A 72,089-nucleotide genomic window follows, 5' to 3' on the forward strand; every position below is an offset into this window, starting at 1 on the left:
AGTTCCATTATATTGACAACGTTGAGTGAACAAAACAAACAAACATAATTAGGAGTACAGCAGACAACATTGTGTTATAATGTTAAAAACTATGAAAACAAACAAATATATATCAAAGACGTACACACAGACCAACAGACAAATCACATTAGCAAAATTTAAAAGACAAGAATACAAAATTGTAACATAACACAATAACACACTGACAGAATGTATGAATGAAAGGCCACGCCATCTGCATTAAAGAAACACAAAAAGGCACACAGACAAAGCACATTAGCAAAAATGACAAACAACAATACAAAACTTTGTACAATAGCACAATAACAAAACGACGGGATGTATATGTACAAAGTCACGTCAAATGTATAGAAGAAACACAAAAAAGCATATAAACAAAGCACATTAGCAAAAATGAAGGTCAGGAATACAAAAATTATCATAGAACAATAACACAATGACGGGATGTATAAGTACAGAGTCATTGCAAATAGATAGCACTAAAAACGGACTAAACAGTAAAACTATATATTCTTCAAGACAAATAAAAGAAACAAAAACACGTTATTAAGATAATAAACAATGTTAGTATCAAGAACGTGTGTAATTGATGAAGTTGATACGGAATATTTATCTTTAAGGTATTAGTACCTTTCGATGAAACTTTTTTGAAAAGGACGAGATTATGATATAAATTTTCAAACCTTAGCTTTCCTTTAAAGTAACGAGTCTCCTCCTGTAAAAGAATCAATATTAGCACTATTATTGTTGGGGATATAAACACATATATCAAATTGTTTGGTATTATATTGCTCAATGAAGAATGATGGTTCCCTTAAATAAAATAATGAATTATAGTATTAATTTGCGTTTGGGATCCCAAAAGCAAACATAATTCATTATGGCAATACTTTACTTTCGGGGACATATGAATCATACATTTTTTTAAAGGTTTACCTACATGTATATATTTAGTTGGTCTCATAAACAAAACTACATATACACCTGAGTTAAAAGAGCAGCAAAATATACCAGAAGGACGTTTAAACTCATAGGTAAAAATAAACTGACAACACCATGGGATGGCCTGGTTTTAAAAAAAATACATTGGTGAAGAAGTATAATTGCATTCATTAATTATTAGGAAAAGACGTCTGAGAAAAATGCGTGAAACAAGAAATTAGAGTCTACTGCAGATTTTCATGATAGATGCCGGTCTAGGTTTCGATCCCTGGTCAAACCAAGGCTTGAAAAGGGGTGTTTGCTGCTTCTCACCCCATCACTCGGTATTTTGCAGTAAAAAATACTGGTTTATCCATAGTCAGTCTTATATGTCCGAGTAGAATACATATCAACATTTAAAATAAATTTGTACTCGCAAGGTAAAAATCCAGTCCTATTTGTCGGTTTAGTACAATGCAAATATTTAAGAAATAATTCATGGCAGCGGTAGATTTGTTTTCATTTAACCATGGGTTGGGCATTTATATTCGATTAAATTATCTTGATCGTTAGCTGCCATGAATTATTTCGATTCTAATAGGACAGATTCTGTAATTTTGTTAGCCGTGAAAGCCCTATACATCCGATACTGTTTTGGCTGTTCCGTTTTACCAAATTTGATGTTAGTAATATATAATTCAATGATTAGTTTTATATCGCATTTTTCACTTTTTCATATTTTCTCTTCAAATGTATTTTTTTCGTTCTGAGGCATACAAGAAGCTTTAAAACGCCCGGTATTTACATTTGATTTTTTGTTTACCGAAACACACCTGTGACGTCACCTTGTTTTGTTGCCATGCCAAGACAAAAGTATCATTTTGCGGAATTTTCGTTTTATAAAAGTTTATCATGAAAAATAAATTAAAATGGACTGATTTGTTAATTTTGCTGTATAATAGAGATAAATATATTGAATCTGAATCTTGGCCTACGTTAACTGGGGGGTTTGATTTCAAAAATTGAAAATATCTAGTAGTATGAATAAGTTTGTCGTAACAAGGACCAGCCGTTTTCGTGTATTACAGCCCTTGGATCGTGTAAACTTCCCAAAAAAACGGGTATGGTGTAATGGTGTATGGCATATGGTGCAATGGTGTAAGGTGTATGGTGCTATGGTGTATGGTGTAAGGGGAATGGTGTACTGGTGTACGAGGAATGGTGTGATTGTGTAACGTGCGATCGGGAATGGTGTGAATGAACGGTGTACAACATTTGATTGGTTGAAAACGAAGTTCTTTTTATTTTAATTTTTCGGATTGTAAACATAAATAATAAAAAATATAAATCAATTGCTTTAAAAAAGCAATTGTAGGGGGTCTTTCCCCCTGTAAAATTAATTGAATTGGGGGGTGTTTGTTTGTTTGTTTGTTTGTTTGTTTGTTTCTGTATGGGGTCTATATTATTGTTACCGGAGAAGTTTCATGTTTAGTTTGGAAAGTTTTTCTTTTATTTTAGGTAATTTTGAGGTCGATTGTACTTGTAGTTTCAGAGAACATGTGGATTTTTTTTCAGAAGTGACGTAAGAACAATATTAAATTTCAATTTTTCTTGAATAATTGAGAGTTTGTTCCTTCAATAAACTGTCATGATTAAACAGTCATACAGATTGATTGATTGATTGATTGATTGATTGATAAGTTGGTTAGTTGGTTGGTTGGTTAAACACGTTGGATAGGGTCAATTGAAACACGGAAAAAGAAACAAAGAAGATCTTGGACCCTATATTAAACACATGAGACGGAAACATGATTGATTGATCATGATCATGATTGATTGATTGGTTGATTGATTGATTGATTAGTTGGTTGGTTGGTTGGTTGGTTAAACACGTTGGATAGGGTCAATTGAAACACGGAAAAAGAAACAGAAGATCTTGGACCCTATATTAAACACATGAGACGGAAACATGATTGATTGATCATGATCATGATTGATTGATTGATTGATTGATTGATTGATTGATTGATTGATTGATTGATTGATTGATAAGTTGGTTGGTTGGTTGGTTGGTTGGTTGGTTAAACACATTGGATAGGGTCAATTGAAACACGGAAAAAGACACAAAGGAGATCTTGGACCCTATATTAAACACATGAGACGGAAACATGATTGGTTGATCATGATCATGATTGATTGATTGATTGATTGATTGGTTGGTTGGTTGGTTGAACCCTATAAGAAACACATGAGACGGAAACATGATTGATTGATTGATTGATTGATTGATTGATTGATTGGTTGGTTGGTTGGTTGGTTGGTATGTTGGTTGGTTGGTTGAAATTCAAACACACATAAAACTGTTTAAATAGTGCCAAAACCACATAATTTGATGACCTTGACCTTTGACCTTGTAACCTTCGTCAAGGTCATTGCTCCACAAGGTCATTGCAAAAGACCCTATGGGTCAAGGACCTTTTGTTTAAGAGTTTTGCCTAAAAATGGCCTTTTAAAAACCATCGATGGGAGTTATGTCCCTTACATGATGGTAAAATCAATATAGTCATAATGTAAAAAAAGTTGCCCCTTGAAGTACCAAGCATTTTTCACTGCTTAATTTTTTTGTATCTATAACCGTTCAAGAGTTATAGGGAAATCAAAGACATATGAAAATCTAAAATATGAACTTGACCTTTGACCTTGACCTAATTTTCTAAGTTAGGAATCAGGGGACTCAAATAAAAACATTCCAGGGTTATACGGTTAACGGTTTATGAGTTAAAAAAACATACCGACAAATTTATTCCGAAAAGATAGATAACTCCTATAAAATTTCTTCGAATCGCTTCGATCCAAATACGCCAAAAATTACTGAGGATGTAACGAACAATTTTGTAAAATAAATTTGTCATAATCTTTAACGGTTGCGAAGGAGATGCCATAACAAGGAAAACAGTGTTTGGGGAGATAACTCCTACAAAGAAAAGTATTCGTTTACGCAGGGTAAATTTCAAAAGCGCATAAACTGTTCGATATCATATACAAAATATCTAAGCGACATATTGCGAAACAAATGTTTATCGCAAGCACAAAATTAGGCGGAAGAAAAAAAAAAAATAATCAGAAGAAAAACAATAGGTCTTTCCACAGAAAAGTGGAAAGACCTAATAATCTTAATATTTGAAATTTAATTGCATTATGGGTAATTTCGGATGATGTAGATAGAATGGGGAATGGTGTATGGTGTAATATGTAAGGTGTATGGTGCAAAGGTGTAACGTGTATGGTGTAATGGTACAAGGTGTATGGTGTAATGGTGTATGGTGTATGGTGTAATGGTGTATGGTGTTAGTGGGAAGTTTACACCATCCATAAACTGTACTATGCTTGTTCTAAAGGTAAATATATTGCGATAATACAGGTTAACGATAATAGTACAGCATATTAGAATGATATTTATATCACATTCACAGCCATTCTTCATAAATTCACAAGAACTGTAACAGTTGTTCGCATGAATCACTCCTTAGCAACTATCCTACAGAGTTTAAATGTGTTATATTTATCCTATACACATTCATACATATATTTTACAGATTTGGACATGTATTTCCACACTGGAGGACTATACGGATTTACTTCAATTCTCGGATTTATTCCAAGCAAAAATATTAGTGTGTTTCTAAACTCGAATGGCTTAGGAAAATCAGGTTTCCGCAATATTATGCTTCCAACCATGTATTATATCTTTGATACATTACTGGAACTTGAACCATGGTTGAACGAAACAACAGCATGTAGCTACCCGTCACCATGGAATCTTGTTCCAGAGAAGAACACGACAGCGAGAAATAAGACTCAAGACAGTGGCGGATCCAGAAATTTTCATAAGTGGGGGCCCACTGACTGACCTAAGAGGGGCCCCGCTCCAGTCACGCTTCAGTGATTCCCTATATAAGCAACCAATTTTTTTCCCAAAAAGGGGGGGCACGGGCCCCCTGGGCCCCCCTCTAAAACCGCCTCTGCAACATATTGAATTCTGATAACTTAGTTTTAAATTCTTGCATTCTACAGGCAAAGTATTACATTAATTATGTGAAGAGCACACAATTAGACAGACTGTTCATATCTGTGCAAGCTTTTTTTAAGTTTTTGAAAAGACGTCTGGAGACATTAGAATATTTATATATTTATAAAGACAAACACGAGTCATTTGTCAACAGATGGGGAGGGGGATTTATTGAAGCTATTCAATTTAATTTATTTTTTAATATGGTTATATTATAATGTATTCCAAAGTATTATTAAGACGTATCATACACTGAGTATTTACACCACTAACTTGTAAATGTTTACTTTGTCTTATTTGCATAATATTAATAGTATAACAATGTCATACATGTCATGCCATTCGCTTATGTCTTGTAAAAATGTATGTATGAACTGTAGTTTGAACACCAAAAAGATGAAAAAAAAGAGAAATAAGACTCAAATTAAACTAACAGATTCATTGGAAACTATAGTAACATTCTTTATGGCGATGCATCTGTTTCAGTTATCAATGCAACGAAACGCTTACACTTCAATATGGTAGAATACTCCACGGAACTCTATCTCAACTTTCTCTAAATATTTTTAACTTAACAATACTGGAGCCCTTGCACAAAGTTTTATAAACTTATATGATTGTTACCTTTGAGAGTTTTCACGATGAACAGTTTCAACGACTTCGTTTCGATATACATCCTTTTTTTGACTTAACGTTAACAGAGCCAATGATGTAGGATTTTCCTTTCTGTTATATATGATAATTGTTCTGTTCAATGTAGTTCTAGTTTGAAGTTATTCCTATTTTAATCAAAGATTGAAAATGTATTTGATAATTAAAAGATGTTTGAAATATCTGTTAGTTATTATTTGATACTCATAGTTTATATATTATGTTGGCATCCATGTTTTTTTCTGAGAGCTCTTGTAATTTGCAATTTAATTTTTTTACACATATCTAATTTGAAGCTTTCAAATTGAAATAATAGACAAACAACTTAAAGGACAAAAAAGAATAGAAAAATGGAAGGGAAGTAAACAGTAAGGAAAAAGGTAACAAGTAAATAGATAAATAGGTATTGCAGGAAAAGGAAAAAAAACCTACTTATTTTCGGACGATAAAAATAAGATAAACCTTGAACCCTAAAATTAAAACCAACTTAACACACTTCTGATATAAGGGGGTACATGGTAACTTAGAGACTAACCGTTTTAAATTTTCCGCGGAGTTTGGTATTTTTGTCATTTTACCTTTCAAAAAATAAATTCTGATTAAGTCAACCGTGAAATGATGGATCATAAGACTTTCATCAAATTGTAGCATACCCATTTCAAAGATAACATACGTATAAAACATGTAAAATATACATTGCTGTAGGCTAAGTTCATCTTGAATCAGACATGAACACAAAAGGCACTTCAAAATTTTTTGCAGACATCATTCGGGAAACACGAGTTTTAAAGCTGATATGTTAATAAAATAAGTTCTCATACTTTTAATCAATGTAATGTTTCATTGCACAACTATTGTGTTTTTAATCTGAGCACAAAGATGCGATCAATTTGGTTTTAAAAATCAGTGATACATATACTCTGATGTCGTCATGCTTTTTATTTCCCCTTTGTCGGAATTATATTCCCTCTTTCAATATTCCTGATATGCGGTTCACATTTTATTGTTCTTCCTCGATATTAAATGATTGTTATTACTTTAGTATTCAAATTCCACACAATCTAATACTTTTGATTTAGGGAAATTTATATTACAGTATTGGAAATAAAATCATGTAAAATGGGTTGGACAATAACAGACTAAAGAAGTGACAGATATCTGTTATGCTACTTTATTCATCATTTGTACTTAGTGTATCCCACCATTCCATCGAGTTATCTAAACAGACATTGAACAAGATTGTAGATAGATAGTGAATAATTTTACAAGTGTTGACTGGTGATAAATTTGTCTGATCATCAAAAAATGTCTTTCATTATAAAAGTTATACGTTAACTACTCAATTCTAAGAAATGGTAATATGTGTGATGTCACTTGGATTTAATAGTTAGCTGTAAGCCTGCATTGGTTATTGTGAGAATAAAATTCTTAAATCACTTTGAAATTTGTCTGTGACCAAAGCCAGCTGTACAAGTTAACAGATGAATTAAGGAAATTCACAAGCCAAAATCAGACTAAACACGTTTAAATGGAATACATTTGAATCTGAAATAAGTTGTCGAAATTTACATCTGACATAAGTTGATACTACTTTGATTGCGGCTTGATACTTGATCCTTTGAATATCTTTGTATGTCTGTCTGGGGAGTATGAAAACGTAACTGTGAATATCTTTGTATGTCTGTCTGGGGAGTATGAAAACGTAACTGTGAATACTCTTATACTCGCCATTTCCCTGGTTTCAGGCCGAGTTAATGAAAGGAGGATCTGGGTTGCACATGAGATTTGCATCATCACTATGTCAAAAAGTACACTTTTGGAAACAAAATCTAAATCTGATGATTATGGAAGCTGTTTATGCAGTCGTGAAATGTGAAGTTTTTTTATAAAGTCATTTTCTTACTAAAGTTTTAAGCGACTTTTCGGGGCACACTTAACTACGAAAAAATTTAACCTCATACTTGAAATGGCCTCATTTTTGAAACGAGAAATCACACATCTCGAAGTTTACGATATGGACAGAGAAGTTGACGAACATTTTTACCATTACCGACACCAATACACAGCAAAGCAATGTACAATTATATTTCTCGTGTAGTAATTAAAAGTTTAAGAGAATTCATTTTTTATAGAAAACATTTCGTACTATGCCAACATATTTTAAAATTATTCGTCAATAAAACATCTATGAACTATGAAAATACTATAAACTGACCGGCTTCTTTATCGACAATGACACACATTATGGCTATCACAATATGCATCTGAATGTCCCAAATACAGACAATGAGCCTTGCAAACAGACGACCCAAGTTGGAAACCAAAGAGACTAAAACTTCCAACCTCACATGTCAATCTCTTCTTTGGTGCTTCGAAAAGAAAAACAGTTCACATGTTTAAAAGAAACATTTGTTATAGAAAGTAACAATGCTTTACAAGTCTCTATTTTCGAAGTTTTATAAAGACACCTTTCACAATTAAAAGTTCATTTTTTCTTGAATACTTTTTAGTTTAATATCTAGTAAAGAGAAATAAATAGACTTTATTATTTAAAGTAAACAAACCTTGATTTTGATATACAATCTTAGAAATTGTTTTGTGTTTTGTGCTTTTTGGTGATTCAACTGACTTTTCTATGGAAAATTATTTTATCTTGATGTCGTAGTCACGTCTTTGTCATTCCTCATGTTTATTAATTGCAAACTTGTTTGAAATCACATGTTCAAAGTGAGCCTGTATTGTAGAGGTTGTCGTTTGTTGCTTCTTATTCTCATTTGTTTTTCGTTCATTGTGTTGTACATAATTGAGGCGTTTAGTTTTCCTGTTTGAACTACTTTTGCCAGTTTGGGGCCCTTTGTAGTTTGCTTTGTAGCATGATATTTGTAAGCTGTTGATGGCCGCACGGTGACTTATAATTGCTTATTTTCTACGTCATACCACATCTTTTTATTTACATATTTTCTATTCTTTTTTTTAACACTTGAATATAAATTTATTGCACTTAAGCTGTTAACAATGACCTTACCGCTACAGCTTTAACTGTAAGGTACCCTGAAATGGTTAGTATCTATAAGTACAGGGTATCATATAGATAAGTATTATTTTCTTACATTTTATATTAGAATATTACAATATTACAATTAAATACAATGTTCAATAATAATATAATACAATTGAATACTCTGATCTGAAATTAATGACATACTTTTCTTCAATACATGTAATCAAATTAAATGACGCCCATATAATACCCTTATCCGAAATTGATTGTCCGGTGTCAATTATCTCGTTTAAAAATTACATGATTTAAGAGTGTGTGATATCGATGTTCTTGGTCGGATAGTTTACATATTTACTATTCTATTCAAATAAAGGAACTATTATACCAATGTTCTTGGAGATATTTGTTTGAATACTTATCAAACTCACCTACCTGGCTTGATAATTTGGATGTGCAGACGCATGTTTCGTTTAAACAAGACTCGTCCTTTTCATTTAAATCGAAGCAATATTAAAGCTTAATCAATAAGGAAGTTATACAGTATTGTCACGGTGATAAAAACAAGTTAGAAAGATGCCCTACAATTATCCAGATTAAGATCCAGAATACAGGCAAATGAGACCAATCGCTTCTCTAAATAAAAAATATGATAAATTTGTTTAGCAGTGGGTCTTAAACTTAAATGCACGAAGCAATAGACCACTTTCGAGTTTGTCCGTCACCGGAAAATACTCATCAATTATGTGCGCCTTTATGACGTCATTTACCAGGTAGAGTGGATCGCCTGTATCCCTGCACTATTATCCTCCGTCAAGCGTCTTAGAGATCGTCATTATACAGGGTAAACTAGAAATAATGTTTGTTCTGTAGGTGCTTAATCACAATGACTGATTGAAAATTATGAAAATTCAATGGCGAATAATTTGTGCAATATATCATCATAGTTTCCCAACAACTCGCTCAACATTCGAACGGAAGTGACGATGCCCATAAACACGAATGATGTTCAGTAAATCCAACGTTTTTGACGGTATTGCATCGAACCTCAAAAGTTGTCTATTTGTTATCCTCATTTTCCATTATTTATTGGATTATTTAGCCAAATAGTTGGAAAAATACAGAATTCAGCAAATGTTTTCGTTTTCTATATTTTTCCACATTCAGTTAACTTATGACACAAAAACCAATCACTTATTCAATCAGATTTATATATCCGAGCTTCCTCAAGTGTTTAGATCTTCAATTGAATCATAAAAATGATGATGATAATGATAATGATAATAATGAATAACCTACCTCCTTCCGTTCCTAAAGAAATAAAGATAGAAGTATTATCATATTTTTCCAAGTGTACTTCAATATATTATAGATATTTCTGTCTTAAAATATTAGCCTTAATCAAATTTTTAAATGAATTATATCTTAAGCTTACAAGCCTGTGTGTGGTAGTGTGGATTTTTATCATATTAATCATTTATAATACTTACTAGAACACACCCGTGATATCGCGGGTCCGTGACTGAATTAAAGTATATAACTATGCGCAAGCCTTATTTTAATATTAGTATTGCCATCTGATAAAGTCATGCCGATTATAAGATATGCAGTTTTCTCTGCTTTCAAATCTTTCTGTTTGAATCCGTCGAACTGGAACTTATCAGTTATTGGTAGTATTAATTAGTTGGAAAACAAAAGGTCCTGGAATGGAATATTTTTTAATCAACAGCATTGTCCTATATTAGTTATAAAGTTGAATTCTTTGATTCGCTGTTTTACGTCATGCCCGCTAACAAATTGAAAACTGTACCTATACGCCTTATTTTAGTCCAGATTTTTAGTATTCGTATTGTTATCTTAGAAAGTTTTACTGATTAAAATGCTACAATAGGTAACAATTTGACAATCTAGTAGTGTCAACCCTGTGAATATGACCCGTGTATATAGCATATTAATCCCGAATACACCGTTTGGTGGTGCGCCTGTCAGATGCGGAACGTACAAATAAGGTAATAGGTAACAGGTGAATATACTATTAGTATCGGTATCGGACTCAACCCGGAACTTCTCAATTATTGGCAATATTAATTACGTGGAAAACGAAAGGGCCTGGAGTGGTGTAATTTTTAATCTACACCTTTGTACTATATTAGTTATATATAAAGTTGAATTCTTTTATTCGTCGTTTTTACGTGATGACGGCTGACAAATTGAACCTCGTAATTTTAGTATTATAGATATGATTACATCATTGTTGAATAAAGAAGCCTAGACTAAGATGAAATGGACTTGTTATTATTTGACCGTTCAGAAATCACCTTTTACATTGGCGCCCAACGTTTTAAAGAACCTGGCATGTACAGCAGATATGAATGAAGTTATTGAAAAGATGATGAGCCGTATTAGATATTGACTATTTGTAATTGGTTCGATGTGTTGAAAAATATTTAAAGATTTCACCTGTATTGATTTATCACATACGATTAATATAATTTCAATCGTTTGAATTTATGAATTAGTATGAAATTATTTTCTTCTGAATTGTCTGCCCATAGGTGGCGTTTTTAGGGTATGTGTTTCATCTGATTTGGCGGTTAAATCATTCGGCACGACAGGGTCCACTCGATCGGTCACGTTTATTTTTTATACTACGGTTTTCATAGATTTTGTATCATGCATTAAGAGATTATTTTGCTTTACATGTGTGGGTTCACTGAATGAACTATTTACATATTTATACGAGGACATTATAAAGATGTTTATATTATGTACATGAGATATTTTATTATTAAATGGTAATTAAACCAGCCATCGGCTCTGTCGTGTGGTATTGCACTTTACTATTTCTTGTTATTATTATTACTAGAATAATATGTGGTTTTGATATATGGGTATTAACGAAAGAAGAATAAAGACAAACTGTATATAAGTGATTATTATTAATACATTAATAAACTAGATTGACATTGAATAGATATATAACCTACACTGTTTAAATTATTGTCAGTGTATAGTAGTGTATTTGAAATACTTAGTGTATTTATTTGGAAAGCAGTTGTATAATTAGTTGTGAAAGACTTACTATGAAGCAGAATTCATTCAGAACCTTCTAAAAGACAAAAAGAAAAAGCACCTTGCGAAATTCTTTAATTTTACTTTCCGATATATTGATGATGTTCTATCATTGAATAACCCATATTTCAGCCAATACTTACATCTCATATATCCAAGTGAACTTGAAATTAAGGATACCACTGATACTAGAAGGACTGCTTCATACCTTGATCTTTTCCTCAATATTGACGTAGATGGACGACTTCACACGAAAATCTATGATAAACGGGACGATTTCAACTTCCCAATTATCAATTTCCCATTTCTCAGCAGTAACATACCCTCTGCCCCTTCGTATGGTGTTTACATATCACAATTGATACGTTATTCTCGTGCTTGTTCACACTATACGGACTTCATATACAGGAGTGTTCTCCTTACGCAGAAACTGCTCCAACAAAGTTATGAGGAGGACAGATTAAAATTGACACTCCGTAAATTTTATGGACACCATCACGATTTGGTGGATCCATATGATGTTTCGTTGACCAAACTAGCTAAGGACATTTTTACCACATGGTAGATTGTGTTTTGTCATAATGTCGTCTAATCTTTTAATTACCAAACGTGACTTATTCCCGATTGTGACTGTTTTGCCGATTGTGAACTCGCATTACTATAAGACGTGGTACGGTACTTATCCTTCCCAAATTCAGGTATTTAGTTTAAATGTTTAATGTTATATTTGTAATTCTCATCGGAGTTTGTCAAATGTGTTGACGTCTTTTCTATTATATTTATGTGTTATGGTAAAGAAAATTAATCACCGCCTTCATTTATCAGATTTGATCTCGTTCAAAGTAATCAGTACGATATTTTACGTTTGAAGTTAGATTCATAATAAACCGAACATAGTTTTATAATATAGTTAATTGCTACCTCAGTTTTATATTGATAAGAATTAAAATGTGCTTTGTTATTAAATGCAATATCAGTATTTAGTTCAAATATATAATCTTAAATTAATCCTAATTCTATCTTATTCATTCTTATGTGACGTCATTTTTCATTTTTTGATGCTCTGTTTTACTAATTCAAATGACGTCATTTTTTCGTCATTTTTCAGTTTCAAATAGGAGGTCACTTGGCATAGAGGTTTAAACGTATTCGGATGTGTCTACTTTTGTGTTTCAAATGTCTGGTTATGTAAATGTATTTCAGTTGTTTCCTGTAATTAGTTAATACTTCAGCTTTATCATGTACATCTTTTGAATATTCATTTTATTAAATTTACTGTTTGCAAAAGTATAAATTACTCTAAATTATAGGGATTTTCTGGTAACTTAACAGAAAACCCTTGCCGTTTTTGGCACAACCTTTTTGATCTTTTGGTCCTCGATGCTGTTCAACTTTGTACTCGTTTCGGCTTTCAAACTTTTGTATCTGTGCGTCACACATAGGTCTTGTGTGGACAAAATACACTTCTGGCGTATTAAAATTTTGAACTTGTTGCCTTTTGTTGGCTGTTGTTCGTGTGATTCTTTGTCAATTGTGTTCTCCAATTTATTTATATTGTAGTCCTGTGTTGTCATTTTGATGTTATATTTCACATGGCCATAAAAGTGCGAGGTTTGGCATGCCACAAAACCAGGTTCAACCCACCATTTTTTCCTTTAAAAATGCCCTGTACCAAGTCAGGAATATGGTCATTGTTATATTATAGTTCGTTTCTGTGTGTATTACATGATAACGTTGTGTCGTTTGTTTTCTCTTATTTTTGAGTGTAAATTCACATTGCGATAAGACGTGTCACGGTACTTGTCTATCCCAAATTCATGTTTTTGGTTTTGATGTTTTATATATATTATTCTCGTGGGATTTTGTCTATGTGTGTTACATTTTAGTGTTATGTCGTTGTTCTCCTCTTATATTTAATGCGTTTCCCTCGGTTTTAGTTTGTTATCCCGATTTTGTTTTTTGTCCATGGATTTATGAGTTTTGAACAGCGGTATACTACTGTTGCCTTTATTTACTACCTTAGTGTGTATTGATAGATATAGATAAAGACTGTTTAGTGAAACTATAGACTACATGTTTATGTTTTAATTTTTGTGTGTATATTAAATATAAAAAATCATTTGATTGTTTCATTTTTTTGTGAATTGAAACTTTGATTAATTTTTTTTTTCAAAAGTGTGGACACAGATTGGTGTATAATTTTTTTCTTCAAAAGTGTGGACACAGATAAGTGTATTTTTTTTTTTTTTTTTTTTTTTTATTTAAATGAGAAAAGTAATCTTTAATTTTTGGCTTCAATTTTTCAAAATTTGAGCCTATTCATTTTCTTTGGAATTTCTATTTATTGTTATTTTGGAGTAACACTGTATTAGTTACTATGTGAAACTATATGTAATTACACATTGTGTCATATTGTTATATCTGAAATTGTGTCAATATAGATATACATTGATATTTCTATAATTGTGTAATAAAGAATAAAATATGTATATGTAAAAGTGAGCGAAAGCGAGTCCCATTTAGCATTACATAAGACTTTTTGAGGAAACCGTCAGGTAAAAGGCACATTATAGTAGAACACTAGAAGCATAATTAGCCATATTATACATGTAGCACTATATGAATTGAGATATCATAATACAACAGGTTAGTAAATAAGTAAGCCATACCAAGTTGTAGTTGTCCTTTCGGTTTAGTGTTCATCTGTAATAAGTATTTTAGCTTATAGTGGAAATAGGAATCCACATTAAGTAAGTATAAACTTAAGATCACGAAGACCAGGATTACTTTGATTAGCAACCAGAAGTTGTAAGAACCAGGTATTTATTGGTTTGGTTTGGTTATTGTTGTCCTTGGTTATTGTGACTGGTGTTTGAGACTGAGTTTGTTTATAGTTGTACATCTTTGTAGTTCTTGTTTTTGCTACTAGGTATATCTTTTGGGTGTACACATATTGACTTATTGTGATCACACATAGGTAAAATAGTGAATGTGTGATTGAAGACACAGATGAACTTTAAAGCAGGGGTGAGTAATTAGTTTTATTACTTTGTCATATTAGATTAGTGTTATTTTGTATATGCATACATAGTTAATCAGGCAATTCTTATTTCAGGTTTCTGTCATTGCTTTCACCACTCTAATTCTTATTTTACTTTACTTGTAGGTACTTAATAACATATTTTGGTATTTATTTTAGCATTAGTTCTCATGACTTTTGAGTACATTACTTTCAGATTATTTTTTCTTACACTGATTTTTTATCAGTTGTCTATTATCATGGATACATCAGTTGATTTAACAGAAGAGGAAGTTCGAAACATCATTGCTGCCTTCAAAGACATGCATATGATGCCAAATGCAGAATCTCCAGATGCATTTAAAGATTGGATGAAGGAGTTCTCAACACAGAAATCTTTATACACTGGATATATACCAAGAATTCTTCCTTCTCCGGAGACAGCAAAGGAGACAACACCTATGAAGTATGGAGGTATCAAGTGTTATGTCTTATCATAGAAAACTACGCACACGAAGTTATTGCTCAGGCCATTAGACGTTCACTTAGAGGAGAACCTAGCAAGATAGTCATGCGATTAGGCCCTAAAGCTACTGTCGACGACATCATTGACAAGATGGATAGCATTTATGGAATTGTAGATCCAAAGGAAGCGTTATTGGCACAGTTTTACACAGCCAGACAGGAACAAGATGAAGATGTTTCCACTTGGGGATGTCGCCTAGAAGACATTTACAACAAAGCACGCCGACAAGGAAAGATTTATGAGGAAGATGTAGAAGATATGTTACGATCAATGTTTTGGAAAGGATTAAAACCGGAACTCAAGAGAAGAACAGGTTACAAGTTTGATACGATCAAGGATTACAACCATCTTTTATTGGCGATGCGAGAATTGGAACATCAACAGAAGGAATATACTAAAGAGAACGCACCTCCAGTTGAAAAGAAACCAACACCAGCTAAGAGAGCAAATGTACCAAGGAAAAAGGATAAGAACGAACTGGAGACCGTAGTCAAGCAATTGATGTCACAGATTGAACTTTTAGAAAAACGACAAGAGCAATTGATCAACAACAGTAAGCATAACAGGACAGATCTGATACACCAAACACCATATGAAACTATAGCATATAGACCATTGGAAATAAGTAAGAGAAGAGAGAAACATCAGAAAACATGTTGGAGATGTGGACAACTTGGCCATATTGCCATTGGATGTAAAGTAAGACTGGATAACTCTAGGAAATTTGATCGAGCCATGAATTATCAACTAGTCACGAATGATTATCAACCAACACCAACTACATACAACAAAGAAGAGAGATTATGCGGACCGGCAAATGAAGTTTCCATTAGCATAAATGGAATAGATACAAAAGCATTGCTAGATACAGGATCATCGGTTTCAACCATCAGTGAGTCATTTTACAACAGACACATGAGATCTACACCGATTGTATCACTTACCCGTATATTGAAGATAGAATGTGCAGACGGACTATCAATGCCTTATCTTGGTTACATCGAAGCAGATCTTCAACTACATGGAATATCTTCTATGAGATCATCATATCCAGGCATATTTCTAGTAGTACCGGACAGCGAATACAACACAACTGTACCATTATTGATAGGAACAAACATTATGTCAATTGTAATGCAGGAGGTAGAACAGAATACTGGACCAAGGTATTTACAAGAAGCTAATCTACACACTCCATGGTATTTGGCATTCCGATGCATGAATCTTAGAAACAAGGAATTGGAAAGATGTCATAACCGATTAGCAGTTGTGAAATCCGCCGAAACACACTCGATTACAATACCAGCTAACTCTCAAGTTGTAATCAGTGGATATTTGGACAAACAGCTCCAACAACAACAAATGTGTGCTATACTACAACCAAATTTTAATTCAGCTTTACCAGACGATTTAGATATCATGCCAACAGTAATTACTTACGATTGTCAACAACGAGGAAGTATACCCATACACATATCAAATGTCACAACAAGAACCGTTACACTACAACCACGAGCTCTCATTTGCGAACTTCAACCAGTTGACATTGAAGATATTGTAACACCGGAGGAAAAAGAATTTAAAGATATTATGAAGGACATTAAATTACCGATGGATGATTTAACTGAGGATGACTATGAAAGAGGAAAAGAGCTCATACACAGATACCAAGATATATTTTCTAAAGGAGACGATGATATTGGACACACTTCAGCAGTACGTCACCGTATCGACTTGATAGACAATGTTCCCTTCAAGCAGCGTCACAGACGAATACCACCATCTATGTTAGAAGAAGTCCGTAACCATTTGCAACAACTGTTATCAGCAGGAGTGATAAGAAGATCCCATTCACCCTGGTCATCGAATGTAGTATTAGTACGTAAGAAGGACGGAAAGCTTATAATGTGTGTAGACTACCGTCAGCTTAACCTTAAGACCATAAAAGACTAATATGCTCTTCCCCGCATTGAAGAGATTCTTGATTCCTTAGGAGGTAACACATATTTTACAGTGCTAGATATGAAGAGCGGGTACCATCAAGTGGAGATCGAGGAGGAACATAAACAACGCACCGCCTTCACCGTTGGACCGTTAGGATTTTTCGAATTTAACAGACTTCCATTTGGACTCTCCAACGCACCAGCTACGTACCAAAGACTCATGGAAGAATGCTTAGGTGATTTACACACACGTATATGTTACATCTACCTAGACGATCTTATTATCTTCTCGAAGTCCATTGATGAACACATTGTACGCCTAGAAAGAATTTTCCAGCGACTCCGTGATGTAGGACTTAAGCTATCACCTAAGAAATGTTCATTCTTACAGAGAAGAGTAAAGTATATCGGACACATTGTTTCTGCTGAGGGTGTAGAGCCAGATCCTGAGAAAGTAGAAAAAGTAGCCAACTGGCCAAGACCAAGGACTCCAGAAGAAGTACGCCAGTTCCTAGGATTTGTTGGCTATTACAGGAAATTTATCAGAGATTTTTCGAAGATAGCACGGCCATTAACACATTTTATGCCAACAACTTGTAAGAAGAAAACAAGAGGAAAGAAGAAACCAATAGAACCAACATCTTGGCACTGGAACAAAGAACAGAATGAAGCTTTTGAGACATTGAAGTCGCACTTGTCATCACCGCCGATTCTTGGTTTTCCTGACTACAAGCAGCCTTTCGAAGTGCACACAGATGCATGTCAGACAGGACTAGGAGCCGTTTTATACCAGCAACAGGGAGAACACAAGAGAGTTGTAGCTTATGCCAGCCGAGGTCTCTCAAAGACAGAACGGAATTACCCAGTCCATAAACAGGAATTCCTAGCACTAAAGTGGGCAGTTACAGAGAAGTTTGGAGATTATCTGCAGGGAAACAAGTTCACCGTCTACACAGATAATAATCCATTGACATACGTATTGACGTCTGCGAAGCTTGATGCGACAGGTCACAAATGGATTGCTGCTTTAGCTGCCTTTGATTTTAACATCATATACAGACCAGGCCGTAACAACGCCGACGCTGATGGGTTATCAAGATTACCGGCTATTATCAGTCAACAAGATTGCATACAAGATGTCCAAGAGCGTATTAAAGATTCAACAAACATCTCAACGGAAAGTGTGAAAGCTATTTGTAGTTCAATGCAACGACAACCATATGTAGAATGCCTTGCAGTAACTACAAATGATCTTGCTAGTAAAGTGGATACAGCATCAACCAAAAAGATCGACATCAGAGAAGAGCAACTACTTGATCCAGTGATAAGAACGAAAGGAAGATATACCGTCTTCACCTGCACATAACCAGCTCTTCGCCAACTTAATGGAGATACAAAAGATCAGCTTGTCTTACCAAACTCACAGATATCATCTATACTCCGTTCACTTCACAACGACATGGGTCATCAAGGTCGTGATAGGACAACATCTCTAGTGAAGGACAGATTTTATTGGCATGGAATGACAAAGGATATAGATAAATGGATTCAGAAATGCCCAAGATGTTTAAAAAGAAAAAAGCTACCCAACCAAAGAGCTCCATTGACGAACATCCGAACAACTCAACCAATGGAAATTGTTTGTATTGATTTCCTTACATTAGAACTTTCGAAAGGTGGTTTCCAGCACATCTTGGTAATAACCGACCATTTTACAAGATATGCCCAGGCGATACCGACTAGGAACATGAGTGCAAGAACAACAGCAGAAGCGTTCTTTAATAACTACGTGGTACACTATGGTCTTCCAGAACGCATACACTCGGACCAAGGAGGAAACTTTGAAAGTCGTTTGATGAAAGAACTTTGCAGTATAACTGGTGTCAAGAAATCAAGAACAACACCATACCATCCCATGGGTAATGGCCAATGCGAACGCTTCAATAGCACATTATTGAGTATGCTTGGCACATTACAGAATCACCAGAAAGCCGATTGGAAATCATACCTTGGTCCAATTGTTCACGCATACAACAGCACAAAACAGGAAACGACAGGATTTTCACCATTTGCTCTGATGTTTGGTAGAGAACCACGCCTGCCTATAGATCTTGCACTAGGAATAGAAACAACGAAAGAACAGAAGACAAATACGAAGTATGTTGAGAATTTAAAAGAAAGACTGAGGAAATCGTATGAGTTAGCTACGAATTCAGAAAAGATAGCTCAAGGACGTCAGAAGAAACATCCAGGCGACCGAGTACTCGTAAAGATTTTGAGTTTCGATGGAAAGCACAAGCTATCTGATAAATGGGAGAATGACAGCTACGTCATACTAGATCAGCCTAACTCCACTATTCCAGTCTTTACAGTAAGGAAGGAAAGCGGACATGGAAGAAAGAGAACCTTACATAGGAACCTTCTGTTGCCTATTGGTTCAGTTTCCATCGATGAAGATGAAGAAAAGGAGAAGCCTAGACCTACTCCTGCACCACGATTAAGACCCAGGAAGAATAGGGAAACAGATCCACAACCAACGCCAAGTCTTCATGATAGCACTCTGACAAGTTCTGATGAAGAAAGTGATGACGATTATTTGGTTTATGTGGTTACAGAACCTGACGTTGAAGACTTAAGTGCTCCACACAGTGCTATTGATGAGTTAGAAACTCAGGATGATGATGATACCGTTCAGGACGAGGATGATGACGATCAGGAACACGTTGCTGAACAGCAAGATACTGGAATTGAGGGTGACGACCTTCCATCTGAAGAGAGTGATACAGTTGATCCAGTACTTGAACCTGATGAAGTGTCAGAGACCGATCAACAAGAAGCTGACATTTCCTTATCTGATGATACAGAGGAACCTGGGCAAGACATCACTGTTGATGAAACAGTAGATAATGTCCCTCAACCGGACATTGAAGCACCATGGATAGAACCGAGAAGATCTGTACGTGCCAGAACATCGACAGCTACCACGAAGTATAAGGATTTTATAGTATCCAAGAAGAGTCAGCCACAACCTGACTGGAAGAGTAGAGCCGATCGCGATTATCTGAAGGATACTGCTTCTAGCGGTACTTTCAAAGGCATGGAGGATCAGATTTTAGCAAGCCTTTTGAAGATTGCTTCTGAGAAGTGATGGCATATTTTACAGACGATCAGTATTGATTACGAGGACGTCATATTGTTTTCTCAGGAGGAGGAGAGATATTTGTGATGTCTCCAACAGAGGGGAGGATGTGGTAGTGTGGATTTTTATCATATTAATCATTTATAATACTTATATGATTACATCATTGTTGAATAAAGAACCCTAGACTAAGATGAAATGGACTTGTTATTATTTGACCGTCCAGAAATCACCTTTTACATGTGTGCATTGAGATCTTGACATATTGAGACATATGCTGACACACTATTTCATTATTAATGACAAACCTTTATATAAGAATTGATGGTTTCTGAAATGAATTGTATAAACAAGTTAAAGACTGATCTTTCAAGAGCATATATATACAGCAAACAGATGACATACCAGAAACAAGCAAAACAAGTCCGACAAACAGTAAACATAGTTTGAACATATTGAAGCTGTGATTAAAAAAAAAGATGAACAACAGTAGTGTTCCTATACTTTTTTACACGACGGCTTATCTATCATGATGTACGTTCATCTGTCTATTGGCCAGTTATTTTACCAATTATATCTACAGCTCTCTGAAACGACAAGGAAACATCTTTTGAAAATTGATATAACAGACTTGAATTGACACAATTCGTGAACTATTTTATTGAATTGTGATTTGAAAGAGACATCAGCAGATAGACAAAAACATTAAAAGACATATTCAGTTGAATTGAACAAATGCCAGAATTCTTTGACGTTTTGTTTTGAACAAAAAAAGCAATATGTAAAAACCAAAGTCTAGAATAAAAACAGATTCTTTTTTTTCCTTGAAAGAAACATTTTAATAACATATGAAGATCATATAAAGAATACACAGCATGTACATGTATGTCATTGACTGCAGTAATCTTTATGAATATACATGTACGTGAACCCCACTATAGTAACTCAACATTTCCAGGTCGAAATTAAAAAACTTTTGAACTTCGTCCTTGTTTGTGCGTTTCACATTATCTAGATTATTGCTTCCGCGTTCTTTTAAAGAAATTAGTCACGAGAATCTACACCCAGTATATACGGGTGTCATTCGATTTATTGAGAACAATGATCGTGAAACAGTAACTAACGGTGGTCAAGTTTTGCAAGACGACCGTGAAAGCTCTGGTACCGGATCGTGAAAGAAATCTAACCGAGAAGACATATAATAGGTCAATAAATAATCTAACTTAATTTATTACACGAACAAATTTACAACAATATAAAAAGTAAAATCACAAAAATATTGATCTCAGAGGAAAATCAATTCGGAAAGTCCATAATTACATAGCAAAATCAAATAACAAAACGCATCAAAAACGAATGGACAAGAACTGTGATATTCCTGACTTGGAAAAGACATTTTCAAATGTAGAAAATGGTGGATTGAACCTGGTTTTATACTAACTAAACCTCTCACTTGTATGACAGTCGAATCGAATTCCATTATATTGTCACCGATGCGTGAAAAAAACTAACAGACACAATAGGTAAAAATGTCAAAAAATAGGGGTACAGCAGTCAACATTGTGTTATCATCTTAATCACTATAAAAACAACAAATGTAACGAAGAAGCACAAAACGGCATACATCAAATTTAGCATCCTCATTTTGCTTATATTATACGATTTAATTTATTTATGTAACATGCACCCATACAGGATGGAGGATTTTAAGTACTGGTGTAAAATTGCGCGTTTGAAATTTGCACAGGTAGACATGAAATAATTTTGTCGTTCAAAGTATGATGGGATACATAAATACAGTCACGTAAAATAGATATAACAAAAAACAGACTTAACAGTAAAAGTAATAATAATAAGTAAAATAATAGTGTGGTTCAAAGTATGACAAGATACATAAGTACAGAGTCACATCATAAAATAATTTTGTCATTCAAAGTATGATGGGATACATAAGCACAGAGTTACGTCAAAAGGATATATAACAAACATACTTAGCAGTAAAAGTAATATTAATAAAGACAAATAAAAGAATAATATAACAAGTTATTAAGATGATAAACAACGTCAGTCATATACAAAACATACCACCAAAAACATAAAAGACAATACAAACACATTGACGAGATGTAGAAGTACCGAGCCACGTCAAACGGATATCAAATAAAACTATTCAACAGTAAAAGTAATATTAATAATAGAACAAGGACAAATGAAAGCACTATAAAATACGTAGTTAAGATGATAAACAACATCAGTACGCAGAATCTATACATCAATACCATCGTGTATTATTTGTGAAGTTGATACAGAATATTTATCAACAAGGTCTTGGTACCTTCCGATGAACGTTTTTAGAAAAAGGACGAGACGTTCTTTGACATACCCCTGGTTCATCAACTTTCTACTCAGACACTGATGACATTTTACAAAGTCTGAGTAGGAGCTGCAAGCTCTTGAATATCGAATAAGTTGGGAAATATATATCCCATATGCAAGTGAAGTTGGTATATTGCTACTAAGGTGGGAGAAATTTATAATTTCAAAATTAAAATCGTCTCATTTGTCATAGATTCTGGTACTGAGATGACTGTGTAAGTCAAATTCTAGCTGTAAGTCTAAAAATGAGGAGGAGGAAGCCGTGTCTGTTGTTTCTTTAATCTCTAGTTCTGGGGGATATAGTAATGGAACCCAATCAGAAAAGTTCGGATTGTTTATAGAAAGATCATCATCAATATATCTGAAAGTGAAATTAAATAATGTGGCTTCTTTGATCCTCTTGTTTTTGACAAGTGTCTGGAAGAACTCCAATTAATATGAAAATAAGAAGAGGTCGGCAAGAAGAGGCACACAGTTTCTTCCCATAGGAAACAGTCTGTCAAAATTGTTCAATATTATGAGCAGTATGTGAGAAAATGAAGTTTTAAAAATATATAGTTTTTACAAAACAACAAAAGGCAGATTGCTTCTCGACATTTTAATGACATCAAAAATGTAAAAAAAAAAATGATTTTTCACAAATTCGAAAAATGAAATAAACTATTTTTTACCGAAAAAAGGGCATTCTATTTGGATGAAACGGTTCTCATAGTTATTTTAAATAAACATAATCTTAAACTTGGTGAAAAAAGAAATATTAACACAAAACTGATATTACGCTTTATTAAAAAACGTGAAAAGGATCGTGAAAGATGAGTCTTCAATTATATGATGATTAATATTTGTTATTGGTGTTGAAAGAAAAAAAATAGATGGGTATGACTGACCGGGTCTCTTTTGCTGGTAAATATAATCGTGCAATGCCATGGGATCTTATAATCTTATAATACCATACAGACTTGGTAAATTATATCAATATCAGTATATTTGTCCATCCTTTATAAGTTTTTTTTTTTAAACACATTTAAGATTGTTTGATTTTGCATTTATAACTTTGAATTTTCATTTTTATGCCCATTTTATTTATAAAGCTTATATACCTGTATGTTACGTCGTAACTACAATCCCCTTCCCTTTCATGAATTTGACCTACCGAAGTAAACTATTTACCGGATTTGTTATCACATAAGAAACACGACGGGTGCTGCATGTGGAGCAGGATCTGCTTACCCTTCCGGAGCACCTGAGATCACCCTATCTTTTTGGTGGGGTTCGTGTTGTTTATTCTTTAGTTTTCTATTATGTGACGTGTGTGCTGTTGTTTGTTTGTCTTTTTCATTTTTAGCCATCGCGTTGTAAGTTTGTTTTATATTTATATTTATGAGTTTGACTGTCCCTTTGATATCTTTCGTCCCTCTTTTGTAAGGTACTATAAGCATTGGAACACCTTTATTTGGTGTTTGAAGAGATATGTTTGGTATGGTTCATCTGACCTTGACCTCTTGTTATGAATCATTGACAATTTTAAGCGTATGTAACACTTCAAGTAAAACCCTTAATATAACAGACGTTCAACAAATATATTATCATAAGGAATTCAGACGAGACATTTTAGCATTTGCGCTTTGGTATTCTTAAGCCTGTAATATATAGTTATCTCATTGGAAATCAATCCACACCTGCTGCATTGTATATACAGATATATAGAACTTAACAAAAGAGGGACGAAAGATACCAAAGGGACAGTCAAACTCATAAATCTAAAACAAACTGACAACGCCATGGCTAAAAATGAAAAAGACAAACAGAAAAACAATAGTACACATGACACAACATAGAAAACTAACAAAGTACTGTTTCACAAATTCTGGTTTTTGTTCAGTCTCAAATTGTTCATGAAAGATGCTGTTTTTGCTATAAAGTTTTAGTTGATGGTCAAATATTTGGTTTAAACGTTGCATATCCATATTATTGGCTAAATAGTGGCAGTCTGCCTGAATAGTACTAGACCGATTCTGAGAGCTGAATTTTTCACACTAGTTTAGATACGATTTCAGTTATTCTTAACTTTTAGAGATAAAGTTTTGAATTAAAAAAAAAATAATAGCTTTAATGTCCATTCTTATAAAAAAAATTACCGGCTTCAATCAGTTGCAGGTATATCAAGTGGTAAAAGAAGTTTCTGATTATTAAGTCTGGTCATGCATTATCTATCACGATCACAATAATGCATTGCCTGATTTTTCCCGATAAAGTTTTATGAAAAATCAATAAAATTCAAGGTTTTTATAAACAAATCGACGGTTTTAATTGAAGAACATATTTTTATTTTTTACTGTACTATAGGACCCACCAAAGATTAAATTTCAAATATATCATGATATATTGAAATATGACCATTATAGGTACAAAAAGCAATTGTTTTTTAATTAATCCAATAAAGTACTGCATATTTTCTTTATTTCATTACACAGACATGTTGGGGAAGTGCATCATTTTGACAGACATATATTTCTGTTCGGATTTGTTCCGCGTTATGTAAATTCAGCTATTTTTTCACAGATTCTGAAGTAGAATTTACATTTTATTACATTCACGTTCCGGTACCAGAGCTTTCACGATCGTCTCGCAATATTTAACCACCGTTAGATATTCCTTAACGATCAATTCTTTCGATAAACCGAATGACACCTGTGGTATAGTATCAATCGAGATGTAGATGGAAATTTGAGTTGAAATAAACTTTTCATTGTGAAGGCTGTGAAACCACGCAATTGTTGATAACTATTTGTTTTCTCTCAATCCATTTATGACTTTCGAACAGCGGTGTACTACTGTTGTGTTTTATTCATGAGTCTAAAAAAATACCCGGCATGATAAAGCTCTTGGTGTATAAGGTTCTAATCTAAACTTTCTAGTTTATAACAAAGAAGACGTTGTTACTTTTCAATGCAACTAAATATTTTACAAATTAGATCTACTCGGGTCTGGTTTGCTTTATCAATTTCAAAGAGGTTTACTTGTTGTTCCAATTATCTTTAAATATGAATGGTAAGTTAACTGACCAATGAAAAAATGCGATTACATCACGATAGATAACACATCATGTATAAAAAGCTAGAAGAGCAATTGGTTTACATCATGTTCTTATCAACGCTTCAATATGTTCAAATTAGGGTTTTTGATTGTCGGGGTTGTTGTCCTTATTTCTGGTAAGTAGTCTGTTCATGTATTTTCTTTAACAATTCTTAGTCTTTAGTAAGTTTATACCATTCATATACATAAAAGATATCAATAAATGTAAGTGTTTGTCAATACAATTGTATAAAGGAGGTTCGCTACTCAGTTTCAAAATAACAAGCTTTTCATAACACTAGTATATATGGATAGGGGATTTAAAAATAAACCAATGTTCATATGCTTGTTATCGAGATATTAGCCATTGAAATTTTGGCGTGAAAATGCTCTCCCTTGATTTGTATAGCTTTATCATTACAAGTTTAAGTTCTCAAAAACTATTAAAAATAACAAAGATGTTATTTGACTTTTACAGATGGCTTACAAATATACATGTAAAAGATTTAGTAAAAGAAAAATGGGGTGTCAATGGCCAAATTTTTTTCAGACATTAAAATGGATAAAATCAGAGAATTCCGAAACATGACAAGCTAACATCTTTAAAGCAAAGTACACGAAATGTACTTTTTTTTAAGGTCTTATTGCGAGACTTTTTTCATCACATTTAGATTGTTAAACCGTGACTTTGTAATTTGTGTAAAACAGACATTGACAGAAAAAAAATAGAGCTTAAAACATTGTTACTGCGCTTTTCGTTTATTGTAAAAACTTCCCATTAATAATGCAGTATTATATCTGTCAAAAAAGACAGTAATTATATTTTATTTAACATGTCGTATATGGACTTATAAAAATATTAATCAAATGATATATAATAAACTTTCTATCTTTTCCTATTTAGGAACAGAAGGAGGTATGTTATCCATTTCCATTATTTACGTCATACAATATTTGATTGCTTCAATTGTGTTATATAACAAACAGCTGCAGAAACGCTGATTTGTGAATTCAGTTATCTTGTTTGACAAAAATAATAGCATGTTCAGCTGTTAACGTACATTGAGAAGTTTCAAAAATTTGAATCAGATCAGTTGCTTTATTCTGATTGCCACGACATTCGTTTTTCGAAGAGGCCAAGTCTTCTTACGTTTGTACAACATTTTTTCATGTCATTGGTTTGTTCATAATTTAACTTGCCATGTTCTTATAACAGAAACAATAGTATTAGCGTAAATCAGAATACGAATTATCCTTTATCTGAACTAATTCACAAATACGCCACACTAATTGTAAGTTAGGCTCACGAACTACATTATCCATTAAAGCATTAACGCTCTACGGTCATACAAATAAACTTATCGTATATTTAGAGAAGTGGCTGGTTAACTGTTTTGACCCTTGTATTATTGGTTAATATGCTTTGTATATATGAGAAGTATTTATTCATATGTAGCAGTCCCATGAAATATTTTTATAGTACATTATCTTACATTTATATATTCACGACCGGAATAATACTTCAACTTCTAAAGATCACCTGACTTCTTATTGTTATCTATATACAGTTTATATTAAAATAAGAAGATGTGACTAGATTACCAATAAGACAACTATCCACCAAAACAACGGGTTGATTTATACCCTTTCTCTCCTTACCTAAAATACTACAGGTATCAACGAACGTCAACTGCTGAATTATAGAGTACTAATTTGTCACGGGCACATAACGAATGTATTGAGCTTCAAGATATTTGCGACTACAAAAAAAAAAAGTTATATTTAACTTGTAAATCTTTCAATTTATAGCACCACAGAGGAGATTGACATGTGAGGCCGGCAGTGCAAATATCTTTGGTGTACAACTTGGAACGACTGCTTGTCTGACTCATTGTCTGTTTCTTGGACATTTAGGTGCCTATTGTGATAGCCATAATGTGTGTCATTGTCGCCACTAACAAGGTGAGTGTATAGTCTGTTAATCATTTTACAGATTTACTTTAGAAATATTTGCGTAATCTTGACGTTGTTTTTGGTTGATGTTTGTTATTTATTGAATATTTTTAGTAACTATTCCTTACAGAGTGATTGAATGGAGCAGGATATATATATCTGGTATGCAAAAACATATTAACACCTTATGTTTGTGGCATAACATCGTGGCCACAAGTTAATTGTTTTCTGTTTAGTATTAAATTTATCTTAAGATCCATTTTGTTACAACTTGTGATCAATTTTATTTGGCAATCGCCAATGGCAGTCAGCAGGGTTAAAGAACATCAGTTGTTCGAACTGTTAGTCAAATGCGTTTTGTTTAAATATAATTCTTCACTTTTTTGGTCTTTTGAAAAATGTTGTTTGTGCTGTATTTAGATCCTTCAACAACGAAATTTGTTTTACATGCACACGTATAAAAATTGCAGTTTTATCCAACGCAATCATAGGTTTGAACGTAGTTTTCAATTTAGACTCGTATATATATTTTTGTATCTGTTCACATAGTTTATATATTGTTGTGCGTTTGTTTTTCTACATTGGCTAAAGGAATAGGGGAGGGTTGAGACATGTTTAACCCCGCCGCATTGTTGCGCCTGTACCAAGTCAGGAGCCTCTTGCCCAGTTTTTGTCGTGTATGATTTTAAATTTTAGTTTCTTGTGTATATTTCGGAGTTTAGTATACCGTCCATTATCACTGAACTAGTATACATTTTTGTTTAAGGGACAAAATTACGCCTCAGGGTGTGGGAGCACCGCGCTGTAAGGAACACTCACTAGTGGCCTTCGGCTGTTGTTTGCTCTATGGTTGGAATGTTGTCTCTTGGACACATTCCCTATTTCCATTCTTAGTTTTATTGTCCCATTTTCTTATTTTCCACCACTTTTCTTTTTTTTCCATAATAGAAAAAGATGGCAGTATATATATATACTACTTTTTTAGTAATATCGTATGAATAAGATCAAGAGATATGAAGAACTTTTTCCAAATATATAGATAATCAACAAGATTTAGGGCAATAAGGGTTCATAACTGTATTTTAAAATATATGTAGTTAATTCTTATTTTATTGATAACAAAATCATACTTAATACGAATGGATCTTGATACAGTAAATACATAAAGGCACAAATGAACATGAAACAGATGCACATCTTGACGATTGAATTACTGGATTCAAAAAAATGTAACCTAAAATTAATTTTCCTGCAATTTTGGTGTAAAAATTATTCGATTCTTTTATCGAAATTTACTGTTCCATTCAAAGATAGATGAACACGGTTTTGAAGCGTATTAAGAATCATATTTTGGATAAATCAAATTCAAGCTTAAAGCGACAATAACGAAATCTATATCTATGCCACGCCTTTCCGCTAGCATCTGTTTACTTTTTTTTTTTTTTTTTAAGTTCTGATAAATGACGAGTTAAAGTACGTAGTATATCATTTAGATAATGAAATATCTATTGTCATCCTATAAATACAATGGCAAGTGAACAGTAATTTTAATTATTTTTTTAGATAAGTGTCGAAATCGTGGGATGTCCATATGATGAAGTAAAACGATTCCGTGGCATATAATTGATAAAACAGTAGGAACAAAAAGATACTTCAGAAGAGGGGCGAAAGATACCAGAGGGACAGTCAAACTCATAGATCGAAAATAAACTGACAACGACATGGTTATAAATGAAAAAGAAAATCAGACAAATAATAGTACACATGCCACAACATTAAAAACTAATACTAAGCAACACGAACCCCAACAAAAACTGCAACAAAAACTGGAACGGTTGGCAGATCCTGCTCCACATGTGACACCCGTCGTGTTGCTCATGCTATTACAAACCCGGTAAATAGTATAATTTGGTAGGTCACAAACATGAAAAGGGAAGGGGATTGTAGTTACGACGTAAGGTACATATTCGATATCATGTGTACTAAAAGGTAGAGCATGCCTAGTATAGTGTAAATGCAAACAGAAGACAAATAAAAAAGAGGAAAAATAAGTAATGCTAAATGAAAAAAACTCCACCATATAGTACGGATTGAACAAGTCAATGACGGTACCTATTTGACATCATCAGTAATGTATTATTCCTTCTATAAAACAATTTCCCATATTTTATTACAACTGCGTGCCCATTGGATCTAAATGCTCTCCAATTTCGTACATTCATTATTTGGACTATTTACCTTTTTGGATTTGAGCATCATTGATGAGTCTGTTGTGGAAGTAACGCTCTTCTGACATGCAATAGTTTAATCCTGACATATATGATAAATTTATGTTTACAACTAAGATATTCGTTAAAAAAACAATGCATGTACTAAAGGAAGTTCGCTACTCAGTTTAAAATAAACAATAATTCATTAACACTAGTATATATTAAAAAAGGAACAAAAATAAAATATAGGTCGATGTGCTTGTTTTTGAGATATAAGCTATTGAAATTTTGGCGGTAAAATGTTCTCTCTAGATTTTTCATTAACAAGTTAAAGTTCTCAAAAAAAACTAGTAAAAATAACAACGATTTTATAAGACTTTTACGGATTTTATAAGACTTTTACAGATGGCCTCTATGATACATGTACAAGATTTATAGAAAGAAAAATGGGGGTCAAGAGGCAAAATGTTGTAAGGCATTTAAATGGATAAAACCACATGAGAACCTGAACACATATCAAACAGTTTAATATCAAATTGCTAAATAAAGGTTTGTTGTCCCCTTAAGTAAAAGAAAGAATTATCATATTATTTTGCGTTTGTGATCTTCCAAAGCAAACAGAATGCTTTAAAGCAATACTTTATATTTAGGAACATGTGTATCATACGATGTGTTAACGGTTTATCTACATGTATATATGTAGTTGGTCTCATTAACTTAACTGCATACACACCTAAAATAAAAGAAAAACAAAAGATACCAGAAGGACATTCAATCGCATATGTCAAAAAATAAACTGCTAACAAAATAAAAGACCAGCATACAAACCAAATTACAAAAACAGTAAACTGACGACTGAGCACCACGAACCGAACCAAAATAACGGAATAACGGGGTGATCTCAGGTGCTATGGATAGTAAGCAGAGCCTGCTAGCAGATCCCCATCAGGTACCCGTCTGTTGCTCATTCAGTTTTTAAAAACACGGTAATAAATCTTATTCTATAGGTGATATATGGAAAAAAGTTTACGTGATTGTAGTTACGTCATTTTGGAACATATTCGTAAGCTTTAAAAAAAAAATAAATACGGAAGCAAAAAATAAAAACATTTCGCGAAAAAAACAAACCCGACTGAAATCGACGCTACAAAAGTTAACGGTCAACATTAAGAATTGGTTAATACGAAGTGTCACTCAGTGTCTCAACGAGATAAAAAAAAACCAATTTTTCGGTTTGAAAATGTCACTTTAAGTTTACAAAATATCACTTCCAGAATCAAATGATACTATTTTTCCACACCTAAGTCTCCAAAAGTATCAGCTTCTAAGAAGTCTGCAGTAGCTACTGCTTGTACATAGCAGAGGGGCGAAAGTTACCAGAGGGACGGTAAAACTCATAGATCGAAAATAAACTGACAACGCCATGGCTAAAAAAAACCAGACAAATAATAGTACACAAGACGAAACATGGAAAACTAAAGACTAAGCAACACGAACCCCACCAAAATCTGGGGGTGATCTTAAGTGCTCCAGAAGGGTAAACAGATCCTGCTCCACATGTGTTACCCGTCGTGTTGCTCGTCTTATTACATCCCCGATACAAAGTCTATCTCGGTAGGTGAAATTAGTGGTAAATAGGGAAGTGGGTTGTTGTTGCAAAGTCAGAAACGTGTCCTATATCATATGTGAAACGGTTATTCCATAACGGACAACCAACTCGTGATGGCGTCCGTAAAATTTACGAAGGGGTGATTTCAACTTCACAATTTGGTTTAAAAGCTTCCTTGTGAGCAGCAGCCCTCTATCAAGGAAATTATAATAGGAAATACAAGGATATATATACTCCGTATGCAGGCGCTGCTGGAATGATGCTACATAGAAATGGAAAGTTCACAATTGGGAAGCTGAAATCATCTCTTCTGTCGTAAAGTTTTGTTTTCAACCGACCCTCATTGTCAATTTTTAGATGTAAGTCAAGATATAAGGCAGACCTAACTGTATCTGTTGTATCCTTTAGTTTGATTGGATAGATGCGTTCAACATAGTCACCAAATCTATAATAATATGCTTACCGCGCAACGGGAAAATCCATATATGACAATGATTCTATATCCCCAGACAATTCAAAGGATTTTTGATACTGATGGTAAAATTAAGCTCAATTTGTATTACGAATCATATGAATTTAATATTAGTTTTCCTATAGTCAACTTCTGGAGTTGAAGCATTCCCTCTGGTGCATCATATTGATGACTTCTGACATAGCTTAGTTTTATTATGATTACCCTCTTGATTATATCTATCAAGACGAAAAGAAAAGGACGCAAACATTTCAATTTTATTCACGAGCTATTCGTTCATTACCATTAATTGATCAATAATTGCAAAGTCTAAAGTCTCATTGTTCCCTAGTTATGATTTTGGGTCCTAAATGCTCTTAAATTTCTTACTTTATGTGGTCTTTTTAACTTTATGTTTCGAGCGTCAATGGTGGGTCTTTTGTGGACGAAACGCGACACTGGCGTACAGAATTACAATCCCGGTATATTTGAAGAGTTTGTTTGAGAAATCTTTTTTGTTCCCGTATGTTCATTATTGTCAATTTAAAATTGAGATTGTTATGCTGCTTGCCTTGAGATTTACCACTGTTTGTCAAGTCAGCCATGGAAATGTGTGATGTAACGGTTGTTGCCTTCATACATAGCATAGATGGTTCCTCTTTCTTGGCCTCTTTAATATTTACCTATGATAAAGAAACTGATGTTTTTGTAAAATGAACTTTACTTTTAGCCCTAAATTTTTTTTTCTAAATGACTGCTATCTGATTGTGACATCTCAGGAGTAATAGTTTATCACACAGTGGTAGTAATTTAGCCGTTGTCAATGTGATAGTACACGATTTTTTCCTCTAAATTCTCTAGCATCAAAGCCATTGAAGGCAAATAAGCATTGGAGTTACACAGCAAGACAAACAAAGAATATGAAAAACAATCAACCTGACGATAGTTACAAAGTGCTTTACATTTCTAGGACGTATATGAAGTTGAAAATGATATTTTGATTTATACCATCATTCTAGATTACAAAATACTTTTGAATGTTAATTCTGAAATATAACTTGTCATAATTTTTATAGTCTTTAATAAATATTATAAGTTTATTGAGTGTATTAGAAGGGGATTGAGATTTGACAGTTTCAACTACAACAGTAATTGCTCTGTTAACTGTGCGTCTTTATCTCAAATTATTATCATTAATATCAAATGACTCAATATGTTGCTGCAATTCCGTATCTTAAAATCTATTGTATTAACAAATTCATTATGTTGTTATGGTTTTTATATTCATCGGATAGATATGATAGAAAAAAAATGTATGAACAAAGTTATCAGATTATTTAGCTCTTCTTAGAATGCTTAGAGATTGCGAACCAATAACGAGGTGCGCAATTGATCGCCAAAGATTTAAGTATTATAGTTTTCTCAAAATACACTATATCGATGAATATCTATTGAAGTATTATTAAATCTTTTCCATGAAACAATTTCAGATTTCCACTCCGGAGATACAAAGTGTCTTGAAGATTTATATTTTTCTTCTCTAGTTTTCGGTCGATGAGTATCAGCTAGACGGAAGAAAGTATCGTTGTTCACACACGGGGCTGTAATAAATTTACGGATTGGTGGAGTGGGTGGACGAATCTTTACTGTATATGTTGGTCTGGGGGTTTTATTTCTGAAATAGAGATGCACAGAATTAAACGACTATGTATGATATGACTAAATGTTATTAATGCATGTATTTGTGGATATAAATTGGCCGCCGATTAAATACTGCATTAGTTCCAGTAATAACCACACAGGAAAATAGACCGGACGCACATGCAAGAACCTCCCTGTTCTCATACATTGCAGAGCAAACCTTTCTAAGTACCTGAGATCACCACCAGTTCTAAGTTGGGCTCATGTTGCTTAGTCTTATGCTTTCTATGCTGTGTTTTGTGTACCGTTGTTTGTTTTTTTCCTCATACCGTTTATCCTCTTTTAAATCCTTCACAAATCTTTAAAACTTACTGTACAATGTGATTCTATGATTATTGTCAAACGCTGTTTACTGTCTTATAGCATAAGATATTCTCTACCTTTGGTATCTTGTGAATATTTGTATCATTTGCCATATCATACCACATCTCATCATTTATATAGCTATATATTCTACATTAAAAATATAGTTTTTGTAGTATGTTAATCTAGTGAGTCGATTTATGACTTTTCTTATCGGTTTTATCAATGGTTCAATCACGATCTTCTTTGACAAGTAGATGTGGTACACTGCATACGTTTTTCGAATTTTCCTTTCATAGATTTATAAAGTATTGGAAAACAAGTACGATTGCAGATCTGGTAGATAAAATTGAGAATGGAAATGGAGTATGTGACATAGAGACAACAACCCTACCAAAGTGAAAAAAAGGCAGAACACCACCAATTGGTCTTTAACATTGCGAGAAAATCCCGCACACGGAGGAGGGATTCAGCTGGCCCCTAAACAAAAATGCGTTCTAAGTGAAAATGGACGTCATACTTAACCCCAAAACACATAAATGAACTAAAATTAAAAGAACATACAAAACGAATAAAGGCCAGAGGCTCCTGGCTTGGGACAAGCGCAAAATGTGGCAAGCTTAATTATGATTTGTAAGATCTCAACCCTCCCCATATAGCTCTTGCAAGTGTAGATTAAACAAACACACATCAATACACACAGTAAAACTCAGTTTAAACGTATTCTGATTGCGATTTCAAGACAATGGCCATTGTTATATTATAGTTCGTTTCTGTGTGTGATACACTTTAGTGTTGTGTTTCTGTTGCGTCGTAGTTCTCCTCTTATATTTGGTGTGTTTCCCTCAGTTTTAGTTTGTAACCCGGATTTTTTTTCTCACTCAATCTTTGAATTTCGAACATCGGTATACTACTGTTGCCTTTATTCAGAAAAGGTAACAAAAGAAACTAAATGACAATGATACATAAATTAAAAAGGACAACTAGCAGTTAATGACATACTAGCACCAGACCTCAATTAAACTGATTAATATATCATGTCTACATTATATTAAAATCAAGTACAATCCCTCTCGTAAGAAATTAAGTAACAAGCCATAATAAATATATGAGAGAACACAACACGTATCATGACAACAACTGGTTAAGAATACATGTGTTTATTTCCGATGCAAATACCCTATGAGTGAATCAATATTGATACTACAATATACTATATTTAATGACCTGACAACAGTATCGTAAATATATCCCTTCTGGAGAAGTCTGTGTAAATGTTTTGTAAGCTTTTGGGGTGAATGCCGACATTTTTGTGCTTGGTATAGAATTTTACAATAAAAGATTGAGTGTGAAATACCTGAACGAATAAGTTGTCTGCATGTCAATGTTTATTTATATTTACGAAGATATCCTTGTACTAATGATAATATTAAGCAAATATTTAGATTTTAGGTGAAAAAATGCATAGAAGACCCATTGGTGACCTTCGGCTGTTTTTTAATCTTTGCACGGGTTGTTGTTTTTTTGACACATTCCCCATTTCCGTTCTCAATTGTATAGCAAAACTACCGTACTGCGATGTAATTTAAAAACAGGAAAGTCCATAAAGATAACAAAATCCAACATTTTCAACAAACGGAACAAGTGGAAAAACAACTTCATATTCCTGCATTTTAAAAAGAAAATTGGTGAACCTGGTTCTAAACCTCCCTATGGTCACCGGTTTTCTACTGTTGCTTTAATTTAACTAGTCCGTTTAAGTCCCAAACATTTATACATTTTCGTCTTTCAATGTTAAGATATTTGAGCGTTTCTGAAAAATGTAAATCCAGATTATCGCTTCAAACGCACTAAATGTATAAAGTACTTATGCATTTCCTTGCAAATCGACTATCGTTATAGATGATTTACGCAACGAAATAGTAGTCTTAAGTTATTCATATCGAATCAGTACTTTATAAACACAGAATCGACATACGAAACAAAGGTGTACATTTGAAACAACTTTCTAAGTACAGTATTTGACGCAAAAATACAACAAACTGGCACAGCAATAACAGTTCAATCAAGGAATTGCTTATGCTGATCTATATACAATGTCTTGATTCAATCAAGTTTATAATCTCTATATATTATCCTTGCCACAAATCAACTATAATTTACAATAGCATAAATATACGGTAACCGTAGTTTATTTTATAAGATAAAAGGTTAATATATCTATTGCTTTGGCCCCTATGGGCGTAAATAACAAATAACATGTTGATATACCGGTATTAGATGACAGATGGAGTCAATTTTAATTTTTCAAACTTGTCACACTTTGGTCGAATTGTTGTCTCTTTGACACTTATACCAATTCCATTCTCAATTTTATTTCAATAGAAACTAACATGAAAAGTATTTAAGGTTAAAAAATCAAAACCTAAAGTTGAGAGAACGATATCAGTAACACGCTTTACAATGTTTGGATAAAGTTTCGGATTTTCAAATATTTTGAGCTAGAATATTACCCAAGAGAATATTAGTTATCGCAGTGCGCATGTATGAGTAAAATTGGCACCGATAGTGACATTTTCATATACTCATAGTTATAACTCCCAACAAACCTCTTTGAAACCTCTGCACTCCACTGACGTTCGAAACTTTTCCTTTTATCTGCTGCTCTCCTTTTATCCTCGTCTGACATCCAGTAATGCGGATCTGCACTTTTACAGTGAACCCGTCTGTTATCCATTTGGTGTCTTAGCAACGAAATAGGAAATTGACGAACGGATAGCCTTTCCCCTAATTTCTCATTTCCACGTGAATTGACCCAAGCTTGTCGAACTTCAGAAGTTGCTTGAAAAAGAAATGACATGATAATTAAATAGGAATAACTAATAAAGATTACTGTAAATCACGTCATCAGTTTTTCGACAAATCAAAGCTTTATTTACTAAACAATCAATCCCGGCACCAACTAAAGTTATAAAAACAGCAAGCACTGATCTTAAGAAACATTCTCCCCCAAACAATATGTATATTATCTGCGATGCCATTATAACTGTTGATAAAAAATGTACGTTAATATTTGCGTCTTTTATAATTTGCTACAGGTAATATAAATCTTCTGTGTTGATTATTGCTGTCGAACAGTCAGAATTTAGACGATTTTCACAAAGGTTCTGAGGTAAAGTTTGAATAACTATTTATATCCTCTTTCTTGAATTGTATTTATGCTATTGTCGAAGCATCTCAACTTATTGTGTAAATAAAGCAGTTTTTGTTTCATGTGACCACACAAGACGAAGCACTTATCAATAATACGGTATCTTTCCACGTCTTTTGTTTCCAGGAAACTGACAGGAATAAAAAATATGAAAAATAATTCATTTCTCTATTTAAGATGGAACCTAACTTGTATACTTAAAAGATTTTTACAAAAATACATGAAATAAGATCGGTTACTCATACATTGTGTATGTTGAGAGAAATTTTAATAACATATTGCCAACATTAATTGAATCACGACTGTAATCAAAATGAAATACCGTGTTATGCAGTATTGCTTTTGCCCATTGTATAATGTAGTACTGTAACATCTATGTCATTTTGTTATCATCTGGTCGAGAGTTGTGTCAATCAAACAACATTTTTATCATTTTTATTACGTGTATCTAAAAGGCTATATACTACATCCTTGCGATAAAATTTTGATTTAGGAATTACTTTACTGCTCATATTTAAAGAAACATATTTTAAAAAGGAGATTGAATGACACGAGGCATTTTGTAACCATTATATAGCAAAAATGATCACATTCTTCAATCAATTCAAACTTATGTATATATTTTTTTTCTCGTATCTTCTTATCATCAATTTTGTTTCTTGTCAAAATAACATTGAATATAATGGCAAGCATTCTAAAACAAGACTTTCCTCTCTTGTCTCTCATAGACATATTTTTCTTCGAATTTGGAAATTTTTAAAACAAGCAGAAGCCCCTCCCCTCCTGCAGTTAAATGTTTGTTTCCCTAGACATAGAATAAGACAACAGTTCAGAAAAGGAACATTGGGATATCACTAAGATGGCAAATCATGTTAAAATATAAGATATCATATTGACTATAAATGGCCATCTTATAAATGAGTTTTTAGTAAAATGCATAGGTACATGTATGAACCAATGCCTCTAAAAAAAAAAAAAAAAAAAAAAAAAAAAAAAAAAAAAAAACCTTGACATCTTTGAAGCAAAACATTTTTTTTTTCATAAGGCCTTGACTCATATCTTAATATTTAAATGAAGTTCTCACAATAAGAATATACTAGCCAATTATAAGCATTTGAATTTGATTAAGTATACAGATATAGGACATAACGTTGACAAAACGTCACAGTACAAATAAAAGCTAAATGGTTTATGAACAATGGTAAACATTCAAATGAATAGCTCTAAAAAGCAACAGGACAAACTTGCCTTACCTCTTTTGGCTGAGTAGGATTCTGAAATTATCGGCAAATTCAATTGTGAAAATATGATGCACAGTTATTAACATTCATAGCATTAGTAAAGTTTAAAAAAAGCAATAATGGTTAACTTGCAGAGTGCAATATAATTGTTGGGTGTATGCATGTATTTTTTTTAATTTTTTAAATTTTTTTTAGGTGTGAAATATTTTGCACAAACCTTTTAGAATTTATTTTTTTATAATCTACTTGAAGACAATGACCTCTCTTTCATAAACACACTACAGCTGTAGATATTTTTTTCATTGTATTTGGTTCATACGAATATATGATATTTTACTTACTGTACTGCCTGTCATATTTTAGAGGTAACGGAAATGGTTTCATTCCTTCCGGAATGTGAAATCCGAATGGTGTAGATGTAGGTCTACAAGACATTCCTGAAATGTCAAAATTTACAATTATTATATTATAATGACTAGTCATATACTAGACATTTAAAGTGGAAGCAGATATCAACACCATACTGTCCGTTTATTTGTCGGTTGAAATTATAGACCATAGCGATACCCCGATACAAATAAATCATCAGAATTTCTATGCAATCTTTTGTCGTTCGCAAGGTCGCTTATCATTGTTGTTCAGGTCTTTAGATGTTTTGATATCAGATGTGGTGAGAATGTGGTATGAGTGACAGTTTGACAACTCTCCATCCAAGTCACAATAGTTAAATCTATATATAAAAAAAGAAAAACGAGAAAAACTTAGGAACCTTACTAACAAACGATATCATCTGCAACTTCTAAAAAATAATTTAGTATGCTTTATGATGTTTAAACAAAGAATGCATGTCAAAGTACGAGGCTATCTGATAAAAATAGGTCTTTATGTTGATAATATCGGCGATAACACAGATTTCCCTTGTGGACTATATATAATATGATGCATATACATTAAATGCAATTTTGAAGTCTCGGAAAAACACTAAATTTAACAGTATATAAAGAAAGAATAAAATGACAAACGGACATGCTAGTTGCTAAATCCACTACCCCATCGTGTCATGTGGCATAGCGATAAAATGTTAGTAACAATAATTTGATAAAACACCAAAACTTAATTTGTATACTTAAATTTTGGACGTAACACGAAAACTTCATTGATATACTTACATTTTGAACGTAACACGAAAACTTAATTGGTATACTTACATTTTGTACGTAACACTAAAACTTAATTGATATACTTACATTTTGGACGTAACACGAAAACTTAATTGGTATACTTACATTTCAGACGTAACACGAAAACTTAATTGGTATACTTACATTGTGTACGTAACAAAGTTAACAACGTGTTTACAACCTTTCAAATATCAACTTTATTCCGATTCTATCGAGGGGGTCAGGGTTCATAGAAAGAAGGTAAAAAATATGTAATTTTGAGTAATTTAAAAAAAAAAAAAAAGTTACATATATATGTTCATGTTTATATTTAATTATCATTTTAATTTTCAGTTGTCATAAATGTAATATTTTGATATATATCGATTTCCCTTAAAATTATAAGACCCCCAACGCTGACATACATTTAAAATATGAACAATATTTACAGTTGATATAAAGATAACTTAAATATAATAGGTAGTCTAGTACAGTTTAAAAGAATACACATGATTGTTTTGAGATAATATTTTGTTTGGTTTATTATTGTTTGTTCCCCATTACACAATTAAATTAAAACTATATAAAAATGTACAAATAAAACCTGGTCATTTGTCAGTAACCAATATCAATAAGTTCTAAATTGAGTAACGGATTTCGTTGGAATTTATAAATGTTGTTAACATTGCAAAATCTATTCAAAAACAATAATGTAAAGGTGGTAAATTGTAAAAACACAATATAATCAAACCATATTGGTATAGTTTAGCTTGTTACAAATTACAACATTCTATTTTTAATGAATCATGACACTGAATCAAAAGAATAGAAAAATATATCACTGTATCACTTGGAGCTCTATATATCTTGAATTTCATACACCAATTTAATAAAATAAAGACACCCTATCAACAGAAAGGGGCTAATAGAATGGTCAGCTTGCAAAATCATTGATAGTTTCAAAGCCTGTATATATTATTAGAGGTATAGGTAAATAAGACAACAACAAAACGACTCAAAATTGAGTTGAGATCAACTTTTTTAAGAATTTTAAAAGAATTTAATACTAAAATAGAACATTATTTTCAACCAATTTAAGTGCGTTAGTGGAGCAGGATCTGCTTACCCTGCCGGAGCACTTGAGATCACCCCTAGTTTTGTGGTGGGGTTCGTGTTTTTTATTCTTTAGTTTTCTATGTTGTGTCATGTGTGGTGTTTTTTGTTTGTCTTTTTCATTTTCAGCCATGGCGTTGTCAGTTTTTTTTTTTAAATTTATGAGTTTGACTGTCCCTTTGGTATCTTTCGTCCCTCTTTTGTAGCATTATTTGATTGAGAATACAGTTGATAGACGTTTAAAGTAGGTTAAAATGCAAACCTAATAATAAATGAGTACCTCAAATACCTCAATATCTGCTAAGATAAAGAAAAACTAATAGAATACTATTGCAAAGTTATTGCCGAAGTGCAAGCGATTATATTTTTATTTAAAGAAAGGCATGTACACTATTACAAAAATCATATGTGTGTAATCTGGCTGTAAGAAAGAAGTCAAATCACAAAAATACTGAACTTCGAGGAAAATTCAAAACAGAAAGTCCCCAATCAAATGGCAAAACCAAAAGCTAAAACACATTAAACGAATGGATACCAACTGTCCTATTCCTGAATTTGTTTCTAATGATATACCTAATACCTAACTTGCTCTGCAAGGTGACCCTTATAGTAAAAAAAGCTGACATGTTCATGGATATTTGTAACTGATGTATTTTGTAGACAAAACGCTCGTCTGGCATACCAAATTACAATCATGGTATCTTTGATAACAATTTCCACCACTACTGGTGGACGTTTCGTCCCCGAGGGTATCACAAGCCCAGTAGTCAGCACTTCGGTGTTGACATAAATAAAGGCAACAGTAGTATACCGCTGTTCAAAACTCATAAATCCATGGACAAAAAACAAAATCGGGGTAACAATCTAAAACCGAGGGAAACGCATTAAATATAAGAGAACAACGACATAACACCGAAACGTAACACACACAGAAACGGACCAAGCATCAGACAAAACACCACGAGAATAACAAATATAACATGAAAACCAAATACATGAATTTGGGATAGACAAGTACCGTGCCACGTCTTATCTCAATTTCTCATAAATAAGAGAAAACACAAACGACTCAAAGTTAAAATGCAACTTTTTATAAATTTCCTGATACAAAACTTTGAATTTTTCTAAAAACTAAAGATTTTCTTATCCCAGGAATCGATTATCTTACCCGTATTTAGCACAACTTTTTGGAGTTTTTGGTCCTCAATGCTCTTCAACTTTGTACTTGTTTGGCTTTATAACTATTTTGTTCTGAGCGTCACTGATGAAGACGAAACACACGTCTTGCGTATTAAATTACAATCCTTGTACCTTTGATAACAATTATAAGAGTTTTGCTTATTTTCAAATTCACGAATAATGCATAAATGTAAGTAATGTCTTTATGAATGAATATTATTCAACATTCTTAATCATAGATCCAATCTATGATAATTATACTATATGAAAATAAGGAGATGCGGTATGATTTCCAATACAATAAATCATAGGCCCGACATAATAAATATGAAACAATTCAATTAAAAAAACAAACAAGCCTAATTTATAACACAGATATTCACGTGACACAAATATGATAGCCACGAACCAACGACAATCACTGGGCTCCTCACTTGGGACAGGTGCATACCAAATGTGGTGGGGCTAAACATGTTTGTAAGTGCGAAATCCTCCCTATAAACCTAGTACAATGTTATAACTGCACAACATAAGAACAAAATATACACAAAGTTTAATTTATTAGATTGATCCAATAAAAACAACAGCAAACAAAAACACATACCGGACGTGGCAGGGTATCTATCCACCTCTTATCCCTAACAACAAACAGACACTAAATGAGGATCTGGGAGTACTCGCAGTAACTAAAAGCAAGTTCAGAGCGAATAACAATCAGTATAAAAACAAATCATGTATCTAAATAAAGGCAACAGTAGTATACCGCTGTTCAAAACTCGTAAATCTATGGGGAAAAAAAATCGGGGTAACAAACCAAAACTGAGGGAAACGCATTAAATATAAGAGGAGAACAAAGACACAACATTAAAATGTAACACACACAGACTAAGCATTAGACAAAATCCGATGAGAATAACATTATTTCTAATAGATTCTGGGACCTCAGTTGCCGATTGGTCTAAATAGTTTGTCTAAAGGTCTGTCAACTCTGTTGATGTAAGATAGCATCGCGGTAGTGGCGATGTACGTTCGATCCGATCTTAATTGTAATGAGTGTGATTTCCTTTTGAAGGTCGGTTTTCTCTCCTAGTACTCAGTCTATAATAACCAAGAAAAGCTGATCGAGTTGTTGGAAATGGTATTAAGTAAAGGCAACAGTAATATACCGCTGTTCGAAATTCATAAATCGATTGAGAAAAAAATAAATCCGGGTTACAAACTAAAAGTGAGGAAAAACATCAAATATAAGAGCAGAACTACAACAGAAACACAATATTAAAATGTAACACACACAGAAGCGAACTATAATATAACAATGGCAATGTTCCTGACTTGGTAGCGGACATTTTAAGAAAACAATGGTGGGTTGAACCTAGTTTCATGGCATGCCAAACCTTCCGCTTTTATGGCATTAAACAACACAAACAAACCAAGAAATAATCTTAACAGAATGAGACGATCTTTTGTCATTATCAATTCTTTTAATAAAACAGTTTAGGTATTGGCGAACTGTGCAATACATTATCATGCTATCATTAACCCAACTATTATACTAGAAAATAAATTAGTGAGATGATGTATCAATGTTTAAGAATATGTATGAGAATAAGCTTACTGTGTTTGTATTGAGTTCCTTTTACTTTTATCCAGCCATAGCTTAATCTGAAATATGAAATTATATAATAATAAGGCGCGATATATTCCCACCAAATTTATATTCCAAATTATTTTAAACAATATTTTTAATATCAAATTTCACAGCTATGTTTTTCTAATGTAAACAATAATCACTATCGAACAAAAAGAAATATGTAAACCTTTTAATTGTATTGATTTCAATATGAAATTTAATTCAAATGTCTTCTTTCTTTATCAATGGATTTACACAAATGTATGTTATAAGACGCTTCATGATCTTTTTGCGAAGCTTAGCTCATGAATCTGTTTATGTTTTAAAAAATGTGAGATCCACTATTGTTTATAATTGGAATATAATGAAATATCCTCACAGTTTATTTAGACAGCCATGCACATGTAGTAATTGGTGTCAAAGAAGGGGCACTATTCAATATTCTATGTCTAAGTTCGTCTAAGATCTGTCATCGGCACCAACTTTCTAAAGTATATATAGGAATCAAGGAACAGATGTATAAAAAATAAAAAATGAAGGACAGATACCCGAAATTGGGGGGGGGGGGGGTAGGGGGGGGGGTAGGGGGGGGGCGGAATGGACAGGCACATTATTGCGGTTTACATTCATTTTATTGCATTTATATAACAGTGTAAAAAGTACAATGATGGAAATATTATATAATACTTCCATCTTCAATGGTAAAATTGATGATCTGAATGAAATCTTTATGCAACCATCATATCTTAAGAAACTTAAGTTTGAGAACATGTACAACTGTGTATATTTTCTGGTTAGTTCTTTCACTTGGTATTTTCAGCGCACGAATTTCACTGTGACATTTATAAAAAATGAAACTCAATCTAATACTTCTAATTAAAAGTTGGCTTCGTATAAAACAAGTGAACTTACACAGGTTGTACTCATTGTATAGAAAAAATAAATATGTCCATAAAATATGAAGGAAACACTCATAAACCTTGATACAATATTTGAAAATCTTTTGATAATTTATAGAATGAATGACTATTATAGAATCAATATAGCTAATCTAATCACAATTTTCTTTTAAATTGATACGAAACAAACAAATTTGAAGGGCATTTCACACAAAAGTATTGATTTAGATAGACATTTAATTTGAAAAAGTTGGTTCAAGTTTAATCGATGTGTTTAAGATGTTCTGTGAACCGTACTGGATATTGGTTTCTTATAGAATTAACTGATTGAAATTTACAAATATCTTATGAACAGATTTTATCAAATCAACCATTTTACATTTTAATTGTTGATAAATGTTGTTTGATCAAGATCATAGGCTGTATCATTACCATAACATCATGTAACATGTAGACAGTCGCGTGCGGGACCCCGAGACCGTAAATAGGTACATGTATATAATATATATCGGCCAAGACCGAGGTCTGTAACCAGTCGATAAAGGTCAAATGATAAAAGAAGGGATCCTCTGATAAACGGAGGGTCCATTGAGCGTAGAAACTAATAAAAATCGATCTCAATTATGACATAACAAAAAATATTATATACTGAAGCTGCTCAAAGATTTAAAACTATGATTAGGAAAAACTCCATGATTTCCATTTGTTGCACTTGGAAGGAAAATGTTGTCTACAAAAGGTTATGACTTCTACGTATCTTTTAACGGTTAACCAGAATATGTTCAAATCAAATAGATTTTACAATCAGGAGTGTACGCATATATTATTAGCAAGCGATTGAGTTAATTTTATGACTTAATAATATCCAATGAGCCGTTACGACTTTTTTTATCAGTGCGCTTTATGAGAGTCTAATCTTACTAAATTATTGTTTTCTCTGTTATATCATATATGCATGTAAGTGAATAGTCATTTATGATTTGTTAATAGATCTCAAGGGTTGACTATAGTATAGAAATATAGTCATCTGGATATCTTTCTAGCGACAGAAAAAGTCATGTTAAAGAGAGTCCATCGTTTGAGTATGCATGTTAGAATTAGGAACGTGGACGAAATATTCGATGCCTCGTTCTGGAGTTTTTCACGCTCTCTGCAATTTAGAGAAATATTTCACCTTCTTTGAGGAGGCCGTAGTGAACCTGTTGTTTTTCTACCTAGTACACACAACATTTCTTCATTTTCCAGAAACAGTCTAATTTCAAATTTTGTATTTACAATAATTTAAAAAAAAAATCTTGTATGTATACATATGCATGAATATGTGCCACTGGATGGAAGACAATATGCATGAAATATATGCCACTAGAAGTTATGCAACACTCATTTTGTTTGTTCAAAAATATCCCGGGTTGTGACAGTTGATGATTGATATAACTTAAGAATTGAATTAAAGAGAAGAAGATACTCATTTATTAATCTTGTTGTCTCAATCTGTTGGTTATTTGGACGACTTAAGATTTTGCCCTTTTCTCACTTCAGTAAATTGCCTTCATATTTCAGAATATCAGCCAATTTAATCTAAAAAGAATAGACGACAATTTTCTTAATTTGTCTTTTGTTTTCACAGAAATATATAATTTTGAATTTTATCTATTGCAAACAGCAATGGAGAAGTCTGAGCGTGACAAATCAAATCATGGAAAAACGACACAAGACAAGTTTACAAAACACTAAATTAAAAAATTTAAAGTAATTTACAATCGGGGGAGTAATAGGTGCTCCGGAAGTATATCAATATTCTGCTTAAAATGATTTACATATTAAAGAGTTTGTCGTGTTGTCCATGGTAACCATAACTTCTTTGTACAGTTAGAGGCTGTGTGATAATGTAAAATTTAAAACAGGTACTTTGTTTATACGAATATCAACAAATTAATTCACTGCATTGTTTATAGATATAGGGAGATGTGGTATGAGTGCAAATAAGACAACTCTCCATCCAAGAAACAATTATTAACTTTTTTGGATTCGAGCGTCACTTTTGTCTTTTGTAGACGAAACGCGCGTCTGGCGTAGTCCTGGTATCTATGATGAGTTTATTTAGTATATGTTTTTAAGTAACAAATAGGTCAATTCAATACCTTTTTTAAATAACATTTTGATCATGCCAACTTTCGTCCATAAATTCTTGGTGAAAAATTTGTAATATTTGAGGCACTTTAAAAAGTTTAAACTTAGCCTTAACTTTCTAGAGTATTCATTATTAATGATTTTATTTTAAAAAAAATTCAGGCGAATAGAGTCTAGACTAGCGAACATCATCCCTTACATAATAAAATTATGAAATACTCACTAGATGTCGTATATCTATTATCTATCCTTCTTCTACTATTATAATCAGCCTTTGAAATATCAAATTAGCATAAATGATCAAGTTTTGCACTGTATATTTATTGCATGATGTAACGTTATGTGTAGTTCAAATCAAAAGCCAGTGAAATAGAAACGTTAACATGTATTTTCTAAACACTTAGATATATTTCTTTTTAGAAATAAACTCGATATAATCTTTTACAAACAATAAAACCAGATAAAGATTGCAATGTCAACTTGTATGTCAGATAGGTATAAAGTTTCTATTCATTATTTCAAATGTTTAAAGATTTTCGGTGTATTGAGTTTAATTTATTTGTACATACTTAAATAAAACAGTAGTTTTAATTTAAATATATATCATCGATTTTATATTTCACAATCAAATTTATAATTAATGTTTTTGTCGTTGGTTACAATACCTCGTTTTCGTAACCAATAGTTCCCTTCGTAAAGATTATGGAAACGAAATTATAACTATAGTAATTTCGAGTGTGATTCTGAAGATAATCATCACGAATGAAGTAAATTAACAGAGATATATCATGTTAAGGAGGGGTATTTGCGAAAAATACCAGTCGAGAGAATGTTAAATTTCGTGAGCCGTAAGGCGAGGGAAATTTATTCTCAAGACTAGTATTTTTCGCAAATACCCCTCAAGAACATGCTATATCTGTTTAATTACACCGAATGTTAATGTTCAAAAACGCATTGATGATGATCGTGACGTTACAAGCGTCCAGTCGGATAGAGTATTTTTTGGGTAAATACATGTACCACGGCAGAGAAGGTTAAAAAGGCATATCCTTTTGTCAAATACCCCGGCGGCGTTAAAAAATGGAAGATATTCATTTTATAACAGTAAATTGGTGAAAATTACACTGGCTATCAACCAATCAAAATCCAGGATTCTTACATAAGGTGTAATTACATACAAAATATTTCTTTTGTAGTACATGAAAAAGGATTACAAAAGAGAGACGAAGATGCAAGAGGGACATTCAAAATCATAATTCGAAAATAAACTATTTTAATATGACGTGTTTCTTGCGGTTTGTAAACAATACTTTGATAAATAAAGGCAACAGTAGTATACCGCTGTTCAAAACTCATAAATCCATGGACAAAAAACAAAATCGGGGTAACAAACTAAAACCGAGGGAAACGCATTAAATATAAGAGGAGAACAACGACATAACACTAAAATGTAACACACATAGACAAAATCCCACGAGAATAACAAATATAACATATATATATATATATAACATCAAAACCAAATACATGAATTTGGGATAGACAAGTACCGTGACACGTCTTATCGCAATGTGAATTTACACTCAAAAATAAGAGAAAACAAACGACACAACGTTATAATGTAATACACACAGAAACGAACTATAATATAACAATGGCCATATTCCTGACTTGGTACAGGGCATTTTTAAAGGAAAAAATGGTGGGTTGAACCTGGTTTTGTGGCATTCCAAACCTCGTACTTTTATGGCCATGTGAAATATAACATCAAAATGACAACACAGGACTACAATATAAATAAATTGGAGAACACAATTGACAAAGAATCACACGAACAACAGCCAACAAAAGGCAACAAGTTCAAAATTTTAATACGCCAGAAGTGTATTTTGTCCACACAAGACCTACGTGTGACGCCCAGATACAAAAGTTTGAAAGCCGAAACGAGTTAAAATTGGGTTTGAGAATTAGAAGAATTAAAGTTTTTTTTCTAGCAGTTATTCACGAAATAACCATTCAAGCTACGAATTTATTAAGATATTTGAGCTTTATCTAACAGGGAGTAAAAAAGATCAGCCCCACACACACACCAAACCAACCGTCATGAATTATTTCTTAAATAAGTCTAATTCCGTAGGTCACATTTGGGAAAAGAGGACAGGATTGTAGTTACGACAAGAAGATATCCGTTATTATATCTGAAACGGATATTCCATAACGGTCAACCAAATAGTGATGTCGTCCTAGAACGTACGACGGGATGCTATCAACTTCACATGGAACTTTTGGTTAATAGCTTCCTTGTGAGCAGCAATCCTCTATCAAGAAAAGCATGATAGTTAAATCAAACCAAACTGGCCGCCACGAAATAGCCTAAATGCGATGCTTAAAAGTAGCGTTAAGGGCATACGATACAGTTGTGATCCCATATTGAAATTTAAAATGTTGATGAAAATTTCCATATAGGCTATTTTATACCCGATTAAATTAAATATGTAGTAAAAAATATACCTTCATGTGCTACTTTTGAGTAAAATGAGGTCGAAATTTCAGATATTTGCTCAATACTAAAATTTGTGGACGTATTTTTTTCTTTCGACAAAAATACATAACGTTTTTGTTCTAAAATAAACACAAGCTGTTTTTGTTAATTTATTTGTTATTTTCTGTTTTATATAAATGTCCTATAAATTTATGAATTTTATTTTTTACAAATATCTCATATTTATCAAATGTTCATGAACGTAGAAAAAACGTAATTCTGTATATTTATCAAATTTTAAAAAATTGCACAATTGACTTTTTCATGAAAATTGGTACAAATAATCATCATACGTAATCAAACCAAATGTCATATAAAAAGAGGGGTCCATGAATTCGTTTTCAACTTTAATACGTTTGAATGATAAAATCAGTCAAAAATGCATCTTTTCGCGATATGTCACAATTTGACGTTTTGTTTGTGGGGATTAAAACGAAATCAAACACAAACGCTTTTCTGTAGGTAAACAGTACACATGCTGCATATAAAAATAGCATAGATAAATCATTTTGTTATCCGTAAAAACCGTGAATACAACATACTAGAGTTCTTAAACAATTTGCTAATGTTTTATAATGGTAAAATATACGTTTAACTACGAAGTGACGAGATGAGTAATGAAAATTGATTTTTTTTTATTAATCATTTCCTGATTGTTTAATCGATATTGAAATATAGCATTCAATGTTCAGTGCTTGTAGAATTGTCCTCCGAATTTTTGTACTACTAATGTGACTAGTTCCCATGAGCCAGCATAACGTAAAACGGCGAATCAAAAGATTTAACGTTATATAAATCTTATAATTTAATTTTGGATGTAACACGTCTTCTAATTGGCTAAAAGTTTTTTTTATCTATAAGCTCAAAGAGACAAGTTTGTCATGTGACAGTGACGTCATCAAATAATCATCAAGTTCCAGGTCGAATCCATTACTGATACAAAAAGTAGATTTCACATGCAGTTTTTGATTGTAGTAAGAAAAATTTGACGGGTTCAAATAGAACGATTTTTGAAACATAGACTTCTGTGCACCTTATTATCGGCATGACTTTTTCAGATGACAATACAAATACTAAAAATCTAGATTTAAAATTAGGCGTTGGTACTTTGATAAGTCACGGACCCGTGATATCTAGCTTCATTAGAGTTTATAATAGCACGAATTCTCATTTGATAAAAAAAAAAACAATGCATCTCTCTTCAGATATTACCAGACTCATGGACCCGCAATCTCGGGTGTGTTCTAGCTTCTTTAGAGTTTATATGACGAATTCCTATGTTTATAACAAACAACGCAACCCTCTTCAGATATTTGGTTTATTTGCTCTTAAAGGACACAAATCTGGTCAGTTGTTTGCTACCCAGTAAATTCGTATATTTGCAATAAAGATTTAACAATGATCTTTCTTTATTTGCAATTAAGAACAAGAATAAAGGAGTAGGTTCAGTAAGACCCCTTTTTGGCCCCAAAACATAGCAGTTTTACAAAATTGTTAAAATGTAAACCTTTAGTTATTTATTGGACAGTGGAATGCTTCTGCTACATAAATATGGGCTGTTTTTGACAATACAATGCACATATATCCGGTACTAGCACCATTAAGTCATGCTAAATTACTAAAATCCTCATAATTCTAGCATTTTAGTTAAATTTTAGACGGTTTTCGTGTAAAACGAAAGTGGCCGCATTCGTGTTCATCCTTAATATTGAAATGTAAGTTGTATTTTATGATAATACATAACACATATAAAGGTTGAGGATGAACACGGATGCGGCCACTTTCATTTTTACTAAAAACCATCTGAAAAGTGACATTTTTCGGCATATTAGGTAGATTTTTTATATTTGAGCTTGAATCGGATCGTTTTTAATGACTAAATCTGTTAAAATCTTTCACATAAACTAATTAATTCAAATAAAATAGACACTTAAGGTAGATCATAAGTAAATGTTTTTTGAGACAGAATTTTCTTATAATTTGCCAAAATGAAGATTTTAATATGCTTTTTACAAAAATGTAATAAAAAGTATGGGTCATTGTGCTATTTTTCAAGCTATGAGTCGTTGAAAATTGCCTAAATTTGGTTGGTTTGTTCATGAAAAAACACATAAGAGTGCATACAAAAAAATCTATGAGATAGAATTTTGAAATAAATGGTGAGAAGATAGGTTTCATAATTTGTTTTAAGAAAATAAAAAGAAAACATGGTGTCACCGAACTTGTTTTCTTGCCACAAGTAAAAATAAAAAATTTCCCTATTAGCCCAGTATAAATTTTGTACTAAAAGAGTTATCTCCCCTTAAAAGGCTCATTTGAAAAAAATGATTTTAAAAACCAAAAAGGTTGATATTTGTTAAAATATTTTTAATAATACAATAAATTAACAAGTTTTCTTTATATAAATAAACTGTCTAACCATTAAATTGCAAATCTGTTTCCAAATTTGCTGTTTTGGGCAAATAACTAGACCGATTTTGTACTGTGATTGTACAATCCAAGATGGCGGTATACCATGAATCTACCTTAAGTGTTTAAAAAGTGGTCAAAATCTTTCGTCAGATGAACCTGAAATTTGAGGCCAAAATCGGTCCTTACCGGACCTACTCCTTTGTAATTGACTAAACGATAGAAAAATAAACATTTAGACAGAAATTATAAACTCAATTATACTAACATAAACTACATTTTCTTTTGATTGTATCTCATATCTGTTTAATATAGATGAACAGGTCTGATTGGTCGACATGTGTGTGCCTTTTAGACACTACTAAATCCATCTGCGTGTTCCCCTATCAATAAGCGATTGTTTCAGTAGAAATCATAAGTTAGCTTTTGGATATTCGTGACTTGATTCATTTGTTAGTAATGCCACTGTATTCTATATTACGTTGGCTAGCTTTCCTGGAATGTGCTTTCTTGGTTAGTTCTGCAGTTTTTTCTTCCAATGAAGAATCAGCGTTGGACAGTTATATTAATAATCTCATTGGATGTAAAGATATTCCTGGTAAGGCTTTATCATAACACTAAATTTAAAGAAATATAAAAATATTTAAAAAAAAAGATAAAGATCAAGAACAAGAAAAATATAACACATCTTTCAAGCAACCGAATGTTGTGATTTAATTTGACATTTTCAACTTTTAAGTTTACTAACATCGAAACTCAAAATGCATAATATTTTGTCTTCTTGTAATCCTCTTTTGTTTTTTCCAAAATTTTTAAAATAACATTGTTCCAAGTTTCAATAAATGCTTAAATAATTATAAGTAAAATTAGGATAAAGAATTACGTAAATAAAGGCAACAGTAGTATACCGCTGTTCAAAACTCATAAATCCATGGACAAAAAACAAAATCGGGGTAACAAACTAAAACCGAGGGAAACGCATTAAATATAAGAGGAGAACAACGACATAACACCGCAACGTAACACACACAGAAACGGACCAAGCATCAGACAAAACACCACGAGAATAACAAATATAACATGAAAACCAAATACATGAATTTGGGATAGACAAGTACCGTGCCACGTCTTATCTCAATTTCTCAAAAATAAGAGAAAAAACAAACGACTCAACGTTAAAATGCAACACACAATAATAGAACAATGGCCATCTTCCTGACTTGGTACATGACACTTTTAAAGGGGAATAAAAGTGGTGGGTTGAACCTGGTTTTGTGGCATGCCAAACCTCGCACTTTAATGGCAAAGTTAAATATAACATTGCAATGACAACATAATATTACAGGACTACAATACAAATTAATAGAACATATTAGACAAAGAAAAACATGATTAGCAGATAACAAAAAGCATCAGGTTTAAAATTCAATACGCCAAAAACGCGCCTTGTCCACACAAGACTTACAAGTGACGCCCAGATATAAAAGATCGAAAGTGAAAAAAGTTCAAAGTTGTACAACACTGAAGATCAAAAGTTGAAAAGGTTTCGCCAAATACGGCATTGTTTTTATGCCCGGGATAAGAACATTCTTATTATATAGAACAATTCATGCTATTGCAAACAGTAAATTTTATCAAATGAATATGAAAGAGACATTTATTTGAAAAAATAGCATACGAAAGAATTATGATTATTGATATGATTGAATAATGTTGACTGTTCGTTAGTTTATATGACATCTTCGTGTTCAGAATATTCAAAAAGTATACAACAAATGCTCAAGTTGTTAGCAGCATTTATAATTATCCCTTATAAATATTCACCCGTATGTTGTAGGGATTATTTAACCCTTCAGCAGTGAAAGGTTTATTTTCATAATCTAATCAGTTTTGTCTGAAAAAAAGTAAAATCACAAAAATACTGAACTCCGAGGAAAAATTGAAACGGAAAGCCCCTATTCAAATGGCAAAACTAAACGACAAAACACATCAAACGAATGGACAATAACTGTCATATTCTTCAATGGCAGTGGCTAATAGTCAAAAATGTCTATCAATCCGGCAAGCCGGACAAATAGCAATTTTACGGTTTTTCGCTATTTGTCCGGCCAAATGTATAATGATGAAGATATAACATCGTGTTTTGAAGGTTTTGAATGAAGCACGGGTTGTTTTAAAATATATTGTCTAACCTCGTTTTATGAAAAAAAAGCTCATTCTTATATAAAAAAAAAAACATACATTTGATTCAGATTTTTTTTATTCTAATATTCTAAAGGAACTTGGGTTTAGGGGGGGGCAAAAATGATTCTCTCTTTTGTTGTTCTGCCTATGAATTTCCTGTAAGGGAAATAGTCGAGCCAATCATTATTGGCTTCATCTATAATTTCAAAAGATCCTGAATTTATAGTTTCTGTGAAGTTTGCTTAAAGTAAGGTCCTCATATGATTATGCACCATTCTTCATTTAAATTGTTCGGCAATTTTTAATTCATATGAAATTTGAGAAGGACAGGCACGTGTTACCTGTACCCAAAAGGAGGATTGTGTTTTCGATAAAAATAATTTAGAAAAAAAAATGTATATTAGATACAACAAAAAAAGGGGGGATATCCAAACCCTGGTGTCTTATTCCAGTCCAGGCATATCAGTATGTTCATAGATTTCCGTTGTAGTATAACTAAAAAATAATGCATCCAAGCAAGTTTGATATAGTATTTTTTCCGAATGCGTTTTGCCTCCATAAGGTAAATGGGGGTAAATCATCAATTTTACTTTAATTTCAGGCTTATTTCTCACAGTAAACATGTAGACGCTATTGTTCTGGAATCACTCCTAAAGACATTTGTTTAAGGCAATCACATTCTCTCTGGTTTTCTCTATGACATCTTTAAATATGAATCACGATCTCCAATTCTCAACACGTCCATTGCATACGCGCGTGTGTTATCCGACACCGCGTGTGTTATCCGATACCTCATTCGGGACACTTTCCCACGTCACATGACACTTTTATTGATATTGAATATTTGCGCATCCGCAGACGGATGGCCGGACGAATAGACACTCCGTTCTTCAATTGTTGCAGGCATTTTCAAATGTACAAAATGGTGGATTGAACCTGGTTTTATAGCGTGAAATCAAATTCCGTTATTTTTACAACGATGCATGAACCAAACATATAATAGGTAAAACAATCAAAATATGATTACAGCAGTCATCACTGTCTTACCGGCAATGTCAAAACAAACAATAATTTACAAGAAAGTACAAAAAGCATCTATCAAATTAAAAAATCACAGTCATTGTTTCGCGTGTTTAGATGACTGTTCAAATTAGTGGTTCATAAAATTGAGAATGGAAATGGGGAATGTGTCAAAGAGACAGCAATCCGACCATAGAACAGACAACAGCCGAAGTCTACCACTGGGTCTTCAATGCAGCGAGGAGATCTCGCATGTTTGTTTTGAAAAGGAGCTTGTTTATACTTTGATTTCTTATCCATTTTTTTCTAGATGGATTCTCACCTCCCTAAATCAACCATCGTTGTGGTCTATAATGATATAAATAAGTCAATCGAGATATGTCTTAGCGTAAATTCAGAAAATATTGGACAAACTGCGACAGAGTTATAATCTAAAAAAGTATACGAATTAAACATGATTTTTCTCAATATTGAAAAATCTCCATAATAATTACTCGCAATAATTTCTGATTATCCTTGATATGTTCATATTTATAAATCAACTGTTTTCGAAATTTTTGAATTTATGAAATACTAAGGCTTTTCTATCTCAGGAATAGATTACCTTAGCTGTATTTGGAAAAACTTTAAACAACAGTTTTTGGTCCGCAATGCTCTCCAACTTTGTACTTTATTCGATCTTTTTAACTTTTTTGGATTAGAGCGTCACTGATGAGCCTTTGTAACGCGTATCTGTCGTAAATCCAATTTTTAATCCTGGTATCTATGATGAGTTTATTTAGACCCCGTTCATTTAGGACATTTTTATCGATTCTAACAAGAGCGGTTCAATTTAAAATCGGTTTAAGGGCTACTGTGAACGCTTTGAATCGATCTTCAATCGGTCTAAACTAAAACACCAAAAGTGTAGTTTGAATCGATCTAAAGTAAACCGATCTTACGTTAAATGTGAACGCAAAGATCGGTTTAAACTAGTACGATTGCATCGAAAATAACTTATGCGCATGCATACGGGCGGCAAAGCTATCTCAGAGGTTCGTTGTTTATCCCATATATTTCTCTGTTAAAAGACCTTTAAAACAAACTGAAAACATGTCTTCGCCGTAGCATATATTTGCGAAATACACAATGTTTACAGTTTTACGGGTAAAAAGGTTAGATCGATTGCGTTTTTAATTGTAGTGTGGACGCAGTGGTTCAGATTAGACCGATAGAGATCGTTATGATTTAAGATAAAGTGAACGCTAACTGGTTTTATTTAGATCGATTTAAATTAGATCGATAAAAAAGCTAGTGTGAACGGGGTCTAATTCTGAATTTACAGTATTCATGTCAAACTAACCACAACAATGATCGAACGCAAATGTTTGTTCTTCCCTCAACGGGATTAAAACTCCAGTATTAGAGACTGGTGGTAATACCGCCTGCACTGTGTTCAAAGCCTTTGGGTAATAACACAGTACAGGATATTAAGTGGCAAGGAGAGAGTTTACCTTGCAGATCAGCTGTTTTTGTCTATGGTAAAGGGTGATAATTTTACTTACAACACCGTAAGATCAAATTTGATTTTCTTATATACGTTAAAATATGTGATATACATTCTAAATGTTTTTGTTCTTCCCTTAGCAGGATCCTAACACCTGCATCTGCAACATCGTGGCAAGTCCGCCTGCACTGTGTCTAGCGATCTTAAAAATAGATAAATAAATATATGGGTCATTAAATGTCATTTTGGAATATTAAAACATATAGCAGCCATATTTACCTTGAAGCTTATTCTTAAGATTGGTCATTTCTTTGTAATCAGTGAGAGCTAACATTTAAGATAGATAATTAGTAGACATTTGTATTTTGCTTTCCGTGACGTGTTTTTTTAAAGAAATAGCAAACAATGTCATATAAATTCGATCAGTTCAGTTTTCTATTTAATTCTCTTTTTTGATATATAAATATAAACATTAACTTTAGATGAACTCGAGACCTCCCGAAGAATAAAACAGCTACTGTTCTGGTTAATTCTTTTATAGCTTCGTTGGAAATGGTCATGTTTAAGAACACATAACAAAATTTAGTGCACAGCCTGTTTTACACATCACAACAACACAAAATTGAATATGAAAGCCATTTTACTACTAAATTTAACTGTATTCAATCTGATTAAAATATTGATCTCTGACTACGTTATACTGCATATTCAATGTATTTTTAAAAACAATTGGAAGAACCTGATAAGATTTTTTGAAATCCATACCAAAAGCACTTACCTCACGATACATATACCAAATCTACATACTAATGCTTTTATAACACAATTCCAAGGTAATCAATTAAATAACATTTTGGGATGAAAGTGAGTTTTTTTTTGGGGGGGGGGTATGTTATCGTTACAATAAATAGCATATTTATCAAGGCATTTTGATTTGATATTATAAGAATAAACCTGAATAAACTGATAACTATTTCGTTTTATAAACCTTATGTTTACACATACATCGATATGATCTATTTTGTTTCAAGGACTTCACCAGCTGGCAATATATGTATACATTTTATAATTTCGTAAAAATGTACAGTAGAATATTTGTTAATTTTGTTATCCCTTTGAGATACCTCTGTCTTATTGTAAAATAAATATTTACAATAACGATGAATACTGGTTATTCTAGTTCTTAAGTTTATGATTGATATAGAATGCAATGTTGAGAATCAAAGTAAAACTTGATGAATGTGTTTCTCTTGAAGCACATGGTTAAAATAACCTTTATCAACAAACAACAGGTAGAGCCAGAAACGCTACTAGATATTATTTGAGCAGTTTGAACTGCTATGCTTATACGGTTCGTATCGTACGTGTACGAGTTAACCACGTCAAAATGATTGTCTTAGCTGATATAAGTAAAAAGACTACTATAGGAAAGTCCATACCATGAGAGAAGTGAGTGAAGATGACTTTTTTTACTCATTATCTGTACTTTCCTTTTCATATTTTGTTTTCTTTTGTCAAAATTAAATTCTATGGTACCACGGTGATAAATTTGTTGTCGTTTAATTTGTGTACACGAAAAATAATTTTTCATTCCATTGTTTAAGCAGTTTGCTGGCATACAGAAGCATTTTTATTTAGCTTTATTTATGTGGTATTTATCAATTGGTAATTGTGTTTTTAAAATTCTCCACATTGAACAATAATTCAATAGGAATTATGAAAACAATTTGAAACAATAAGTACTAAAATTCTAAATTTAAACAGATAACTCAAAATTATATAAAAACACGGGAATATTTGTGTTCGTTTGTTTTGAAATGAAATTTAAACCAAAATAATATTTGACGCTAAGTTTTATAAAGAATGATTATTTAAAAATAAACAAAATTTTTGAATGTATTCCGTTTGAAAACATTTTAAGGTAGATAACTGAATACTAAAATAGCTTAATTCTGGCATAAGTTTGACTGCTTGTTTGGAAACTGATCAGTTGTGTTTATTTATGCATGTATCTTAATAAGTAGTCATTATGAAGGAATATTGCGATGTAATAGAACGTAGTTATACTCTTTAAAAGAGAGGCGAAAGGTACCAGAGGGACAGTCAAACTTATAGATAGAAAATAAACTGACAACGCCTTAACTCAAAAAGAACAAGAATGTGTCCTCAGTACACGAATGCCCCACTCGCACTATCATTTTCTATGTTCAGTGGACCGTGAAATTGGGGTAAAATCTCTTATTTGGCATTAAAATTAGAAAGATCATATCATAGGGAACATGTGTACCAAGTTTGAAGTCGATTGGACTTCAACTTCATCAAAAACTACCTCGACCAAAAACTTTAACCTGAAGCGGGACAGACGGACGAACGAACGAACGAACGAACGCACAGACCAGAAAACATAATGCCCCTCTACTATCGTAGGTGGGGCATAAAAAGACAAACAGACAAATAATAGTAAACGTGACACAACATAGAAAACGAAAGACTTAGCAACACGAACCCCATCAAAAACTGGTTGTGTGTATTTTCTTAAAAACAAACCGAAGACACAATCTTTAGATTAGAGGTTTGGAGCTGGAAAATCTGATAACTATTTCGTTTTATAAACCTTATGTTTACACAAACATTGATAGGATCTATTTTGATTCGAGGACTTCACCAGCTGGCAATATATGTATACATTTTATAATTTCGTAAAATGCACAGTAGAATATTTGTTATTTTTTTTTTATCTCTTTGAGATACCTCTGTCTTATTGTAAAATAAATATTTACAATAACGATGAATACTGGTTATTCTAGTTCTTAAGTTTATGATTGATATAGAATGCAATGTTGAGAATCAAAGTAAAACTTGATGAATGTGTTTCTCTTGAAGCACATGGTTAAAATAATAAAAATAATAATAATAGTAAAAATTTCTATAGCGCCCTATATAACAATAAAATCACTCTAAGGCGCTTTACATATATACATGATAAAAATATATTAAGTTAACCACAAAACAAAATGAAATAAAAAAATGTTATGTTTAAAAGAACTAAAAACGTATATATGAAAGATATATGAACATAAATAATTATATTGATAGAAAAATAATAGAATTAAAATCAATAATAAATACAAATATAATTAAAACATAGAGAGCGAAAATATATTAAAAATTTAGCAGAAAGATTATAATAAATAATTGAAATGGTCATGAAAACTTTTGCTAGAATAAAAATTTTACGAAGAAAAAAAAAAAAAAAAAAAAAAAAAAAAAAAAAAAATCACAGCACATTTTCAAATAAAAGGAATAAGAATTAAGATAACAGCTTATTAAACGCAAGTCTGTAAAAATATGTCTTCAATTGTTTTTTAAAACACTGAACAGATTTAGAGTGACGAATTTGTACAGGTAGATTGTTCCAAAGGGTAGCGGCAGCACGATTAAATTGTCTTTCACCGTACGTTTTTGTTCGGACATGTGGCAGTTCGAGTCTAAGGCTGCCCTCTGATCGTAGTGCCCTAGTTATTTGGAGATGTAATAGTTCCTGTATATAGTCCGGGGCAGTTCCTTGCAGTGCCGTGTACGTATAGACAAGGATTTTGAACTTTGGCCGGAATTCAACAGGGAGCCAGTGCAGTCCAGCGAGAATAGGTGTAATGTGTTCTCTTTTCCTAGTTTTCGTAACAAGACGGGCTCCAGTGTTCTGAACTCTCTGTAACCTTTCAATTTGACACTTGTTAACGCCGAAGAGTAGACTATTTGCGTAGTCAAGTCTGGAAGTTACAAGGGAATTAACCAGAGTTTTACAAGCATCCGTAGAGATGAAATGTCGGATTCGTCCAATGTTGCACAGATGGTAATTACACGATTTTACGAAAATAACCTTTATCAACAAACAACAGGTAGAGCCAGAAACGCTACTAGATATTATTTGAGCAGTTTGAACTGCTATGCTTATACGGTTCGTATCGTACGTGTACGAGTTAACCACGTCAAAATGATTGTCTTAGCTGATATAAGTAAAAAGACTACTATAGGAAAGTCCATACCATGAGAGAAGTGAGTGAAGATGACTTTTTTTACTCATTATCTGTACTTTCCTTTTCATATTTTGTTTTCTTTTGTCAAAATTAAATTCTATGGTACCACGGTGTTAAATTTGTTGTCGTTTGTGTACACGAAAAATAATTTTTCATTCCATTGTTTAAGCAGTTTGCTGACATACAGAAGCATTTTTATTTAGCTTTATTTATGTGGTATTTATCAATTGGTAATTTTGTTTTTAAAATTCTCCACATTGAACAATAATTCAATAGGAATTATGAAAACAATTTGAAACAATAAGTACTAAAATTCTAAATTTAAACAGATAACTCAAAATTATATAAAAACACGGGAATATTTGTGTTCGTTTGTTTTGAAATGAAATTTAAAGCAAAATAATATTTGACGCTAAGTTTTATAAAGAATGATTATTTAAACATAAACAAAATTTTTGAATGTATTCCGTTTGAAAACATTTTAAGGTAGATAACTGAATACTAAAATAGCTTAATTCTTGCATAAGTTTGACTGCTTGTTTGGAAACTGATCAGTTGTGTTTATTTATGCATGTATCTTAATAAGTAGTCATTATGAAGAAATATTGCGATGTAATAGATCGTAGTTATACTCTTTAAAAGAGAGGCGAAAGATACCAGAGGGACAGTCAAACTTATAGATAGAAAATAAACTGACAACGCCTTAACTCAAAAAGAAAAAGACAAACAGACAAATAATAGTAAACATGACACAACATAGAAAACGAAAGACTTAGCAACACGAACCCCATCAAAAACTGGTTGTGTGTATTTTCTTAAAAAAAACCCGAAGACACAATCTTTAGATTAGAGGTTTGGAGCTGGAAAATCAGTAATTGGTAGGAGATCTCTTGATTATTGTTAATTAGCTAAGTTTCTTCTGTTATCTTTTGTATCATCGAACTCGAATTTTTAAAACTGTGTTATACACTGTGTATTATTTTGTCTTTGTTTAATCCAAATTATCAAGTTATATCGAGAGGATTGAGATCTCAAAAATATGTTGCTACCCTTTTGCATTAATTTTGTTCGCTTTTCCGAAACCTGTAGCCTTTGATAGACTCTGTGCGTTTTTTTTAAATTTTAGTTTATTTATATGTTTAAGTTAAGTTTGACGTCCATTGCGCTGAACTAGTAAACGTCATTGTTTATGGGCTAGCAGATGCCCGCTCTTGACGCGGAATTTTATTGCTGCGTTGAAGACCCATTGGTGAATATGGGCTGTTTTCTGTTCTTTTTTTGGATTGTTTTTCTCTTTGACACATTCTTCGTTACCATATTCAGCTCTATCATATTTGTCTCTGAATTATTAAAGTAAAAGACTATTATTATGTTGCAACGTATTTGTGTAATCTATTGGAAATTTAACTTTTTGTAATTCTTTTTTTCATTTCTCGCTTACATAGCAATACAAAGGCTTGATATGAAAGTTCGTCCAAAAGTCGTTAAAAAGTAGTACACATGCAAGGTACATATATATCGGCATTTGCACGTTTGGTATACTTTTTTTAAAGATTCAGTCAGATATAATATAAAACCACTCTTTATATAACTACTGTGCAGTTTGCTGGATAACTTAATTTAACTTTAATTAAATACAAGATTTTTTTTTAATTACTAATGCTAACTGATTAATATATAAATGTAATTAGTAGCTAAGTGGTTTAAAAAAGTAGCCGCTGTGGATTTGATAAACGAAATTCTGGTTTTACAGGCCTTGGATTAGCAGTTGTAAAAGATGATGATGTCTTTACCAAAGGATACGGATTGGCTGATAAAGAAAAACAAATAAAAGCAACAAGTTCAACAGTTTTTTGTGTGGGTTCAGTAACAAAATCGATGACAGCAATGCTTCTAGCTCGTTTGATATCTTCTGGCAAATACAGGTACATGTTTAAATGCTTAAATCAGCACCATTCTGAAAAAATCTGCGACAATTCAGTATTGAAATCAACGACTTTCGAAAAATAGATTCATGTTTCTATCTCTTTGTTGTTCGCTTATGTTATTATTATATTAATCTACAACACATTTACAAAATTTGCAATTATTTGTATTTGAGTCAATATAATTCTAAGGTTGACGCTATAAAACATGCTTCTGTGATAAAAATATCCAGTTTGAAATTGTTGATTTTTCAAAACCTGTATTTATACAACATGTTTCAAGCATAATAAATACACAACAAGCGTATGATCCAAAGTTAATATCGACACATCAGACCAAAGCCAATTAACTAATAAAACCTCAATGCGTTTACCTTAATAAACCACTTGATAAGAGAATTACAGGCGTGAGTAATGATAAGAGATATACAAATAAATATAAATTAACCTTGACCGCAGATAATTGATAGCTTTTACTGACCGCTCTTATAATAACAATCACAGACAATATAGTCCAGTCATTCTATGGTTATACCTCAAACTAATTGCAACAGAAATGTTTTTTGTGGAATTCGTGAGAAATATAACGTATAAGAAACATATCAAAAATCGAGAAAAATCGAAATAGGGGAAAGTCGTCAATTTTAGCCCTAAAAAAATCTGGATTTTACTTCAAATATTATGGAAAGATATGGCGCCCGTAGATTAAGAATGACGATATGGGAGACAACTCGTAATGGTCAACTGCAGACGACGCATCTAGGTTCCATCCTTTTCATTCTGGTAAGTTAATATAAAACTTATATATAAAAGTTTTATACGTATTTAACATTCTTAAGAGATAACGCTACCATGCAAGGTATTTTGGATGTTTTTAAAAGGCGTAGATACACGGGAAACGTCAAAATATAGTACGCGGCAGAAATGAGCTCATTTCGGTTTGCCGAGGTTTCTAAACCAGAAATCACATACAAAACAGCTCTGTTTTTTATATTTGGACTACAGTATAAACATTACATACATTAAATAGTCCCGTAATAAGGAAATTTTATTCTTATTGCCAGGAGTTCCTGACGAAAAAAAAAACTATGGAACGCCGATAGTGCCAAAAAAGTTACAATCGAACTAAATTAAATTCATGGAAAAATGAAGTTGTACCGATAATTAAATACAAAATTGATGCAGACAAATCGTGTTATGGAGCTACCATTTATTTTTTCTTGTTAGTATGGGGGCTAGGATGAAATAAAAAAAAAATATAGGGTGGACAGGAGATGAGACAACTTAAAAAAAATCAAATGATAAAAAATGAATATTTATTAATCAACTAAAAAAGGGAAATTAATATTCAACAAAAATACCATTATACAATTCAATTGAGAACAGATACTACATCGGAATAATGTATTGGTTATAAGTCAACATATATCTTTTTTAATATTGTATTCAAAACAAATCTTATATGATAAAAATAAAATGAAAGCAAAATCAAAATCATTGAATCTCATCTTAACAGTTTGATCTTCTTTTTTTTTAGGTAATGATGGATGCTTGTGTTTTTTGTCGGGTGTCTCTAACAAATGGTGAAGAAATAACACAACTAAGAGAAAAGGATGTAACACGGTTAATAGGACCAGCCAAACTAGAAATGATGCAATCGTCACAACTCCAGGACAAAAAGTTCATCAGAAATGTCGACGTGATTACATTAATGCCAACTCAATCAAGAAGGACATGCGAGAAAAGGATGTATCGATAACCGAGCCAACTCTTGACTTACGATCTTCTACTCCTGATTTTGAGTTCCAGAAGAACTGTTTATTTTGTGGATGTTTTGCAAAATTTTCAGAGAGCAAAAGGGGAATCGACGTGTTTCCTGTCAGGACTACAGATTTTTCTAACACCCTTAGAAACATCTGCAAAGAAAGAAATGATGAATGGTCCGAAATCGTTTTGAGGAGGCTCAACATTGCACCATCAGATTTGCACGCGGCAGACGCAATATACCACCAAACATGTAGTGTTAATTTTAGAACTGGTAAGCAAATCCCCGTCTCGAAGCAAGCAAACAAAGAGGTCAAACGAAAGACACCAGGACGACCAAAAGAAAATTCATCAGAGAAAGCTTTCCTGCAAATAGTTAGACAATTGGAAGAAACACAAGACGAACTTGCATCCGTAAGCGATCTTGTTCAGGCTATGGAAGACATTTGTGGAGATAAGGCGTATAGTGTGGTGCACATGAAAAAGAGACTGCAAACTTATTTTGGATCCGATATCATCATCACGGAAGTAAACGGAAAGCCGAATATAGTCACATTCAGGAGAACAGCATCATCTATACTGAACGAATTTTACAGAAGACCATCATCTAAGAGTCCAGAAGAGGAAAAACAATCGATGATAGAAACAGCAGCTAAGTTAATAAAGGCTGATATTATGAGTCTTAAAGATTCAAAAGCTGTGTATCCGTCTTCTGTTAGATTCGTTACAAACATTACTACGTGCATTATTTAGTCAAAACGACTCTTCTGTTAAAGTTGCATCTGTTGGTCAAGCTGTTATTCAGGCTTCCCGACCAAGAACACTTATTGCACCGCTACAAATTGCCCTCAGTGTACAAATGCACCATCACTTTGGATCAAGATTTTTATTGGACACTTTGAACACTCTTGGTTTCGCTTCTTCCTACACAGAGGTTCAACGATTTGAACTTAATGCTGCTGCTGCTGCTCATGACAGAACCAACACACAGTTTGGGAATGGCACTTTCGTTCAGTACATAGCTGATAACGTAGACCATAATCTGAGAACTTTAGATGGTCATGGAACATTTCATGGTATGGGCATGATTGCAGCTGTCACTCCAGGATTCAGACTTGACAAAGCTGTCCCTAGGCTGTCTCCCACACTAAAGGAAGTCTCTGACCTAGCAAAAATTAACATAGAATATTATAAAATGCAATCTAAACAATCATTACAGGCAGAGTTCGCAACCATGAATTATGAGCGAAATATGATCGATACAACGTGGAAGTTAGACCTTCTGTCAAAAGTATGCTGGCCTTTGACATGCAACCGACCCAGTTGGTCCGCAATTATGCACAAAGTGATGGACGGTGACTACCCAGGAAGATCATCTGTTGTTTTTTTGCCAATGATAGACATGAATCCTAGTGATCCCACATGTATAAATTCAACACTTAACTTCATAGGCAAGCACGCAAAGGCTCAACATTGTGTACCTATTTTGACATTTGATCAACCCCTCTATTGGAAGGCAATGAACATAATTAAAGATGAACCATTGAACAGTCCTTTAAAGTCAGTTATCTTGAGACTTGGAGGCTTTCATTTAGAAATGAGTTTTGTAGGCGGCATTGGTCACTTGATGGAAGGATCAGGAATCCCTGAGCTACTGGAAACAGTGTATGCACCAAATGCAGTAACTCATATGACTAGTGGAAAGGCTATTGCACGAGCAGTAAGGGCACATTTTTTGATAGATACAGCTCTCACGTCAATAATCTTGTCACACATATACGGCATACCACTTCCAGATGAAATCGAAAATGAGACTGGTACCAATGATATTAATCCAGCAAATTACATAAATACCGACAGTACCGATATTAACGCTGATGATCTTTCGGATGAATTGCATGAAGCAGATGCGATGTTGGATGAACTACTGAAAGGAGACATATCTGTCGAAAAATATACCATAATTACGAAAGTAGTTATTGTTGATATAAAGCCTGTAAACGTTCAGCAGGAAGTATTTCAAGATAACCAGTTGGATATTGTTGAAGTACTGAAAAAATATAAAACATGTTATAACATTTATTTTTATTATACAAATATTTGGGCTTAAGGCCAACACGTTATGTTACAGAAAACTTCCTTGGCGTCAGTGAATAAAAAGCGATGAATGTAGACTAACAGTCCACCAACTGACGCCAACATTATACTGAACTATCCGAGCACTGTGTGAATGCTTGAGGATATTTTTCTCTAGTATCATGTAATTCACTCAGTTTTGTCATATTATAAATTAAAAAAAAAACAAATTACATGCTACCTGCAGTTGACACAAAACACACAGTACGTACATAAAATGATAGTGTGTTCTCAGATAATTAAGGATAATTTGCCGCTAAAATACTGTGCCTGAGCTAGCCACATATCTTTGACAGATATGCGTCACCATAGAGGTATTTGCATACACGTGTGTGAACAACTTCCAGTATACTTGTCTCAGAGTCCTTATCAAGCCGTTCCCGATCGGTATAGCCTTAATTGATTTTCCACGTGGTAACGCATAAGAGTAAATCTTTGTGGGCATAGACCGACGTAAAATAGAGCACCAAGTTTATGAGACGGTTAAGAAAACACTGCCGTCTCTACCACAGACATGATAAATCTAGTAATAAAATGTATATCGTCCACCTCAAAGAATAATGATTTTAACAGAAGCCGAGTCGGACAGAACATGAAACATTTATATAAACATCAATTAAAAATTTCTAATATAAATATTCCAATAGTTTACTCATATATTCGAATTTTATTCTTTTTGGTTTTATCAACAAACATTGATTATTTACTGGACCCAATATAGAAGACACACATACACAAGAGTGGTTGGAATATTAGTTTGGAAACAAACTAATATACATTCGAATATACTTTTGTAAAGTGTGACATGGATGGAGAGTTGTCTTATTGGCACTTATGCCACCACTTCCTATATCAGTATATACACGTATAAATATCTTGCTAAATAAATTCAATAGTCAAGGGCTTGCGTTACTGATCATGGTTACCTTGATGGAGAATGGCTGCTGAGAATGAAGTTATTCAGCTACTGCTTCCAAATGTAAAAATGTAAAAATTAGAAACATCAACTCGCAATTCTTAAGTCATACGGACATTTATTTATACAAATTTGATTGGCTGTTATAGTATATCTATATTACAGATGACCACTGGTTATTTCAATAATCCCACCCTCTTTTCTTCGATTTTTAACTTGAGGAAAACGTTAGGTGCCAAAAATGAAACTTGATCTGTTTACCATTTCATAATGTCTGGGTATAACCATTATTTTAAATTCATTCATACTGTGACATCTTCAATTATTTTAGTGACTAATTGTATTTCCCCCAATTAATGAACTCCTTTGTATCAAAGATTATCAATTACAATCAATTCATCAAAATTATGAGCTCACTTTATTGTTTTCTCTTCAGGCTTCGCTGGACCACAAAGATAAAAGATGTATTAGGACCAGACTATACATTTATAGATGATTGTATTACAGACTCAGTTACTCTGGAAGATATTTTGTCTCATCGCACGGGATTGGGATCGGCGGACATTCTACTACAAGCCGGGATTCCAGAATATGTTACAAGAGAGCAAATGATGAAGTAAATATTTTTTATTCAAAGTGTACACATTTTGGAAGATAAATTACAGGGATAATGACAAAACAAAATAAAATCTTTGTATCAAAAATGTGATATTTCTAATTGTATTATATCAAATCAAACATTTAAACGTAAAAGAGTACATATCTATTTGCTGCATAATGAAAAAAGTAGAATCAATTTGCTGCCACAAACGAATGAATGTAGGCAGACATGATTTTACATCAGCAAATAACAATTTAAAAGACTTCTAACTATACTTATAGCATGCAGTTCGTTTGAGCTATATTTGGCTATTGGTTATTGTGTCGCTTGTACTTGGTTTTTGAGAGAAAAAAGGGGCTTTGAACAACTGCTTCGAATATTTATAAACAAAGTATTGTATATTTTACCTAAATAGTTGGATATTAATCTCAGAAATGAAATGGAAGTTGTTGGGACAAATCTTGTGCATTTTACTTAATGTAATAATGATCGTTGATGATGAAGTAGTCAAGAATTTGCCATTTGAACAAATTAACTTTGTTAGAACACATCTCTATGAATTTACTTCTTGTTTGACTTGATAACTACGCTGGATGTTGCTCTTGTTAATGTAGCTTACTTAATAAAGATATAATAAAATATGAAAGGTTTTTAACTTATAAAAATAAAAATATAATTAACTGACCTTTATTTCCTTTTCTCATATGCTTTTTCCTCCAGAAATTTTCTTTGCAATGCATTTTCTATTGCTATTTTTGTGCTTTTGTCCATCCATAGGCTATCGTTAGTTTAATTTGTCTTATGAATTTCCAGTGTACAGAATTTTTCTAAGACGTAGTTATAGTTACTAACGCATAACGTTTAAGAATAACTTTGTTTTTGTTTTACTTTTCCAAAACTATGTACATGACCCTGACATGTAGCGCCACCTAATTAATTCCCCTTGCGATTGTTGCTGACGTTTCCAAGGACTTGTTTTCCAACTGTTTGCATACTTTGAACGACAAATTTATTTCATATCTCTACCTGTGTGACGTTTACATTCTGACGTCAAACACGCAATTCTACACTGGAATCTGTATCAATCTAGCAACGCTCATTCTCATAAATTTGAAGCTTAGGATGTATGAATACTTCTACATTACCAAACTGGACCTAATAAACTTGTTATACATTATGACTGTCATTACCGAATTCACTGAAATATATAATAAGGTCTTCGAAAATAGTGGAATAAATTACTTTTGGAGTGTCAAGAACTCGTTGGAAGTACTTGATAAATTGCATGCTTATATTGGTGATTTTGAATCTGTTCAAAGTTTTGATTTTTCTACCCTGTATACCACATTGCCTCACATTCTCATTAAGAAAAAATTCACACACCTAATTAAATGGGCATTCAAAAAATCAGAATGTGAATATATATGTTCAAACTCTTTTAGGTCATTTTTTAGTAGCAATAAACAAAAAAACTATGTTAATTTGACATGCTTTGATACTTTATATGCCCTTGAATTTTTACTAGATAACATTTTTGTTCGCTTTGGGGATTCCGTATATCGTCAGATTATCGGAATTCCAATGGGGACTAACTGTGCACCACTTATTGCGGACCTGTTTTTGTATTGTTATGAGTTACAATTTATGACAAAAATAAGCAAAGACCCATCGAAACAACATCTGATAAACAAATTTAATAATACTTTTAGATATTTGGATGGTATTTTGGCTCCCAATAATGACGACTTCAGTATGTATATTAATGAAATTTATCCTGTTGAACTTACTTTAAATAAAGCTTATACTAACAATGACCACTGCCCTATTCTCGATCTTGATATCTATATCACTAATGGAAAGCTGAATACTAAAATTTATGATAAAAGGGATGATTTTTCATTTCCTATCGTTAATTATCCGTTTTTAGATGGTGACGTTCCCTTGTCACCATCTTACGGTGTTGATATATCTCAACTTGTACGATTCACTCGTGTATGTAACAATGTTTTAGATTTTAACGAAAGAAATTTATGTATTACTTAAAAATTATTACACCAGGGTTTTCGATATCACAAACTAGTCAAAACATTTACTAAATTTTATCATCGGTATAAAGACATCATTCGTAAATATAGCTCAACATGCAGACTTCTAATACGTTCAGGTATTTCACATCCAATTTTTTATGGAAATATTCTTTATAAAGCACAAAGGTGTCAGTATTCACCTCAGAAACTTACAAAACCTTTGAATAGACTTATTAAGAAGGGATATAATTACGATACTGTTGTCAAGTCATTAAAAAATGCATATATTGGCGTTAATATTGAGTCACTGATAAGGTCTTTGCATTGGAACTAAACACATTTATTCTAAAAACAGCTGTTGGCATGACACGGGTTATGTTCTTCTCATACGGGAAGGATTGTGCCTGATGTTCATATGATGAAATCATAATCTTTCAGTCAGTTTAATTGAAGTCTGGAGCTGGCATGTCAGTTAACTGCTAGTAGTCTGTTGTTATTTATGTATTATTGTCATTTTGTTTATTTTCTTTGGTTACATCTTCTGCCATCATACTCGGACTTCTCTTGAACTGAATTTTAATGTGCGTATTGTTATGCGTTTACTTTTCTACATTGGTTAGAGGTATAGGGGGAGGGTTGAGATCTCACAAACATGTTTAACCCCGCCGCATTTTTGTGCCTGTCCCAAGTCAGGAGCCTCTGGCCTTTGTTAGTCTTGTATTATTTCAATTTTAGTTTCTTGTGTACAATTTGGAAATTAGTATGGCGCTCATTATCACTGAACTAGTATATATTTGTTTAGGGGCCAGCTGAAGGACGCCTCCGGGTGCGGGAATTTCTCGCTACATTGAAGACCTGTTGGTGACCCTCTGCTGTTGTTTTTTATTTGGTCGGGTTGTTGTCTCTTTGACACATTTCCCATTTCCATTCTCAATTTTATTCCATTCTCAATTTTACAGTTTACAAGAGACACCTGCACTATCTTTGTACTTTATTTCAGGAATCTTCATTATCTACCTAAACTACAAGAATTTCGGGATTCCTTCTTTTATAATAATATAGTTTACATTCTCGCGGCACATGTAGCTGAGAAGAGAGCTAATAAAACATGGGAACAATTAATGAAGGAGGAGTTCCTAGTTCCATTGAACATGACGTCAACAGTGATATTAGATGAAAGACATAGCGAAACACTGGCTGTTCCCTATATTGTTGACAAAACTGGCAAGCTCTACAAATCGGACGAAAGACTCTATAGGTATATCATGCATATTAATAATAGTAACCAAACATTAAGAAAATTACGATGTATGATAAGTGCAGTAATTTGGCCCCTGTGTATGCAAAAAAATGAATAACAATATCTGGGGCAAAAATGAACATAAACAGTTACTGAAGTTTTATATTATGTTGAAATGAACTTATTTTTCAAGATTATGCAGGAAATCGAATATAAATGATACTATGAATAAATCATAAACGGGTGTCTATACGGAAAATCGTAATTTTCTGACTCTACTTAGAATGATTTAAATATGAGCGCAAGTGAGAACATGTAAAATATTTTACATATGGTATGTATCATACAGTATTGGCATTATATACAAATTTCATAGATGTTCTCAACTGCGCTCATATCAAAATCTTAAAAAAATATCATGTACAGTCGTTGAATTTTGCGTGCGGTTTATTTATGTCTGACAACTTCCGGTTTCAGTTGCCAGGGAAGCTGGATAGCATCAAAGTCAACAAACTACGCTGTTGTGATAACTATATGATTATAGAATGGTAAATGTTATACTTATTCATGCAAAAACAGAGATATATCATAAATCTCATGTGGGAAAATGCACGGGTTCCATAAAAAGTCCCAAGAAGAAACAAAAGAAATCATAAAATAAATTCACAAAAAAGAGCAGACGTCACATGTTAGCTCACTGTATTACAAAGCATACATTATAATAAGATCTGTAAATGTGATTGTTGTATGTCAAAAACTGATATATATTACAAATATTACTTGAGATAATGCATAGGTTCCATAAATACTTCCAAACCAAAGAAGTATAAATTCACAAAAACTCGGGGTCACCGCCGTTCATTCTCAGCTGTCAGAGGCTGAAGGTGGCACGGTAGTATTTCCTGGCCCATAGGGATAATGATAGCCTTTTTAGAATTTTCACCACTTTCTAACACTGCAAAAAAATCTACATTCACACTTAACTGAAGTACTTTCATTTTACTATTCAGAAATGAATTTGAATATGTATCATGACCGTTTACTTTTTTTGCTATTTTTAGAAACCTAAGGCCACTAGTAATTTTAGGTCTTTTATGGTGCAGTGAATACAAAATTTAAAAAAATTCTCAAAAATTCATTTTCATCTGTATGTAAAATTATTTCATATTTTTCTACACCTGATTCATCCCTCAGTTTGGGAA

General features: G+C 32.7%; 3 protein-coding genes, 1 long non-coding RNA gene and 1 pseudogene across 7 annotated transcripts in view; 4 read left to right on the forward strand and 1 right to left on the reverse strand.

Moving 5' to 3' along the window:
* The first annotated feature begins 15,160 nt into the window (after positions 1-15,160).
* Positions 15,161-17,230, forward strand: LOC139518654 (uncharacterized). The gene has a single exon (XM_071310129.1). The coding sequence runs from the start codon at positions 15,323-15,325 to the stop codon at positions 17,228-17,230; it is 1,908 nt and encodes a 635-aa protein (XP_071166230.1). The 5' UTR covers positions 15,161-15,322.
* Positions 17,231-26,709: 9,479 nt separating this feature from the next.
* On the forward strand, positions 26,710-29,367 carry LOC139518868 (uncharacterized). The gene is made up of 3 exons (XR_011663471.1): positions 26,710-26,726; positions 27,620-27,772; positions 29,327-29,367. It is a non-coding gene; the product is annotated as an uncharacterized lncRNA (long non-coding RNA).
* Positions 29,368-33,267: 3,900 nt separating this feature from the next.
* On the reverse strand, positions 33,268-47,171 carry LOC139518865 (uncharacterized). 4 transcript variants are annotated; one of them, XM_071310512.1, is made up of 6 exons: positions 46,824-47,097; positions 43,557-43,603; positions 38,831-38,926; positions 38,502-38,522; positions 36,647-36,878; positions 33,268-33,708 (listed from the first exon to the last, which is right to left on the reverse strand). In XM_071310512.1, the coding sequence occupies exons 3-6, from the start codon at positions 38,922-38,924 to the stop codon at positions 33,456-33,458; spliced, it is 600 nt and encodes a 199-aa protein (XP_071166613.1). In that variant the 5' UTR covers positions 38,925-38,926; positions 43,557-43,603; positions 46,824-47,097; the 3' UTR covers positions 33,268-33,455. The 4 variants fall into 4 exon arrangements, with proteins under 4 accessions (XP_071166613.1, XP_071166615.1, XP_071166614.1 ...); XM_071310514.1 differs by lacking the exon at positions 38,502-38,522 and having other exon boundaries at positions 46,824-47,171; XM_071310513.1 differs by lacking the exons at positions 43,557-43,603; positions 46,824-47,097 and adding an exon at positions 39,815-39,886.
* Positions 47,172-51,928: 4,757 nt separating this feature from the next.
* LOC139518862 (uncharacterized) overlaps positions 51,929-72,089 on the forward strand; it is an 80,123-nt gene continuing 59,962 nt past the window's right edge. The window contains exons 1-4 of the mRNA XM_071310508.1: positions 51,929-52,149; positions 62,032-62,203; positions 67,456-67,635; positions 70,648-70,905. Coding sequence (XP_071166609.1) covers positions 52,011-52,149; positions 62,032-62,203; positions 67,456-67,635; positions 70,648-70,905 — 749 coding nt within the window. The 5' untranslated portion in view covers positions 51,929-52,010. The remainder of the gene's footprint in view (positions 52,150-62,031; positions 62,204-67,455; positions 67,636-70,647; positions 70,906-72,089) is intronic.
* The window catches only part of LOC139518861 (uncharacterized), a 55,646-nt pseudogene continuing 54,749 nt past the window's right edge, over positions 71,193-72,089 (forward strand).

This window comes from Mytilus edulis, chromosome 4 (assembly GCF_963676685.1).
Source record: "Mytilus edulis chromosome 4, xbMytEdul2.2, whole genome shotgun sequence".
NCBI lineage: Eukaryota > Metazoa > Mollusca > Bivalvia > Mytilida > Mytilidae > Mytilus > Mytilus edulis.

Bases quoted from the DNA above. Each gene is read 5' to 3' on its own strand.
- LOC139518654 (XM_071310129.1), top strand. From the start codon at position 15,323: ATGCGATTAGGCCCTAAAGCTACTGTCGACGACATCATTGACAAGATG.
- LOC139518865 (XM_071310512.1), bottom strand. From the start codon at position 38,924: ATGTCTTGTAGACCTACATCTACACCATTCGGATTTCACATTCCGGAA. The intron at 38,523-38,830 runs GTAAGTAAAATA...CGATAATTTCAG, and splicing joins AAAATATGACAGGCAGTACA to AATCCTACTCAGCCAAAAGA. The intron at 33,709-36,646 runs GTTTGTTGGGAG...TCTCTATTTCAG, and splicing joins AGTGCAGAGGTTTCAAAGAG to AAATAAAACCCCCAGACCAA.